Below are 72,089 nucleotides of genomic sequence, written 5' to 3' on the forward strand. Positions count from 1 at the left end.
CATTATCCTTTGATCAATGAAATGAAGACTGTTCCAATTCATATCTGTTAAGGACTGAGGAAGCTTTGATCCAGCAACTAGTTGCTGGAATGCTGTGTACAAATTGAAGAATCGTGATCTTCTGTAAAAAAAAATTGATCATGGTGAAATGGCCTGAGTTACTTTTTATTGCCGAAAACTCTTGCTTGTTCTGAAATATTCTGCTACAGTCCATCAGAAAGCAATTTGATATCCATCTGAAGAAAAGAAGATTAAGCTGCTTCATTACATCTGATGCATGAGAAACTAAAATCCAGCAAATGAATACTGGATTTCTGAAATAAATGACTGAATTCTTTAGGAATCCGATCAAATGTATTGTGAATTTTCATTCTGAAAGATATTGAATAACTACTTGAATTTCTTTGAATTTCTGTTTTTTTTTCTGTTCTCAATTAGATCATTTATGTTTTCTTCTTTTTCATTCAGTTCAGTTTTTCTTTTAAATTCCTTTTCTTTTCATTTTGATGAAATCCTGTTTTTTTTAGTAAATTCATATTTTCTGTTTTGCAACATCCTGTTTTTGTTTTACATTTTATTTTCTATATTTTTAGTTGACATAGGTCGATTTGCTGTTTTTTTCAATCAAGGATTTTTCCTGTTTTGCTTCATTCAATAGCTGTTACAAATTTGTTTCTTTTGTTATTTCTGTGTAAGTTTCCAGTTTGTTTTTCATTAGGCATTCCTTGATGTTTACATTTCTTGATTTTAATGCTTTAAATTTTGATATTTGTATTTTTTTTTTCTTTCAATAGTGTAAGTGTATAGTTTGTTAATAAAGTGTTAGTGACTAATTGTTTTCACTGTTTGTTAATTGAAATGAATAGATTCCATAAAGTTTAGTTTGAGTAAATTGAAATTTAGTTAATTGTGTTAATTAATGTAGTTTTAATTGTCATTGAAGTCTTTTGTTAATATCCTTCAGTGTTTTTAAGGATTAGCTAATTCAATATAGATTTCTATTTCTATCTCTGGTACTGCTCGTGTTCATTGAATTTGTGCAGGATAACGAAGGAGTGGAGTTGAAGCGATTAAGTGACACGAAGTACTAAGATAGAAGATTTTTTTACTTTTCAGTTTAGAATTAGAATTTTAATTGGGTTTGTAAATATTGCACTTTACGCCCTCTGCGAAGGGTATTCATTTGTTGTAATAGCTAGTTGTTTTTACTTTTCTAAACATTTTACATTTCAATAATTCGGCAATAAAGATTAGTTTAGACTTGTGTGTTTGAATACAACATATTCTCGTTCCCTGAGTTCGACCCGGTCTCATCCACTAGTGAGAACCGGTTTTTATTATTTGATGTCTGGTTTTCACATGTTTTTCATATAAAAATCTTTTCAAAATTACAACGATTTAAAAGAAGACATCAAATTTTTGGCGCCGTTGCCGGGGAATGGCGTAATATTAGTATTCGCTTTATTGCCTAGTGTTTGTGTTGCATTTAGGTTTAGAACCACGTATGTGCATATCTTAGAGACGACCTTACTTTTCTGCACAGCCCACCTATTAGGATCCCCTTAGAGGTGATTGTTTACGATTGGTACCGTACACATAGATTTCATATTTCGTATGCATAATCTCTGTTATGTGTAACTGTGTGGTGTTTGTTTAGTTTTTGTTGTTTTTAGTTTACTCGCTTTGTGGTTTGCGTGGTTTGGCCGCTTAGTGCGTTAGTTAGGTAGAAAACCCAAAGTTAGGACGTGTGCTACACCGGTCTACTCCAAGGTGTACGCAATGGCTGACGATCATCATTTGATCCGTCCTTTGAGGGAGTACTTCATGCCAAATACGTATACTCCCGCCTCCTGCATCACGAGACCTGATGTAGGAGCGAGCCATTTTGAGATTAAGGCCAGTGTGTTTCAAATGTTACCATCGTTTTATGGCCTTAGCAATGAAGACCCATATCGTCATCTCGACGAATTCCTTGAGATTTGCTCGACTGTGCGAATCAATAACTTTGGAGATGATGCTATGAGGTTAACTTTATTTCCGTTCTCTCTCAAAGATAAAGCCAAGCACTGGCTAAAATCTCTTGAGACGGTTTGTATTACTACTTGGGAAGGAATGCAAAAAGAATTTTTAAAAAAATATTTCCCAATTGGTAAGACGAACCAGTTTCGTAAAGCTATAACCAGTTTTTCTCAAATTGAGGGAGAACAATTTCACGAGTCTTGGGAGAGATTGAAAGATCTTCTCCACAAGTGTCCCCATCACCAGGTGCCTCGTTGGCAGTTGGTGCAGTATTTTTATGACGGGCTTACTGAGAAGCATCGTCAAATGGTTGATTCGTCTTGTGGGGGCACTTTTATGCTCAAGAGTGAGGACGAGGCGTGGTCTCTATTCGAGACCTTGAGTGAAAACACGATGCATCATGCTTTGTCTTCACGACTCGATAGGACTACATCTCTGTCTAGTGGTCCTAGGAAAATAGGGATTTCTGAAGTTGGGTCTGAATTAGAATTGCGTACCAAGGTTGACCAGTTGACTAGGAAGTTAGATCAATTCCTAGCCAATTCTTCGAGAAGTCCAGTAGAAAGAGTGTGCGAGCTATGTGCTAGCCCTGCACACTGTGTTTCAGATTGTCCGGCAGCGCCATTATATCCTGAATTCGTTCAGGAGCAGGTGAATGTTGCCCAAGGTTTCGCTAAACCCATACTTGATTCATTTACATCTTCATATAACCCAGGTTGGCGAAACCAGTCTATTTTTCCAACCCATCAGCCCTCCCAGACACAGTATAGACCCAGTAACCCTTCACAAGGTTACTCGCACCCCATTTTTCCACAGGTTCATCCCCCAGCCCAACATGCTTATACTCAACCCCATCCTCATGAGCCTTCATTTAGTCAATCCTTCCAAGATAGGATATTACAAGTTTTGAGCTCCCATACGCAGTCAATAGCCAAGCTAGAGACTCAAATGGGACAGTTGGTTGAGACCTTCAGTAGGCAAAGCGAGGGGAACTCATCTAGTCAGTCTGTTGTCACATCCAAGGGAGAGGATTCCATGTCATTTGACTTGCAACCTACTTCACATCATGAGCCAGTCAAATCTGTTACATCCCTTCAGTATGGGAAGGCGTGTCACTCCACTCAGGAATCGACTCATGAACCTCATATCATTTCTACTGACGAGTCGATCTCCATGATACCTCAGCAGAAGGGGCCAAACCTACAGCATGCATTCTCATCATATAGAGCCCCATTTTCTCAGCCTTTAGGATCACCAATCGTTTTGAGTAAGCAAGAGGTGCAGATGCAGAAGGTGCTTGACCAAGTCAAGCCTGATCATATTCACCACTTGTCTGAAGTAGCATTCATTGATACTCGGTCGGTCCTAGACTCTCAATTCTTGACCAGTCTCTCAGATGAGACTAATCTCTGTTCTTCACATCGAGAGAGTTTTGATACTACAGTTAGAGGTAGAAGGGATGGAAACACAGTGCGTAGTGTCACAGATGACACTCTTTTCTACATAGAGCCCGGTTGAGTCTGACTTCATGTCCATTGATCTCATGGACGATGAAGGGTTTTCCAGGGATCCGTCTGGCTGGGGACGTGAAACTTAGCGCTTTATGGGAGGCAACCCATATTTTGTACTGTTTTATATTTGTTGTTAGGATTTGTAGATTTCATTTGGTTTTATTTTTCGTTTTCTATCTTTTTGTATGAGTTTCATGTTTTGTCATGTATACATTGCATTTATTACATTCAAAGAACGTGTAATTTTAATTCATGTCAGGTAATTTTACTCTTTTCCCTCATTTATTTACTCTCATGTGCATTCACGTAGTTTCATTCAAGCATGGGGGAGTGCCACTGGGACAGTGTCATTCAAGCATGGGGGAGGGTGTAGAGTGCACACCTTGATATTTCTGTTTAAGTTCTTGCACATGTTTACACATCTCTCATGAAAAGTAGATTTTTAAAGAAAGAGTTTGAACTTATATGAATGTTATTTCAAATCTGATGTTTTTAGAGGATTTTTAAGCCCCACAAAAAAAATTTCTGACATAGATCTAAAAATCATGGTTGTTTATGCGGATTTCAAAGAAATGATGATAGATACATGTTAGAATTTATTTTGAATCATAAATATGAATATGCACAGTGCTATTTTTGAAAAACTAAGCAAATGAACAAAAACGTAAAAATGAGCTCCAAAAGTGAGAAAAAGCATGCGTTAGGTTGTTTGGATAATTTCACAATCCTTAGTAGATGGAACTTAGATGTAAGTTGAAACTTTTAATTCCATTTTCGAAAAGGAGAGTGGAAAACTTCGTGATCCTAAGTAACTGAGAACAGATACAAGTTGAAATGTTTGACTCTCACGTTATAAAGGTGAATGAAGGAAGTCACTTTTATGTCTTAGTTGATATCTTTTGGTATACATTGAAAAAGTATAGAAAATATTAACATCGCACAAGGCATAAAAGCAGACCACACGCAAGCTATAAGAGAAAAATAAGTACGCAAAAAGAAAAAAAAATGTGAAAAGGAAAAAAAGAGAGAAAAGAGCTTAAAAAGAAAGAAAAGTTCAGTGCTTAGAAGTGCGATTGAGAAAACCTGTGCAGAAAACATATGAGTGAGGATAAGTAAATAATAATATGTTTTTATTGGATTTTCTAAGAATAAAACATAAATAATTGTGATAGTTAGAAAAGTGAAAGAAATTTTTTTTCTGTGGTGGTATATAGAAGACTCTAAATTATGTTTTGATTTTGAAATAACAGGAAATATTTGTGAAAATAAAGTCTTTGATTACCTACTGATTGTGAGGATGTATAATATTATGCATACATGACAGATATGTTTGTGGGTATCATCACTGCAAACTCTCACGAGACCTTACTCGTCCACTGGGGTAACCCAGTGGTTGAAAGGGCTTGTTGCATGAGCTAAATGCAACCGTGATTCCTACGAAAGTGAGTTAGGTGATAGTTTGATTTCGTGCATTTTTCTAGTTTGCTCGAGGACTAGCAAAACATAAGCATGGGGGTATTTGATCATGCATATATTTTAGGGATTTTTCATATAAAATATGCATGATTTCATGAGAAAATGATTTAAAAACCCAATTTTATGTTAGTTTCGAGTAAATGTGCTAAAATGATTTAAAAATAGAAAATGCATGAAAAATAGTTTTATTTTACATTTTAATGCCTATTTTAGTGTTTGACATAATTGTAGTAGTTTAGTTTTTGAAAATCATAAAAAAAAATTAAAGTTAAAATAGACTTAGTTTGTATTTTCTAAAAAATAGTCATTTTGAGTTGTTTTGTAAATAACTTTTTGAAGAGAGGTTTTGAAATAGAATTCTTTGAAATAAGATGGACTTATGGAAAAACTTTCAAAATTATAAATACCATACGTAGGGGGAAGAGAGGCTTGTCTTCTCTTTTATGCTTTTGCCCTCTTTTCTAACCCTTCCCCTTCACCTTGTTTCTTGCCTTCTTCTTCTCCTTCTCCCTTGATCTCTCTTCTTCCTCAATCCGGTGGAGGCATCCAGCTACGGTAATGGCATATAGGAGGATTCCACTTCTCTTCTAACCCTTCCAATTTGAAGAGGCTTGATTGAAATCCAGTCGGTCAGAATCATCTGGATACATTCGAACTTGTCTTCAGCCTTCAGCCGCCGGAACTTCTCTTCAGTTGCTGTGAAATTCTAGATCTGCTTCAGCCGCCGGAACTTCTCTTCAGTTGCCGTGAGATTCTAGATCTGCTTCAGCCGCCGGAACTTCTCTTCAGTTGCCGTGAGATTCTAGATCTGCTTCAGCCGCCGGAACTTCTCTTCAGCTGCCGGAAACAAGCATTTTTCATTCCTGAACCACCGTGGAATTCAGTTCACGGTTTAATGTTTCCGATCAATGATCGAACTCGTGAATGACTTTGAATCTATTACTGTTTGCATTGACTGAGTGTTGAAATTTTATTAAGGGATAAATTGATTTTATCAAAGATCGATCAAATGTTTAAATTTTTCTATATGAATGTTTGGATTCCTGAGTTCTGATTATTCCAGCAGCTGTTTGAAAGTTCCAGTAGATATCTGTTGTTCTTTGAAATTCCAGTATTAATTTTTGAAAAAAAAATATTCAATCGAATGGCTGAATCCGATGTAGATATTGAGAGGCACTGATTTTTTTTTAATCAGAAAAATAATGTTTTCTGATAAAAGCAATTAGATCTCAGCAGCTTATTTTCATTGATTTCAAGTGAGGGGAGTGGTTCCTGATAGCCGGTTGAAGACTGTCTTTGATTTTTGCTGCAATTTTCTGTTAATCTTTTAATACAAAGAATTGTATTAATTGTTTGATGGAGCATATTGGATGACTAAATTTGTTGATTGATTGAGTGTGGATTTGCCTAATACAAGAGATTAATTGGATAAAGCTATATAGGATTTCAAGGTTGTTGAATGTTCTGTCTAAAATTGATGCATTACCCACTGAACTTGCTTAACAATGAACTTGATGTAATGCTGTTAGTTTAGTAAGCTGTTAGGTATTAGCTTAGCAGTTAGTTAGTGGTGATTTGCATTATAATTAGATGATTTAGTTACTTAGTAGTTAGATTTAATTAGCATCTTTGTAAGTTAGATGACTTTAGTATTTTGATATTAGATTTAATTACTGTTCCATTATTAGGTAATTAGTTCATTTGAAATAATTAGCATTGTTATTTAGATTTCTTGCGTAATTGCTTTTGTAATTAGCATTTAGCTAGTTTAGTATAGTTTTAGTTTCTATATTTCTCTCTTGTACTGCTCGTGTCCTTTTGACTTGTGCAGGATCGTACAGAAGAGGAGCAGAAGTGACTACATGACACACGAGATGCAAGATTAGAAGATTTTTACTTTTAAATTTAGAATTAGAATTTTAATTGGGTTTGTAAATATTGCACTTTACGCCCTCTGCGAAGGGTATTCATTTGTTGTAATAGTTAGTTGTTTTTACTCTTCTTGAACATTTTACATTTCAAATAATTTGGCAATAAAGAATAGGTTAGATTTGTGTACTTGAATACGATATATTCCCGTTCCCTGAGTTCGACCCGGTCTCATCCACTAGTGAGAACCGGTTTTTATTATTTGATGTCTGCTTTTCACATGTTTTACATTTAAAAATCTTTTCAAAATTACAACGATTTAAAAGAAGACATCAAATTTTCACATGTTGCAAAGAGAATTTTTAAAAAAATATTTCCCAATCGGTAAGACGAATCAGTATCGAAAGGCCATCACCAGTTTTTCGCAAATAGAGGGGGAACTGTTCCATGAGACTTGGGAGAGGATGAAGGATCTTCTCCGCAAGTGTCCCCACCACCAGGTGCCTCGATGGCAACTGGTGCAATATTTCTATGACGATCTTACTGAGAAGAATCGTCAAATGGTTGATGCCGCATGTGGGGGCACTTTCATGCTCAAAAGTGAGGATGAAGCGTGGTTGCTCTTTGAGACATTAAGCGAGAATTCGATGCACCACGCGACAGCTTCACGGTCTGATAGAGTTGCACCTGTACAGGATAGCGCTAAGAAGGCAGGTATTTTCGAAATAGGGATGAACCTTGAGTTGAGCAACAAGGTAGACCAACTGTCCCAGAAATTAGATCAATTGTTGTTGGGTCCTTCTCCTGCCATGCAGGTGTGTGCGTTGTGTGCGAGTCCTGCACATCATGTTCTCCAGTGTCCAGCTGCGTCACAGTATCCTGAGTTTGTCCAAGAGCAAGCTCAGATGGCTCAAAACTTCGCTAGGCCCGCACCCAATCTATTTGTCAATACTTACAACCCGGGCTGGCGAAACCATCCAAATTTCTCATGGCGTAACTCACAGTCCCAAGTCCCTAACCCTTCCCAGAATCAATCCAGGCAAGGTGGTTATACACCTGGATTTCACAGATCCAATGATCCTCCAGCCCAACCTGCTTATACTCAACCCCATTTTCAGGAGCCTTCACCTAGTCAATCTTTTGAGGATAAGATTTTGCAAGCTTTGAGCTCACATACCTAGTCGATTGCAAAATTAGAAACTCAAATGGGGCAGCTCGCTGAAGCACTTAGCAGGAGAAGTGAGGGAGCATTGCCTAGTCAGTCTATAGTTAACCCTAGGGGTAAAGAACCTCTGCAGAGTTTGCATATGACAGATACACATCAAGAGCAAGCTCAGGCAGTAGTAACCCTTAGAAGTGGGAAGCAGTACCATTCGAGGGAGGCTGCAGAAGAAAGAGAGAAGATAAGTAAGAAGCAGCATGTCCCTAATGTTTTACCTCAGGAAAGCGAGAGGGTTCTTCCATTTGAGCCTTCCACAACCCATATTCCTAAAGCCCCTTTTCCTGAGGCGTTAGAGAAACCGAGAGCATTAGGTAAGTCGGGAGTAAACATGCAAGAGATGCTTGAGATATTCAAGCACGTCCATATAAACCTTCCCTTACTAGATGCCATCCAGCAAGTCCCTGCATATGCAAAGTTCCTCAAAGAGCTTTGTACGCAGAAAAGGAAGTTGAGGTCCCATGCGCAGAAGAAAATATATTTGACTGAGCAGATAAGTGCAGTATTGCAACACCAGACTCCACCCAAACTTAAGGACCCAGGGACCCCTATCATCTCATGTGTCATAGGAAATATCACTGTTGAGCATGCTTTGCTTGACCTTGGGGCAAGTGTTAACATTTTGCCGGGTTTCTTCTATGACAAATTTAGATTGAAAGAGATGAAATCTACACCTATGACGCTTCAATTAGCGGATAGATCGATTAAGGTCCCGAGAGGGATACTTGAAGATGTTTTAGTCAAGGTGGAGGATTGTTATTTCCCTGTCGACTTCGTGATATTAGATATGGAGGGAGTTGATAGCATCAGACAGACTCCTATTATTCTTGGTCGCCCTTTCCTAGCTACTGCAAATGCATGTATTAATTGCCGCACTGGTGAGATGGATGTTTCATTTGGAAATAGGAAAATGAGGATGAACATTTTTTGTGCATCGATGGAGTCTGATACTGAAGAAGCTTCTTTTGAGGTTGATATCATTCAGGATATTATAGAAGCTGAACATGATTGATTGTTGAGTGATCCATCTCAAGAGGAGGTTGATGAATCATTCAAAGAGGATCGCCTTGATATGATAGATAGTGAGGCAGATAATGTCAGTGGGATTTGGCATTCTGAACCACTTCTAGAGTTAGCTAAGAAGCCCGCAAAGTCATCGATAGAGAGTCCCCCAGAGTTGGAGTTGAAGCCTTTACCAGCTTCACTCAAGTATGTCTTTTTAGGAAAAGAGCAGACTCTCCCAGTTATTATTTCTGCAAACCTGACAGATTCACGGGAGCATCAGTTGTTACAGGTTTTGCATGAGCACAAGGAAGCTATTGGATGGTCTGTTGCGGATTTAAAGGGGATTGACCCCTCCTTTTGTATGCATCGGATCATTATGGATGAGGGAGCTAAACCCTCAAGAGAATCACAAAGGAGATTAAATCCTCACATGAAAGAAGTGGTGAAGAAGGAAGTAGTTAAATTGTTAGATGCTGGGATTATTTATCCCATCTCCGATAGTCAGTGGGTGAGTCCTACCCAGGTTGTTCCTAAAAAGTCTGGGCTCACTGTGGAGAAGAATGAGAAAGGAGAGAGCATTCTCATGAGGATTACTACGGGATGGCGAGTATGTATTGACTATAGGAAGTTGAACAGTGCAACTAGGAAGGATCATTTCCCGTTACCGTTCATCGACCAGATTTTAGAAAGACTTGCAGGCCAGCAATATTATTGTTTTTTAGATGGATATTCCGGATATAACCAGGTGGCCGTTCATCCCGAGGATCAGGATAAGACGACATTTACCTGTCCCTATGGTACATTTGCGTATAGGAGGATGCCGTTTGGGCTTTGTAATGCCCCGGCTACATTTCAGAGATGTATGATGGCGATTTTCTCTGACATGATGGATGATGTCCTTGAGATTTTCATGGACGATTTCTCGGTTTATGGCTCTTCTTTTGACGATTGTCTCCAAAAGTTATCTCGTGTACTTCAGCGCTGTAGGGAGACAAATCTAGTGTTGAGTTGGGAAAAGAGTCATTTCATGGTACAGCAGGGGATTGTTCTTGGACATATTGTGTCTGAGAAAGGTATTGAGGTCGATAAGGCCAAAGTGGAGACCATTGTCAAATTAGCTCCACCGACTTCTGTGAGGCAAGTGCGCTCATTTTTAGGGCATGCAGGTTTCTATAGACGGTTCATTAAGGATTTTAGTCAGATTTCTAGACCATTGTGTAACCTGTTGTCGAAAGATCAGTCGTTTATGTTTGATGATGCCTGTCTGAAGGCATTCTTAGCCCTAAAGGAAGCACTGACCACTGCTCCTATTCTCAGATCTCCTGAGTGGTCAGTGCCCTTTGAGATTATGTGTGACGCTTCAGATTATGCGGTTGGAGCAATTTTAGGACAGAAGATTGAGAAACGATCTCATGTTATTCACTATGCTAGTAGGACTCTTTCTGACACACAAATGCATTATACCACCACAGAAAAGGAGTTACTAGCCGTTGTATTTGCACTTGAGAAGTTTCGATCTTATTTGTTAGGCTCCAAAGTTATCATTTACTCAGATCATGCTGCATTGAGATATTTGATGAGTAAAAAGGATGCTAAACCGCGTCTCATTCGTTGGATTCTTCTGTTACAAGAATTTGATATTGAGATTCGAGATAAGAGTGGATGTAAGAATCTTGTAGCAGATCATCTGTCTAGACTGACTATAGATTCATCTATTGATCAAGGACAGATTGTTGATTCTTTTTCGGATGAGCAGTTATTTCATGTCAAGCGTTTACCCTGGTTCGCGGATATCGTAAATTTTCTGGTTACTAGAGAGTATCCTGCGCACTGGAACCAGAATGAGAAAGATAGATTTTTTGCGCAAGTGAAGCATTATTTTTGGGAGGAACCAGAATTATTTAGATCATGCCCGGACCAGATGATTCGGAGATGTGTGCCCGAAGAAGAGTATCATTCCATTTTATCCTTTTGTCATTCTTCAGCTTGTGGAGGTCATTTTTCTAGTCGAAAGACCGCTGCAAAGGTCCTTCAGTCTGGATTTTGGTGGCCCACACTTCATAGAGATGCTCACGAATTTTGTAGGAAGTGTTTGCGATGTCAGCAAACAGGTCGCATTACCAAGCGCGACATGATGCCTCTTTTACCTATTCTGATTGTGGAGATTTTTGATGTTTGGGCATTGATTTCATGGGTCCTTTTCCGCCATCATTTGGATTTACATATATTTTAGTGGCGGTTGATTATGTTTCAAAATGGGTCGAGGCTGTGGCCACCCGGACCAATGATCATAAAGAGGTGCTTCGATTTATCAAGCACAACATTTTTAGTCGGTTCGGAGTTCCTAGAGCGATCATCAGTGATGGTGGTACGCACTTTCGTAATGTGCAGGTAGCTTCCTTACTTAGGAAATATTCTGTGCATCACCGGATTGCTACACCTTACCACCCACAAACCAGTGGCCAAGTTGAAGTCTCTAACAGGGAGATAAAGAGGATTCTTGAAAAGACAGTCAGACCAGACCGCAAGGATTGGTCTCAGCGCCTTGATGATGCTTTGTGGGCTTATAGGACTGCTTTTAAGACCCCGATTGGTATGTCACCATTTCGATTAGTTTTCGGGAAACCTTGCCATCTTCCTATTGAGTTAGAACATAGAGCATATTGGGCTATAAAAAAAATCAATTTCAATATGACCCAAGCTGGAGTTGAGAGAAAATTACAGTTGAGTGAGTTAGAGGAATTGCGTAATGAGGCCTATGAGAGTGCAAAGATTTACAAAGCTCGAACTAAGCATTTTCATGATCGATATATTGTTAGGAAATAGTTCGAGCTTGGGCAAAAGGTATGGCTTTATCATTCGCGTCTTCATCTTTTTCCAGGCAAGTTGAAGTCAAGATGGAATGGTCCATTTGTTGTGCATAGGGTGTTTCCATATGGAGCGATAGATCTTTTTGACCCTCGTACGGGTGCTATTTTTAAAGTAAATGGGCAATGGCTGAAGCCTTATATCTCAGATACTGTGACAGGACAAGACATTGAGGATGTTGATCTTTTAGAAGTTTAGGACTCACACATGTTTGTATATATTTTAAAATTTTGTAAATATTCATAGAAAAACAATTTTTTAAGAGTACTTTCATATAGTTCATGTGCATAATTCATAGACCATGATCAGGGTAGGCATATTTTCACATTTTAGATTTCATTGAGTTTACTTTCTTTTCCTCATTGATTTTATCTCATGTGCATTCACTTAGTTTCACATAAGCATGGGGGAATGCCACTGGGACAGTGTAATTCAAGCATGGGGGAGGGTGTAGTAGCTCACCAGAATATTTTTGTCTACGTTCTTGCACATGTTTACACATTTCTCATGAAAAGTAGATTTTTAAAGAAAGAAGTTTGAACTTATATGAATGTTATTGCAAATCTGATGTTTTTAGAGGATTTTTAAGCCCCACGAAAAAAAATTTTCTGACATAGATCTAAAAATTATGGTTGTTTGTGCGGATTTCGAGGAAATGATGATAGATACATGTTAGAATTTATTTTGAATCATAAATATGAATATGCACAGTTCTATTTTTGAAAAACTAAGTAAATGAGCAAAAAGCATAAAAATGAGCTCAAAAGAAAAATATAGCATGTGTTAGGTTGTTTGGATAATTCCACAATCCTTAGTAGATGGAACTTAGATATAAGTTGAAACTTTTAATTCCATTTTCGAAAAGGAGAGTGGAAAACTTCGTGATCCTAAGTAACTGAGAACAGATACAAGTTGAAATGTTTGACTCTCACGTTATAAGGGTGAATGAAGGAAGCACTTTTATGTCTTAGTTGATATCTTTTGGTATGCATTGAAAAAGTATATAAGATATTGACATTGCACAAGGCATAAAAGCAGACCACACGCAAGCTATATGAGAAAAATAAGTGCGCAAAAAGAAAAAGCGTGAAAAGAAAAAAAAAGAGAGAGAAAAGAGCTTAAAAAGAAAGAAAAGTTCAATGCTTAGAAGTGTGATTGAGAAAACCTGTGCAGAAAACATATGAGTGAGGATAAGTAAATAATAATATGTTTTTATTGGATTTTCTAAGAATAAAACATAAATAATTGTGATATTTAGAAAAGTGAAAGAAATTCTTTTTCTGTGGTAGTGCATAAAAGACTCTAATTATATTTCGATTTTGAAATAATAGGAAATATTTGTGAAAACAAAGTCTTTAATTACCTACTGCTTATGAGGATGTGTAATATTATGCATACATGACAGAGATGTTTGTGGGTAGCATCACTGCAAACCCTCACGAGACCTTACTCGTCCACTGGCGTAACCCAGGGGTTGAAAGGGCTTGTTGCATGAGCTAAATGCAACCGTGATTCCTACGAAAGTGAGTTAGGTGATAGTTTGATTTCTTGCATTTTTCTAGTTTGCTCGAGGACTAGCAAAACATAAGCATGGGGGTATTTGATCATGCATATAATTCAGGGTTTATTAACATTTAAATATGCATGATTTTATAAAATAATGTTTCAAAAACCCAATTTTATGTTAGTTTTTGAGTAAATGTGCTTAAATGATTTAAAATTAGAAAATGCATGAAAAATAGTTTTATTTTACATTCTTATGCCTATTGTAGTTTTTGTAGTTGGTTTTAGTTTTTATTAAAAGAAAAAAATAAAAAAATTGGAGAAAAATAGTTTTATATTCATTTTAAGTGTTGTGTTTTTTTAGAAAAGAAAAAAAAATATAGTAGATTAGTTTTTGAAGTTTCTTTTATAAATAGTTTTGTTTTTGAAAATTTTCATAATTAACCGATTCATACGGTTTTCTTTACTTTTGAAAAAAATAATAATAATAAAAACAAACCATTTTGTGGTTTGTAATTTTTGAAATTAATGGAAAACTGAAAAAAAAAAGAAAAAATATATATAAATAATAATACAAACCGGTTGGAACCGGTTTGTATTTCTAAAAAGAAGAAAATTGAAAACCAAACCGGCTGGAACCGGTTTGGAAGTTTTGAAAATGAATAATTGTTGTTACAAACCGGTTCCAACCGGTTTGCCCCCTTTTAAAAACCCAAAAACAGAATCGATCGGTGCTTCATTTTTGTGCACCAAAATTTTTTCCTTCCCTCTCTGATTTTTCGCCCTTTGTTCTCTTTTCCCAGTTACCGGATTCTTACATCTTCTTCTTCTTCTTCTTCTTCTTCTTCTTCTTCTTCTTCTTCTTCTTCTTCTTCTTCTTCTAGCAGCTGAGCTTCTTCATCCGGTGGCAAGGAGCTTCTTCAATCGGTGGCGGCGCATGAGGTGGAAGCCACCTCTTGCTTCAATTTCCGGTAAGTCGTCTACTTCTTCTTCTTCTTCTTCTTCTTCTTCTTCTTCTTCTTCTTCTTCTTCTTCTTCTTCTTCTTCTTCTTCTTCTTCTTCTTCTTCTTCTTCTTCTTCTTCTTTGTTTTAATTCTTTCTGAATCATAATGTTTGAATTTCAATTTGGAAAATAAATAAAAAAGAAAAAAAAAAGAAAACATAAAAAGAAAAAAAAGAAGAAAACATAAAAAGAAAAAAATCTGTGCAGGAATTCGGCAATCAACATGTATTCTGCCGGAATACTTGTTCTGATGAATAAGTTGCTGATCTGATCAAAAATTTTGATCTAGATTCAGTGGATTAAATTCTGTATTTTTTCTTCTTTTCAATTAATGTGATAAAAAGTGAGCTATTGAATGGTGTTTCGACTATTCCTGAACAACCGGCAGCATCCCAAGGCATATCGAACTTAGAATTAAGGAGAAATTGCATAGCACACTGAGAATAACATGTAAAAGATAGGAGAACAAATGCTACACCGTGAATCACATAGGAAACAAATGCAGATTAGAGCTAAACAAAATTAATCGTCAAAAGCAAAGCAAAAAATAAAATAAAATAAAATAAAATAAAATAAAATAAAATAAAATATTGGAATCGGGGATTCCCTTTTGCTATCGCACGTATGTGGGTCGGTCTTGCTATAAGCAGATCGACACCACTAACAGTGCTTTTATTGGGGAAACGAACGAGAAGAAACCAAATCGAAAAGATCGAAGACAAAATAGGAAAAGAAGGGGATTACTTACTGTGTCTTTGTTGCTGAGGTTTAAACCAAAGAGGGCTGGAGTCGATCGAGCTCCTGTAGTCGCTTTTAGAAACTTAATTTCCTTAATCCTGATTGTTGGGCTTCGGTCGAAGAAGGAGCAATGACTCCTAGGCACCGTTGTAGTGTGAGGACAACCTTCCTCTTTAATCAATTGAGAGATGATCGAGATAAGAGAAGACAGAAGGGGAAGAAGAGCAGGAAAGGGGAAGTAGAAGGTAATGGGGACCAGACCTAGAAAAGGAGAGTCGCGAAGAGCAAGTGGAGGGGTGAAGACGGGTGGTTGAGAAGAGGCTTGGATGCCTCTTCTTAAAGAGGGGATGGAAGGCTCGAGAGGGGGAGTTCATTGAAGATGGACAGGAGGACGGCGATCTGCCGAAAGAGCCGATGGAGAGCGAGAGTGAGGAAGAAGCTTCCAGAGGGTTTGTGAAGGAAGGCCGAGAGAGAGCGACCCCATTTTTAAAAAAAAAAAAACGAATTAGGTTTTTTTTTTCTAGTACGTCCTACAACTTTATAAAAATTTCTAAAATGAGGCTCTTTTATAAGATTTTTTCAAAAAAGATAGATTTAAAAAGATGATTTTTCAAAAGGTGGTTCTAAGAGCTTTTTTTTTGTATTTTCTTTGTGTTTTCTGATTTTTGTATTTTTGACAAAAAGACTTTAAAACTAGGGAAAATGAGAGATTAAAAACTATTTTGGGATTTTTTTGAGAAATAATTACAAAAGAGGGGTTTTCTGAGAATTCGGCCTTTTAATTTTGAAACTTTTTTTGGAAAAGGGGTTTGGATCTGATTCAGATCAAAACTGGGTCAGAGATAAGACTTTGAGTCTGAATTCTAGCGAATCCAAGGAATAAATGAATTTTTTTGTTAATAATTGACTCGATTACTCAGAAGATGGGATCAAGGGCAAAAGGGGAAAATTTTGGATTTTTTGGAAAATTTGGGGTGTTCACAGATGCCCCTCTTTGTTGCTAAGCCGGTTGTAAGCCGAGCTTAGCGGCAAAGAAGACACGCCAAATTTTCTTTTAAAAATGCCCCAGTCAGAGGGTCTGAATTGGGTGTGGAAGAATTATTTTTGTAAAGCATTATTCTCAGGTTTGATACCTTATCCTGAAAGGTTTTTGGGAAGAAACGAAATCCTCGAGAAGAAAGTAATTTGGATAGAAGAAAAATGAGGGAATCATGTTGGGACTTTTGGATGAATATCCTGAAATGGTAAAAAGGAGAGATTTTGAAGAAGTCTCGTGGCCGAGACAAAAATAAGAATTTTTTGAAAAGACACAGGTTTAGCCCTTAACCTGGATGGGACAAAGATATTTTGAAAAAAACCCACGATGGGACATTTTTGAAAAATACCTTGTGAGACGAGGTCCAAGTATAATCTTTTTTTTTTGAATGGATATACAAAGCATGGATTCCTTGATGGGGAAAACCATGATGGAACTGGGATAAACACCTCTTCAGAATGAAGCAATTCTCTTTGAAAAATATAAACAACGCTAGGTTGTACCAAAATAGATATTGAGCATTTATTTTATTTTGGATAACCAAAAAATTTTGCTAATAAAATGAAATTGTAGTTGATACAAATGCTTGAAAGATGTGCACGTATGTGCAAAAGATATTTCCTCTTTTACCTAGAGTATTTCCTCTAATGAGGTTAACTCCCCGGATTCCACAGTCAGATTCAAATTTTAAAGTTGTTAAGTCTCTTCAAGGAAGCTATTCATTTCCTTGACATGAATAGAGAAGAAATACTCTTCATTTCATAAAAGCAAGTAGCGAAAAGATATTGATGAAAGGATTTTGCATGAGAAAAGATTATTACTGGCAATCTTGGGAGTTTGATATCCTGGAACTTTTCTCATAATGATCTTTCTGGCATTCTTTTTGAGATATTGAGCTTTCTTGGGTTTTTCTTGGGGGGGAAGTTTGTTACATCATCCTTCATTTTGGAGATGTCTTAGTTTTTCTCTTTTTCTTCGGGGAAGGGTACGTCACAAACTTCTTCATCTTGGAGATGCTCTAATCCTTTTTTTCTCAGGAATTATACTTGGGATATTGGCTCATTGGTTAAAAATCTCTTGATGATAGCAGCAATTAAATATCTTTTAGGGTTTGTCGGGAAGCTCAGCGCAGTCGCCTTCATCTTGACGGTGATCTGAACGTTCCCTAGAATGATCCGTCACAAACTCCTTCATCTCGAAGATGATACAAATCTTCTTTGGCCCCCGGGTAGAACTCGCATATTCGTCTTCATCTTGACGACAATTGAGAGATCCCCTTTGCGGATATTTGATTGTAGCTTATATGAATGAGGAGATATGGATTAAGTGGATTCTTTTATTGCTCAGGATATTTCCACTGCCTGATTGCCAGAAAATCGTCTTTAAACATACGTCATAGCTATGATCAATATTAATTCGCTTCTGGCTTTTCAACATCATTGAGTATCTCTTTCGCTAATCATATCAAGGATATTTCTTACATCCTTTTGGTTGTCCAAAAGAGAGAAAATTTGAATTTTACCCCTTTTCGCAAAAAGTTTCACCCTTTTGAAAAGAATACTAGAGGTAATCTCAGGTGATTCTTTTATGCAATACAATATTGGAATCAACACATATTTAGCAGATTGACAAAGTTTTTGAGAATCCTTTGTGAAATAATCACTCCATATAGATTTTGATAAGTCCTTTAGCTGAAATTTGGGAGAAATAATGTAAGGCTTTAGACTTTGAAAAACTCGACCAGTAAAAACTGGATTTGGCAGGACCAACTAAAATGGATTTGGGTAAAAAGGGTTTGGAAAAGGATTTTTGATAAAAGATTTTGGTAAAGGACCAGTGTTAAACTGGAATTTGAAGGACGAATTTGAGAAAAAATAGAAATTTGAAGGATCAATTTTGAGAAAATTGGAATTTCGAAGGACCAATATACATATTGAAATTTTGAAGGACTGAAGTTTGAAGGATCAATTTGTAAAAATTGGGATCTTGAAGGAGCAATGTAAAACTAAAATTTTGAAGGACTAATTTGAGAAATTGGAATTTGGAAGGACCAATGAAAATATTGGAATTTTGATGAAGGACCAATTGAAATTTGAAGGACCAGTGTAAAACTGGATTTTGAAAGACCAATTTAAGAAAATTGGAATTTGGAAGGACCAATGTACACGTTGGAATTTTGAAAGACTAGTATAAAACTGGAATTTGAAGGGCCAATTTGAGAAAATTGGGATCTTGGAAGGAGCAATGTATAACTAAAATTTTGAAGGACCAATTTGAGAAATTGGAATTTAGAAGGACCAATGAAAACATTGGAATTTTGATGAAGGACCAATTGGAATTTGAAGGATCAGTGTAAAACTGGAATTTTGAAGGACCAATTTGAGAAAATTGGAATTTTGGAAGGACCAATGTGAGAATTGGATTTGATGAAGGATCAATGTGAGAATTGGATTTGATGAAGGACCAGTGTTAGACTGGATTTGAAAGGATCATTATAGAAGGTTGCGCTGCTTTTACCAATGGTTTCAGGATTATCCCTTATCCTGAACGGGAAACTCAGGTTTAACGCTTAACCTGAAGGGGAAGGAAGGAATTTTAAAGAGAATAAACCTGAAGCTTGAAATTTGGAATGGATTAGCCGGAAGGCTGGATTTTGGAAGAAGGTCCCATCAGGCAGTTGGGTTTTTTGAAAAAGAAGAAAGTTCAAGTCGGAACTCGGATATTTAAAAAGATGAATAGACCAACCTGAGGGTTGGGTTTTTTAAAAAGAAAAGAGCTTGAGTCAGAACTTGAATATTTAAAAAGGAAGATGGAATATATAAAGGGGAAAACCCGAGTCAGAACCTGAATCTTCAAGATAAAAGAGAAAATTGAGTTTGAAAACTCAAATTTTTGACGCAACGATTGGTTCCAACACGAGCATTGGATCCAAAAGGAAGTCTGAGTTGGAACTCGGAACTTCAAACGAAAGAAAAAGGGGAAAACCTGAGTCAGAACTCGAATCTTCAAGATAAAAGATAAAAGATAAAAGAGAAAATTGAGTTCAAAAACTCGAATTTTTGACACAACGATTGGTTCCAACACGAGCATTGGATCCAAAAGGAAGTCTGAGTCGGAACTCGGAACTTCAAACGAAAGAAAAAGGGGAAAACCCAAGTCGGAACTTGGATCTTCAAAATAAAAGAGAAAAGAGAAAACCTGAGTTTGAAAACTTGAATTTTTTGAAGAAACGATTGGCTCCCAACACGAGCATTGGATCCAAATAGGAAGCCTGAGTCGTAACTCGGGTTTTTGACAAAAAGTTTTAATCACAAGATTAAATTTTGAAAAAATTGCGAGTGCGAGGACCGGATCAAGGATCGAGAATGACCAGTTCGAGGACTGAATTAGTTGACTTGCAATGAAGAAGACCATCATAGTTAATTGTATGTGGTCTGATTTTTAGGATTAACCCCTTATCCTAAATGGGGAAGAATAAAATTTGAGAATGACTGATGAAAAGAGATAGAAATTGATGGAAGATTTGAAAAAAATGAATAGAAAAATCAAAGAAATTTGATTAAAGTTGTCTTGTAAAAGAATTTTCACAGGTAGCATTGTTGCTCCTATGAGGGGTCTCAGGATTATCCCTTATCCTGAATGGGAAAAAGAAAAAACATTTGACAAAATCAACAAAATTGATAAAAGTTGATAAAGAATCAAAAGAATTGATAAACATTGATAAAGAATCAATAAAAAATGATAAAATTGATAAAGAATTGACAAAGGTCTGATGACAATTGGTAAATTTTGGTAGAAAAAATTGAGAATACTTGGAAGAAAGGCTTCAGGATTATCCTTTATCTTGAAGGAAGAAGGACCTCGCAGGACAAGGTTCAGGTTTATCCCTTAACCTGAGAGGGAAATTCAGGTTTATCCCTTAATCTGAGTAGGAAATAGAAGGAAAAAGGAATACCTCATGGGAAAGAGGCATCAGGTTTATCCCTTAACCTGAAAGGGTAATTGACATAAGATTTTGACAAGAAAAATTGATAAATTTGATGACAAATCGATAAGCTTGATAAAATTGATAAGACTGATAAAGACTGACGAATGAAAAATTGATGAAATTGAGGAAAAGGTTTGTTTGATCCTGCCTGTACGTGGGATCTTTAAAGTGAGAGGAGAATATTCATGAGAAAACCATTTTTTGGAAAGAGGATCAACTGTGAGGTTGATTTTGAAGAATGATCAATATGAAAGCTGATTTTTGAAGAAGAATCAACACGAGGATTGACTTTTGAAGAGAGATCATCATGAGGGTTGATTCTTTGAAAATAGTGGTTAAAAATTGATTTTAAAAAGGAGGATCAATGCGCTGGTTGATTTTGAAAAAGATTGGATCAAAATTTTGAACTTTTGGTGATCATGACGAAGACTTTGCAGAAATTTTTTCAAATTTTTATGATTTTGAAAAACCCTCATAGGTAATATCATTTCTCTCATGGATGATGTCGGGATCGTCCCTCATCCTGAAAAGAATAGGAATTTGATGGCAAAAAGAAAAAATTTCGAAGTGTGAAAAAGGTGCCCCAATATGGTGAAGGAAGTAAGAATTTGAACAAAAAGATATAGAAGGAAATGGACATTCTCATTGACAAGCAAAAAACTGAAAAACAAAACTTGAGTATTTACAAGCAAAAGATCATAAAAGACTGGGGCTGACTTGTCCCTACAAAATGACTGGTAAAAGAAAAGAGGAAAGCCAGGAAAAATTTGGCATTATCAGTTCTTTGAGTGGTTCGGCAAAGGCTTGGTCAGGACAGTGGGCTGCTCTTCATCTTCGTCCTCTATCAGAAGATTTTTATCAATGCAATCCTCGATGATGTTCTTTAGGATGAAGCAGTGCTTGGTATCGTGCCCCACTGCTCGGTGAAACTTGCAGAATTTGTCCTTCCATTTTCCCAGGGGGACCGGGAGATCAGCAACTCTCGGAAGTTTAATCATATCTTTGCTCAACATATACTCCAGAACCTGCTCGAGGGACTGTTCCAGAGCAGTGAATTGGCGGTCATAACCCCAACCTTCACGTTTTATCTTCTCCTTCTGCTTGGCAGGAACTGGCTTGTCATTCTGCTTGAAGGGTTCCTCTCGCTGACCTGTCTGCTTGTTCTTGCTATCCTTGTTGCTACTGCCGCCAGAGGTGGTCGAGAAGGTATAATTTGCCTTCTTTTTAGGGTCTTGACTACTCTTGATGAGAGTGATGCCCTCATACATCCCATTGTACATCCCCATCTCGAGCCACTCAGCTCGTTCAATAAGTTCTATGAATGATTTTGATGGGTAGGTAGAAATAAGGCTCCTGAGATGTTGAGAGAAATTGTTCAAGATGACTTGGAGTGCGTGCTCTTCTGAGATCGGGGTTCTCATTTTGTTGCATGTGTCTCTTCATCTGCGAATGAAATCTATGGCTTTTTCTTTGTCCTCTTGTTTCAGATTGTATAAATGATTAAGGGTTGGCAGTGCCTCGGTGTTGAACATAAATCGCTCCACAAATAGGTTAACAACTTTATCAAAATCGCGTAGTTTAATAGGGTTAATGTGTTCTGCATATCACTTTGCTGCCACGCCTTCTAAACTGCGAGGGAAGCACAAGAAAAGAGCACGGTTGTCTTCACTGAATCTAGCACATTCTGCGAAGAACATTGCAAGATGAGCCTTTGGGTTGTCGGATCCATCAAATTTAATGAATTTTCTAGGGAGGTCTTCCAAGCTGTTGTCCCCATCTAGACCAAGGTAGAAGTCTTGCTTGGTATACACTTTCTTTCCCTTATCTCGAATCTGCAGATTTTTGACCATCTTAGTCAATACTTAAATTGAATCTTCTGTCGGGACCCCATCTTTAGGCTCGTTGACTGATTCAGGCTCTTCTGTCACCTTTTAGGGCTGTCGCAAATGTCTTGGGACGAACACAAACTGTTCTTCTTCGGAATCTTCCTCTGCCGATTATGTACCTTTAGAGGTGTTGTCCTGTTGAACTTTCTTCTTGCGGATTCTGACATGTTTCTTCATTGGCTTTCTCTTAATCTTGTTCTTAGAGGATGCTTTCTTTGAACCTGCCCCCGCTTGTTCGGACATCATTTTTGCCATAATCTTTTGAAATATTTTATACATTGCTGGATCGACATCATCCTCATCTGAATCATGTTTCCGGGATAATCTGGGAGAGTTCACTTCTTCCATCTCACTGTCATCGTGTTGCTGAGTTGCCCTCCTTCCTGCTCTCGTTTGAACCATGATGAAATGTCGATGTTTTCTGAAGAATAAAGGAAGGATTAAAAGTCGAGAAGTTTTTGGGAAAAAGAGAGACTAAGAAAGAGATACTAAAAGATTTGAAGAGAGATCTCTCGATAAAAGGAGATCTTGGATGAGAAAATAGAAATTTTTGAAGACATATTTGACGATGGATGACAAGACCTAAATATTTTGAAAAATTGCAGGCAGGATCAAAAGAAATTAAATAAATTAGAAGAAAAGAAAGAAATACGCCTGGACTTTTTGAAAGATAGGAAAAACTTAAAAGACATGTCCAGGGTTTAAGAAATGAAAGAATAAAGAAATGAGAAATATACAATCCTGGATTTGAGAAAATAAAAGAATTTTTATGAAATAAACATCCAGGGTTTTGAAAAATAAGAATTTTCAAGATAATATCTACAAAAGAATCAAATTATACAAGAAATGATGCGTAGAATAGCACTCCCTAGAAGCTGACTCTAAATGCAATATTTGAAAAGTCTCGTAGGACCTTAATCCTAACTCTAAGGTTCAGATCATCTGATTCCAATCAAGATACGCCGATATACCCAAGCCGAGGCTCGAAGTACGTGGCGTAAGAATATTTCTCTGGTTCTAAGGTAATGGCTTCCCAACATCCTTGAGCACCTACTGATATACCTCAGACTATGGCCCTTAGGTATGTGGTAAGGGGGCGCTAACCCAAATAAGTGGTCCAGTTGTGAGGCTCTCTCTCGAACTATGGTTCAGTGAGACAGCCCAGCAATGTGAAGACCAGGACAATATAGGTAGGGATGTATTCAAAAACATGTTCAACATGCAATAAAACCAGATGGCTCTAATGCAAGTCCTAAAGAGATAGAATTTAAATGAAATAGAAGCATACACTTGCACACATTGTTTGCATTCAATCTCTAGAATTGAGGAGAGTTGTATTTCAGACTTAAGTCTAATGTGAACATGGAATAATCTCCTCAATATGGTCCTACCAAACCATACTTAAATCCTATATGCATTATGTCAGCTAGCACAAAGTCTAGGTCCTAAGGTTTGCATGGAAATGAAACTGACATTTATAAATAAAGACTTAGATAATATCAAAAGCAAAGCAAAAAGGCACAAATTCGACCGGACGAAGACGGGTCCCATCACGGTCGCCAAAACTGTGATCATCGCAAAATTTTTCCTCTCTTGGTATTCTCTCTTCCTTTCTATTTTCCTTTCTGGCCTCTATTTCTTCCCCTTCTTAAATGGGGGAAAAATAAAAGGCAGAAAAAGAAGAGAGAAGAGAAAAGAAAGAAAAGAGAGAAACTCTTTTGCGAATGTCTCACTTGACCTTAATTTTGAAAAAGATTTTAAAAGATTACTCACCTCCGTTTTTTAAATATTTGCGAGAAAATTGGGAGACGGGGCTTGTTCGTCGGTACGAGGTTCGACCGTTTCTAGCGCCTTTACCAGGGGTAATCGAACCAAGGATCGAATTTATGCCTTTTTACTTTGCCTTAATATTGTTTAAGAATTTATTCTAAGTCTAAGAATGCACAAAGAATCATGCTTGTGTAAAAGGAAAAGATGTATGCACTTTTGAGAAGAATTTAGAAATTTTATCCAAGTAATTTATGAAGAATATGATGAAGAAATGGTTTTTGAAAGTTTGAAGACTGACTTGGAGAAGTTAGATCTTCTAACTTAAGATTTAGAATAGATCTTGAGTTTTGAAATAATCAAAGATTGAGATGAACCTGAATTTGAAGAAGAAATATAGACTTCAAAAATGGATTGAAAAGTCAAGATAGAATTTTGGAAAATGAAGTGGAATTCTAGATTTAAAGTTTGAAATCAGAATGGAAGGTGGATAATATTTAAGAAATCTAAATGGGATCAGTTTCTTTGAAATACGGATTTGAACTTGAATTGGGATTTTAAATCTGGATTGGAAATCCTTATGGGATTTAGAAATGGAATTATCTAAAAGGATTTTGAGAATGAAATTGAATTTGAAATCGGACCTTCAAGATGGCATTGGATTTTGAGTTGGGTTCGAGAAATTGAAAATGGGAGTGGATTTGAGGAATCTAGATAGGATTTGAAAAGTAGAATTGGATCCAAGATCAAGAGATCTAAATGGAATTTGGATCCGAAGTCTGAGATCCAAGATGGAATTGGGATTTTGGAAATTCGGATCCTGAGTTGAATTGGGTTCTAAATCTAGTATTGGATTTTGAAAGTCCAAATGGAACTTTGAAGATGGATCTGGATTTTGGAAATTCAATTTGGAATTAAAAAGTGGGATTTAATTTTTATGAAAAATCGGATTTTTGAGATTTAGAATCAATCTCAAAAACTTCGATTTTGAATTGAGAATCAAGACTCAATTTCGGGATAAAACTTTGGAGATCTCGAAAAATAAAGAATAAACTTGATTTTGAATTTGAGTTTTGAAATCAGGAGATGAATCTGGGAATTTCAAAGTTAAATTGAACTTTGAATTTTGATTTGAAATGGGAAATTGAATTTTTTTTTAATGTAAAAATGAATTTTGAAATTTCAAAGTCAAATTGGACTTTGAAATTGAATCTTGAATTTTAAATTAAGATAGAATTGAGAAAAGTAATTTGAATTTATAAATGAGAATTGATTTAAGAAATGAAGAAGGTATTTGAAGAATTATCTCAAAATTACTTGGATTTTGAAAAAGAATTTGAAAATGTGATATAGTTCTATCCTAAATGATGAAATGAATGAAAAGAGTTTGAAATTTTTGGTTTTTGAAAAGTATATTTGATTCTTTAAGTGAATTAAAATAAGATTGAGAATATAATACATTCCTGACTATGGTCATTGAATGCATTATATAAAAATCTATATTTAAATTCAGGTAAAGAATAAAATATATTTTGGTGTTTTTATAGAGTTTAAAATGAAATTAACTCTCAATATACCTTGACTATGGCCATTGATATATATTTTGAGTGAATTTTAAGTTAAACTCTGATAAAAAAAGAAAATATTAAAAAATATGATGATTTTTTTAAAAGAGATCCAGTGCGGATTCAGTGTTCTTTCATAAAAGATGAAAATCCTAAGTCTTGTTCACACCCTGACTATGGCCATTGATGCAAATCGTAAACTTAGGATTTAATCACCTTTTATAAAATGGTGCACGTGTCATTCGTGTCCCCATTTGTGAAATTTTGTAAAATAAAGATAAAATGATATGAAACAGGCACTTCTAAATGATATACATGCTCATACATTCTAATCTAATGCAGGAAATGTAAATTCTCATTATAATCTAGCCATTACATCATTTAATGGAAATTAAAATCCTACTCTAAGAAAAACAAATAACACTTCTCTATGTATTTTCTGCAAAATAGGGTTAGCATGAGGTAAAATATGAAATATGAGAAGAAATTAAGAAGCTAGAATGTGCATGATGATGCCTAAATGCTAATGAGAAAAGTATACCTGAAGATGCATAGGCCATTTATGGTGATGAGAAAATATATGTTGGAGTGACATAATAAGCTACAGAGAAAAATGAATGCAAACATGTATATACAATGTCCTAAGCCAATAGTGATAATAGATATTGAGTGCACATACAAATCCTAAACTAACTATAGATTCTAGGATACATATATATTAATGAAGAATGCCTATTGTAATACATGTGGTAGAATATATATTGTGGAATATGCATAATGGGTGAATGTAATAGGCATGAGTTATGGCAGTAGCTAAGGCTGTGCTACACGAAAGAAGGTATAATGCTATAGGTATTGGTGACTTTTGTGTAACAGGTAGGGTATAGCAGTTATAGGGGCTGCTACGGGTGTTGACAGTGATGAGGTGTTGCTTTTTGTGATGGCTAGTGAAGTGGGAGTTGGTTGTGTGGATGATGATCAAGTGTAAATGGTGACTATGCTGAATACACAGATGTGCTATAGTAGCATGATGAGGATGATGCTAGACGTTGAGGGGTATTGAAGGTGGGTATCATGCTGTTGGGGCTGTTACAGCAGGAGGTGCAGCAAGATGATGCTGCAGGGGATTTAGGTGAAAGTATGGGATATGCGTGGGTTTTGCGAATATGGGGGGGGGGGGGGGTTATATGTAAGGTGCTACAACATGCTGAAGGTGATTAGCGCCTCTACTAATGCCCCTAAGGAAATTACAGCAGTGCCTAAGCACTGATGCATGCTTGCATAAAGTTATAGTAGATGTTATGCAAGTTGGTGTGAGCAAATGACTGTGATAAGTGGAAGACGGTATGAGAGATGTTGTAAGTTGTTGGTGACAGCCGGTGAGTGATGTATAATATGAAATAAGATGACGTTATAGGTGAAAATGACAATGCTGGAAAACTTCCAACAGGCTGCCCGACCCAGATCCTAAATCTACCAAAGCAGCAGCCTGTGACTTTCTGATGTACTTTTAACAAAGACTTCTCGCACACTTCATAAAACGAGGTCAAGCCCTATGTTATAAACTTGCTTGGTCTGATTCTAGATCCATGTAAGAATTTCCCTTGAATCCCATGGATACTTGGCAAGGGGCAATGCCAGAGTCATCTGTGAATTTGGCATTTGGGGAATGATCAGAGGTTGGAAACACATCGGATGAATCCCTATTGAGAGGATGCTCGACAGGATTTTAGGCAGTATCAAAAGCCCAAGCGCCACTTGCTTTAGAATCATATTGGCTTATAAGATCCTCAGGGCATGGTTTTATAGCAAAACCCTATTGACTAATATCAGTATATTTTGCAGCAGGGTTGTAAACAGAATTTTTACCGATTCAGATGACCAACTTCAATGTTAGTAACACACAATAATCGCTAGAATTTACAGTAACAATTAGTAATTTCACCAGATTTCGATAATCCGTAAACATCTAGCAGAAGTAAACAAAGACAATTTAGATATCATTAAGCAATTCCACTCACTAGACTTTCAATTTAAAATTCTCAAAACATTCATAAGCCAAGAAAACGAGTTTACAGATATTCTGATATTTAGAGGTGGTCAATGAAGCCTTTACTCGTTGATTTTTCAGCAATTCAGCAAGTGGACTCTCAGATATTCAGCGAGAGTCATACATACCTTATAAACCTGGATTTGACCCGAAGATTTTGATTCCCATTTCTGGTTAAATTCAGATGATCACCTGATCTGATTTTTATTTTTATTTTTATTTTTATTTTTTATAAAACGTAGAATTGGATTCAGCATAGTCCTAGTCCTGTATCACCAAAGAGTTGGGTCATAGCTCCAAGAGCCAACATTCACTAGCAAAACAACAAGATTTATTCAGCTAAAAGGATATAGATGCAGCAGAAAAAAATGATGAAATGAGAATCAGCATACAACTTAAGAGGAAACAAGAGAGAACGTTGCATAGATAACACTGTAGAGCCTTGAGGATGTCGCTGGCACTATTGATGGTGAAGGCACCACCTTCTTCAATGTTGGCAAGTTTCACTTGCAGGTTGTCAACAAATGCAAACCTGCGGGAGTGGACATCAAGCCCCTTTCTCAGAGAGACCATGCTCAAGACCAAGGACATGGGTATAAACTGCAGATTCATCAGCAAAAAAAAAAATTATTTCACGTGCTTGTTGTGGGAATATATCTGAGCCCCAGCCTCCATCACGAATGGGTCATTAACACTGATGAGGTAAATTTCTTTGGTGCCTTTCGATTTCAAATCCTCAGCGTCATTAATGACGATGGGGACATGATGCATGCTGCAGGTCGGGGGTGAAGGGGCATCATACAGGAAGTGACGCAATGTATGAGGTGTATATAGTGACGATGATAGAGGTGGTGCCATAGGTAAATGGCATTATACAAGGAAATGAGGTTAAGATGTACAATGAAATGAGGCCAAGAATCTATATATGAATGGTGAAACAACTCATAAAATTTTCAGAAAAAAGAGGAAAACATTAACTCCATGACATCTGATGAAATGCAATATAGAAAAATGTACTGGACATCAAACCTGCAACAGCAAAATCAATTGGACATTCATGCAAAGTTCTTGACATTGATATTCTAATTGAAAAGAATGTTTCACCCATACCTATTCCTTGATGTCGAATCAATCAGAAATTTTCAACGATGATGGTAATGAGAGCCAAAACACTTTAGATCCATCAACCGACATGGGCTTTACTTTAGCCATATTATATTGTTTAGTAACCCCTTGATTCATCTTCTCATGTATCCCATCTTGAGAATGCAGGTACGGAGACCTCAGTGGGATGATCTACCATCATAACTCTGACTCTTGAACCCCTTTGGAAACATCATCTGGCCTGTTATACTATGCCCAAAACGTAGTGTGATCGATAATCCTTAGCATTTTGCCATTCGAGGCCCCTTTTGGTGGTTTCCATCAGATGCAATCTGTAGATTGCGAAGAGAAGGGAGGGGGATTTACGATATGTGTTTTAGAAAATGGATGAAAACATCATGAAATCAAACAACACCATGCTGAATTGGTGGATTAATGTGATAAAAAGCGAGCTATTGAATGGTGTTTCGACTATTCCTGAACAACCGGCAGCATCCCAAGGCATATCGAACTTAGAATTAAGGAGAAAATGCATAGCACACTGAGAATAACATGTAAAAGATAGGAGAACAAATGCTACACCGTGAATCACATACGAAACAAATGAAGATTAAAGCTAAACAAAATTAATCGTCAAAAGCAAAGCAAAAAAAAAATAAAAAAAATAAAATAAAATATTGGAATCGGGGATTCCCTTTTGCTATCGCACGTATGTGGGTCGGTCTTGCTATAAGCAAATCGACACCACTAACAGTGCTTATTTTGGGGAAACAAACGAGAAGAAACCAAATCAAAAAGATCGAAGACAAAAGAGGAAAAGAAGGGGATTACTTATTGTGCCTTTGTTGCTGAGGTTTAAACCAAAGTGGGTTGGAGTCAATCGAGCTCCTGTAGTCGCTTTTAGAAACTTAATTTCCTTAATCCTGATTGTTGGGCTTCGACCGAAGAAGGAGAAATGACTCCTAGGCACCGTTGTAGTGTGAGGACAACCTTCCTCTTTAATCGATTGAGAGATGATCGAGATAAGAGAAGACAGAAGGGGAAGAAGAGGAGGAAAGGGGAAGTAGAAGGTAATGGGGATGTTATCATCGCAAAATTTTTCCCCTCCCTTGCGAGAGAGAAACGAATTTTGCGAGTCAAACTCGACCAAAGTTTTGAAATTGGTTTTGAAAATTACTCACCTCCGTTTTGAAAATCTGCAGGAAAATTCCATAGAATGAGATCTGCCTGTCGGTACGAGATTCAACCGTTCCTGGCACCTTTATCAGGGGTAATTGAACCAAGGATCAATTATGTGCTTTAACTTGACTCAAATATCTAAATTATGCTCTATTTTTTCTAGAATGCACAAAGAATCAGGCTTGTGCTATGAAATTTTGAAAATAATGCAAGTTTGAGAAACATGATGTTTGCTTTGGGAAATTGAAATGTGCTGGAAAATGATTGGAAAAGTGTTGGAAATGGAATCCCTGGGAAAATCATTGAATTTCATTGGAAATCAGAAATTTGATTGGAAAATGAATTCTTAGTAAAACTTGAATCTTGGGGAAAATCAATTTTTGAAATTTGGAATTTCTTTTCTAAGAAAATGGATTTGAGAATTCTGAGGAAATCTAAGAAATTCATTGGAAATGACTTTTGAAATGAAAAATGGATTCTCAGGAAACTGGGTTCTCAGGAAAGTGGGAAATCTGAGAAAATTGATTTTTTTTTTAAACTTGAGACTTTGAAAGTTGAGAATTTTAAAACATTGGAAAATTTTGGTTGAACTTAGAAAATGCCTTGAAATCTCTTTTGAAAACTTAGGATTTTGATAAAAACTTGGAAATTCTTGAGAAAACTGAATTTTTTTGAAATTGAAATTGGAAAATGAGTTTTAAAATAATGCAATTTGAATGATATGAATGAATGAATATGAATTTGAAAAAGGGAATTTCATTAAGGAATTGGGAAATCCTTTTGAAACTTTGAGAAATGCAGTGCATTTTTGAAGTTAGCCTAAGAGTGTAGGCTGAATGTGGCTAATACGAAGATCATAAATCTTGGTTTTCTTCGTATTCTGACTATGGCCATAAATATGAATCCCACCGAGTTTATAAACTCCATAAGAGCTTGTGCACGTGCCATTCGTGTAAACCATAGTGAATTTGAAATAATGTGCATGAATCATACATCACATATTGAAATATGCATAAATTAAACTATATGCAATGCAACCCTATTCTAAGCAGAAATGTAACTCTTATTCCAAATATTACATTGATTTTTACATTGAATTGAAATAAAAGAAATAAAATGGCTAAGTCTTCTTCTTGAATATTCCTGCAAAACTGGAAAATAAAGTTAGCACAAAAATGTTGGTTTTTCTGAATTTATCCAAAAATATGGAAAATTATCGGATATTATTCAGATATAAACCCAGAATCATACCCCCTTTGATATAAACATAATAAATAATGAATAAATTTTGAAAATAAACTTGAAAATTCGAAATTGTGGTCAAAATGACCAAAATACCCCTGATGACCTTGAAATCAGGGTTTTCTAAAAGAATCTTTGTAAATTTTGGAATTTTGAAAATCAAATGAAATAAATCAAACATAATATGATGAAATATGATGATATGCATGAAATTTTGGAGAATTAGAAGTTAAAATTTCGAAATTTAGGTCAAAATGACCAAAATACCCCCGATAACAAGACTATGGCCTTGAGACCAGGGTTTTCTGAAATAAATTTTGCAAAATTGAAAAATATGAAATGCAAAGGAGATTGAAATTAACCCTAATATGATTCTGCATGCTTATGTACATGATAAAAACCCTAAAATGGCGAAAATATCATAAAATATCGAATTTAACCTGATTTTTGCTTCTGAATTTAAAGATAAACTAACACATGGAGCAAATGAACTTGGAATTAAACCAAATTTGGCATGGACACCTAAAATAACCCTAAAAACAGAATGGAGCTCGAAAATCTATTTTTTTGTATTTTTAAATATGAAAATTCAAATAAAACCCTAAATTTTATGATTTTTGCCTAAAATATTGATTCTAAAGGGAATTTAGGATATCAAATTTCCATAAAAATTTCCCACATTTTATGGGCGGACAGAGGACAGTAGGTCAAGGATTTTTTCCTTTTATACTTTCTGGTTTTGACCTATGGTCGGAGCTGTATCACTCCGGCAAGTCGGATCAGAATCCGGCGACTCTAGTAAATGAAGGAAACAGACAGGTTTCGGTAGAAAATATGGGAAAATTAACCGAAAGATGGAAAAATGGCTGAAATTGTGGGAAAATGTTTCTGACAAACAGAGTAAGATTTGATATTTTTACACCATTGAGATTCGGGTTACGGTTTGGAAAAGGCCACACTGTTATCAGAGACCTAAATCTCTGAAATTTCTGGACATTGGAATCTGTTAGACAGAAAGAGAAAATCCGGGAAAAATAATGAAACAGATCCAAAAATCCCCAACTTTTGGAAAATGATAGGAAAATATGTTGGGAACAACTTTTATGTTGAAAGTGTTCGCAGAAAGGTTACAGATTGGATGGATTCGGTGCATTAGGGTCTGTCTATACCCTGACAAAAGAAAATCGAGATTTTCCCAGAGGTCTGATAAATACGATTTTTGACAGAGGTCAAAACTACTTGGAAAAACCTCAAAATTTCCAGATCATTAGTAGATTTAACCATAAATCCACTGTGATTTTTGGAGAGCAATCCGAATCTCCCACAAGGGTGGTGTTGGAGGTTCTTTTCTGCTAAAGCAGAAATTGAAAGTTCTGGAAATGGGAAATCCCAGTTTGGGATTTGATTTATTTGCTGGGGTTCAGAAACCCAAATGAACTCAAATTTTGGGAAGAACATTAATAACATATAATAAAATTTATCATGAATTTATCAGGATTTATTAAAAAGCAAATTTACATAAAATAATAAATAGACTTCCTATGCAAATCAAAACTGGTAGACTTTCAAGCAAAAACTAAAGAAGCTAGTAAATCAGTCTACAAACTAAAAAAAAAAACTAATTAAACATAAGAAGAATGCTTGAAGTAAATAAATAAAAAGAAAATACAGGGGAGTATGAATCATCTTGATATTGGCTCTCACAATGATAGATCCAATCCATTGAATGGATGGATCTATCGTTCTCTTAGCCCACGCATGTAATAAACATGCATCTTCTTATTTCATTCTATTTAACTTTTTTTTTTCCAAACAACAAAAAGAAGACCAAGTGAAACGAGAAGCCTTGCCTTGGATCAGTTGCTTTGGTATGACTGAAGCAAAGAGGCGAAGGAGTTGGCAGCAATGGATAAGGAGGTGTTGTGGCTTGGAGGAGGATGCCGCTAGAATGGTGCTGCGGCTGAAGGTGGATATGAGATGTTGGAGCCGGAGCCGTGGTGTGGCTGTAGCCACAAAAGGGAAGCAAGGAGGGGCGGCAGCAGCTTGCTTTTTTGTTGGAGTAATGGCGCCGGCTGGATGGATGCTGAAGCAACGATACCACCTTGGTACAGCTTGGAGTTATGCTTGAAGGAGCTTTGGAGGAGATGGCAGCAACTGTGGCTGCTGTGCTTTTGCTGGAGGAGAGAGATGAAGGCTGGCTGTGTAATGAAGTGAACCGGCTGGTAGGTTGCAGCCAAGGGGAAAGCTGCTGTGGTAGGGCTGGAGCAGCAATGGGGAGAGCTAAAGAGAGAGAGAGAGAGACGTTCCATGGGGAGAGATAGCAGCCGTAACTCTCTTTTTCTTTTTTTTTGGTTTTCTTAACTTAGGGAAGATTATATCTTTCCCTAAGCTCTTAGCTTTAATTAGGGAAGGAAAGGGAAACAGCCTTTACGTGAATGGCTGGGCAAGAGGGAGGAAGGAAGGGAGAAAGGGAAGAAGGAAAGAAAGGGAAGAAAAAGAAAAGGAAGAAAAAGAAAAAGAAAAGAAAAGGAAGAAAAGGAGGGAAAAAGGAAAAGGGAAAGAAAAACATGGGAAAAAAATGGAAAGTGGGGCTGGAGATTTGGGTGACCACCTTGTGGGTCCCACCTCTCTAAAATAAAATAAATAAATATCAATAAAAACGAAAAAAAATAAATAAAAAGAAACATTTTTTTTTCTTTTTAATAAAATAGAAATGTAAATGAATGGGCCATCTCAGAGAGGGTCCAAATCCCACTTTTGAAATTCATTTTGACGATTTGAGGGGTAAAATAGTCTTTTCAAAAAAAAATTCAAACGAAACGAGCTATTTTTGGCAGTTTTTGAAACGAGCTCGGATTTTGAAGTTCAATACCCCGTTGCAAAGCAAATCCAATGTAGAATTTAAAAATATGATTTTGAAAGAAATCCAGATTGTTTTTCTCGAGAAAATGCTTCCAAATCTATTTTTAGACAAAACGAGCTATTTTTGGTAGTTTTTGAAATAAGCTCGAATTTTGAAGATCAATACCCCATTGCGAAGCAAATCCAGTGTAGAATTCAAAAATTTGTGTTTGAAATAAATCCAGATTGTTTTTCTCAAAAAAATATTTTTAAAACGAAACAAGCTATTTTTGGCAGTTTTTGAAACGAGCTCAGATTTTGAAGTTCAATAGCTCATTGCAAAGCAAATCCAGTGTAAAATTTGAAAATTTAATTTTGAAAGAAATCCAGATTATTTTTCTTGAGAAAATATTTCCAAATTTAGACTCTCGGGGTGAAAATGTCAATTTTGGAAACCCGAGATTTGAAATTGATTTCTGAAAACTTTTAAAACTCAATCTGGATTGAATTTTATAAAATTGGAGTTCTGGACTTCGAAAATGAAATGAAATGTGATGAAATGTTATGAAATGCAGAGAAATTATATGAAATGATGAGAAATGACATGAAATGCTATGCGAAATGCTAACCCTGAATGAAGAATTTTGGATTTTAAACCCTGATTGGCAGCTGTACCAGTTTCAAAAAGCATAAAAACTAATAAAATTTGCGAAATGGTGGAAGAAATGGTTTTCGGGACTCTACTGGGTTAGAGTGACACTGAAAATTGGGGTTCGAGCTGGATTGAACTGAGATAAACTAGATTGAGCTGGGTTCTAGAGTTTCAGAACTCAAATGAACTGACTAGACACTGACTCAACTGACCTTTCCGACTGAATTTTCAAAAAAAGCTGCCATTTTTAAAGAAATGATACGGAATGGTCACTGGAGCGAAGTGAATTACGAACCTGAACTGGCTTTGAGCTAAAACAAAGGTCAGTAATACTGAGATGAACTAAAATCAAGTCTCAAACACTAGCTCAACTAACTGAACTCGGCTCAATTTCAGCTGAAAGAGCGGAAATGGACTAAAATGGGCTCCTGAACACTTAGAAATGGGTTTGAACTGAAACAGAAGCACTCGAACTCGTGTTGATCTCAAGTTAGACTCTGGGGAATACGACTAACTATGAATGACTGACTCAGAGACAATTGGCTTGGATTTGAGCGAGAAATGAGCTCATTTCTGAAGAAATGATCCCATTTTGGCAGGAATTGTCAGAAATGAAAATGGTCTTCTCACTGTAAGCTCAGATGTGCTTGGAATGACTGATATTCTAAATGTTCTGAATTGACCAGTGAGCTTTGTTGACTCCGACTGACTGAGGTCCGGGATGACCTAGGGGTAAAATGGTAATTTTCCTAATGAAAGTTGGTAAAATGGTGATTTTCTGAAACTAACTCGGGGTTTGACTCCTACACTGACCTAACAGGGTTGGCACTGCACGAGGAGGGTTGTTTGAGAATGGATGAGAAAAATTTGGGGTGTTTACAGATGCCCCTCTTTGCTACTAAGCCGACTTGAAGACGAGCTTAGTGGCAAAGAAAAACACACCAAATTTTGGCTATAAAAATGCCCCAATTAGAAGGATCTGACTCGGCATGAAGAAATTAGACCTGATGAAAATGGTAGATATGAAATGGAGAATGAAGAAGAAAAATTTACTTCAAAAGAAGTGAGATTCAGGTTTTGCCCTTAACCTGGATGGGACGGGAAATACTTCGCATAGAAACGAAGCTCAAGTTTGACCCTTAACCTGACCGGAGAATGAAATACCTCATCAGAATGAGGCTCAGGTTTGTACCCTTAACCTGACCGGGAAATGAAATACCTCATCAGAATGAGGCTCAGGTTTGTACCCTTAACCTGACCGGGAAATGAAATACTTCATCAAAGGAGGCTCAGGTTTGTACCCTTATCCTGATTGGGCGGAAAATGAAATACCTCATCAAAGGAGGCTCAGGTTTGTACCCTTATCCTGATTGGGCGGAAAATGAAATACCTCATCAAAGGAGGCTCAGGTTTGTACCCTTATCCTGATTGGACGGAAAATGAAATACCTCATCAAAGGAGGCTCAGGTTTGTACCCTTATCCTGATTGGGCGGAAAATGAAATACCTCATCAAAGGAGGCTCAGGTTTGTACCCTTATCCTGATTGGGCGGAAAATGAAATACCTCATCAAAGGAGGCTCAGGTTTGTACCCTTATCTTGATTGGGCGGAAAATGAAATACCTTATCAAAGGAGGCTCAGGTTTGTACCCTTATCCTGATTGGGCAGAAAATGAAATACCTCATCAAAGGAGGCTCAGGTTTGTACCCTTATCCTGATTGGGCGGAAAATGAAATACCTCATCAAAGGAGGCTCAGGTTTGTACCCTTATCCTGATTGGGCGGAAAATGAAATACCTCATCAAAGGAGGCTCAGGTTTGTACCCTTATCCTGATTGGGCAAAAAATGAAATACCTCATCAAAGGAGGCTCAGGTTTGTACCCTTATCCTGATTGGGCGGAAAATGAAATACCTCATGAAAGGAGGCTCAGGTTTATACCCTTATCCTGATTGGGCGGAAAATGAAATACCTCATGAAAGAAGGCTCAGGTTTGTACCCTTATCCTGATTGGGAAACGAAATACTTCATCAAAATGAGGCTCAGGTTTAACCCTTAACCGGACCGGGAAATGAAATACCTCATCAAAATGAGGCTCAGGTTTGACCCTTAACCTGACCGGGAAATGAAAATGGTAAGTTGGATGGTGAATAAGACAATTTTCTTGAAGAGGAATAAGGTGACTCTTTCAACAACACGAAAGATGAATTCTTTCGACAACGCGAAAGATAACAAGGCGATCCAAAGGAACAAGGCGATTCTTTCAACAATGCAAAAGATGACAAGGCGATCCAGAGGAGCAAGGAGATTCTTTTGACAATGCAAAAGATGAATTCTTTCGACAACGCGAAAGATGGGAAAGGCGATCCAAAGGAACAAGGCGATTCTTTCAACAACGCGAAAGATGACAAGGCGATCCAAAGGAGCAAGGCGATTCTTTTGACAACGCAAAAGATGAATTCTTTCGACAACGCGAAAGACGGAAAAAGGTGATCCAAAGGAACAAGGCGATTCTTTCAACAACGCGAAAGATGATAAGGCGATCCAAAGGAGCAAGGCGATTTTTTTGACAACGCAAAAGATGAATTCTTTCAACACGCGAAAGATAACAAAGGCGATCCTTTCACAGAAAAGGCTAATCTTTCAACAACGCGAAAGATGATGAAGGTTACTCTCTCAAGGAGGTAAAAGGTGATATCAGGATGTGTCAAGATGGACATCGAGCTCTTCACTTCATGTCAAGATAGTAAAAAAATATTGCCAAAATGTTAAAAATTGTTTGTTGATTCAAAATGCTTGAAATTGATGTATATTGGTATGAAAATCTTTCCTCTTTTCTACCTGAAGTATTACCTCTGACTGGTCTTAACTCTATAGAATCAAGATTCGAATTCAAATTGCTTGCAATTGGCTTTTTTTTCAAGGAAGCTATCAATTTCCTTGATATGAGCAGAAAAGAGAGTATTCTTGATATTGTGAGAGCAATTGGTGAAAGAATAGTGATAATAGAATTTCACAAAATTAAAGAAGATTCTTTGATAAATTTGGCAGTCTGATATCCTGGGATTCTTTCCTCATGATGATCTTTCTGCCTACTTTTTTTTCTTTTTTGGCAGAATTAGAGCTCTCTTAGGTTTTTGGGGATTTTATTACATCATCCTTCATTTTGGAGATGTCCTGACTTTTCTCTCTTTTTTTTTTTTGGAAGGGTACATCACAAACTCCTTCATCTTGGAGATGTTCCGATCCTTCTTTTTCTCTCAGGGATTATATCGACGGTTATTGGCTCATTGGTTGGAAATCTCTTGATGATAGCGGAAATTAAATATCCTTTAGGGTTTTTCGGGAGGCTCATCACATTCGCCTTCATCTTGACGGTGCTCTGAACTTTCCCTGGAAGGATCCGTCACAAACTCCGTCATCTTGGAGATGATTCAAATCTTCTTTGGCCCCGGGGGTCTACTCGCCTAATTTGCCTTCATCTTGACGACAATTGAGAAATCCCTTTTGCAGATATTTAATTGCAGCTTAGGTGATTGAAGAGATATAGGGATTTAATAGATTTTTCTGTATCACCCAGGATATTTCGACTGCTTTATTTTCCAAGAATGATCTTTAAAAATGTGCCATTGACTGCGATCAATACCGATCACTTATGGCTTTGCAACAACATTGAATTTCCTTTTGCTGGCCATATCGAGGATTTATTCTTCATCCTTTTGGTTGGCCAATAGAAAGAATTTGAATTTTGAATCCTTTTTCACAAAAGCTTTGACCTTTCGAAAATAATATTGAAGGTATTCTGAGGTAATGTTTTTGTGCAATAAAAATTTTGAAATCAACAAATATTTAATGGCAAATTGGCAAAATGTTCTTGAAATCCTTGATGAAAGAAGACTCAGTGAAAGATCAACTTGAAAGTTGGGTTTTGTTTTGACTAACCAGCTCGAAAGCAGGATTTATTGACCGACCGGCTCGAAAGCAGGATTTGTTGAACTACCAGCTCGAAAGCAGGATTTGTTGACCTACCAGCTCGAAAGCAGGATTTGTTGACCGACCAGCTCGAAAGCAGGATTTGTTAAACTACCAGCTCGAAAGCAGGATTTGTTGACCGACCAGCTCGAAAGCAGGATTTGTTGACCGACCAGCTCGAAAGCAGGATTTGTTGACCGACCAGCTCGAAAGCAGGATTTGTTGACCGACCAGCTCGAAAGCAGAATTTGTTGACCGACCAGCTCGAAAGCAGGATTTGTTGACCGACCAGCTCGAAAGCAGGATTTGTTGACTGACCAGCTCGAAAGCAGGATTTGTTGACCGACCAGCTCGAAAGCAGGATTTGTTGACCGACCAGCTAGAAAGCAGGATTTGTTGACCGACCAGCTCGAAAGCAGGATTTGTTGACCGACCAGCTCGAAAGCAGGATTTGTTGACCGACCAGCTAGAAAGCAGGATTTTGTTGATTTAAAAATGATTGACATTAATGAAATTGTAACCCGAAGGCTTGGAAAGTGATAGATATTGACAAAGTTGTAAACCGAAGGCAGGAGAATGATTGATGTTGGTAAGATCGTAACCCGAAGGCTTGAATTGAGAATCTGATAGAGTGGACGGCCCAGAGGCCTGATTGATCAAATTGGATGACCCGAAGGTCAAGATTTGAGAATTACATGACCCGAAGGTCGAAATTGGGAGTCGAATGACACAAGGGGTCGAAATGGGAAATCAAAGGTTGAGATTGAAGGATTGAATAACCCAAAGGTCGAAATTGAGGATTTGAATGACCCGAAGGTCAAAATTAGAAATTGAGTGACCCGAAGGTTGAAATAGAGAATTGGGTGACCCGGATGTCAAAATTGGAAATTAGAAATTTTGGAATTGGAAATTGGAAATTGGAAATTTTGAAATTGATTGACCCGAAAGTCGAAATTGAAGTTGATTGACCCGAAAGTCGAAATTGGAAATTTGGAATTTGAAACTTGGAAATTGAGAAATTGATTGACCCGAAGGTCAAAATTGGAAATTTGGAAATTGGGTGGCCCGAGGGCCGAAATTAGAATTTGGAACTTTGAAATTTGAAATTTGATATTTGAAATTGGATTTGGAAGAGGATTCGAGTCAGAACTCTAATCTTCTAGACCAATTCTAGGACATTTGAATTGGATTTGAAAGAAGATTCGAGTCGGAACTCTAATCTTCTAGACCAATTCAGAAGGGAAAGAAATTCGAGTTGAAACTCGAATCCCAGAGGAAAGAAAATTCGAGTCAGAACTCGAATCCCGCAAGAAGACTAGATCAACATGGATTAGGTTTGAAAACATTAACCAGTAAAACTAGATTTAGAAAGTTTGACCAATAAAAATTGGATTTTGAAAGTCCGACCAATAACAATTAGATTTTGAAAGATGTACCAGTGTGAATACCGGATTTTGGAAATGAACCAGTATAAGTACTGGATTTTGAAAATGGATCAGTACGAATACTGCTTTTGGAAGAATTACCAGCACAAACACTGGATTTTGAAGATTTACCAGCACGAACACTGGATTTAGAAAATCTTACTAGCACGAACACTGGATTTTAAAAATCTTACCAGCACAAACACTGGATTTAGAAAATTTTACCAGCACGAACACTGAATTTTGAAAATCTTACCAGCACGAACACTGGATTTAGAAAATTTTACCCAACTGATTCTGATGAGAGATTTTCAGTCTTCATTCTCACAATGACTTAAACAACTGTCGGGGTCTCAGGATTTATCCCTTATCCTGAATGGGTGGTTCAGGTTTATCCCTTAACCTGAAGGGGAAATTCGATGCAAATGCAAATTGATGCAGATGAATGCGAATGTATGCAAATGAATGCGAAATGATGCACATGCATGCAAAATGAGAGATTTGTTTGATCTTGCCTGCATACAGAATGTTTTGAAGACAAATTTTAAAATAATGCCCCAGTGTAACTGGGAAAGAAGGATTTGACCATTATTGAGGAAAATATATTGAGGAATTACAAAGGATGGAATAGAGGATTTAAGTATAGAAAATTTTCAAATGTTGATCATTGATGGGGTCTAATAATTCCACACCATCGGCATTGATGAGCAGATATGAATTACAGAGTAATGCTTCCTCAACAACATAGGGACCTTCCCAATTCGGCGACCATTTGCCACCCAGACGGTGCTTGAGATAGGTCGTTGATCTGAGCACTAGATCATTGACTCAAGATTTCCTTTGAATGACAAATTTTGCATATTGTCTGGCTATCCTCTGACGATATGATTGAGCGTGCTCTGCTGCTCTGAGTCTTCTTTCATTGAGCAAATCAAGTTGTACCAGTCGCTGCTGCTAATACTGATCAAGCGATAACTCCAGCAGTGATGCGAACTTCAAGGCAGGTTTCTGAACATGTAGAGGCAGCACTACTTCAGTTCCGTAGACAAGTTCTGACGGAGTATCATTAATTGGAGTTCGAATGGTGGTTTTGTATGCTCACAATGCATCATGGTTCTCATGCCAATTGTAGCTTGTTTCCAAAGTTCGCTCCAAGATTCTAATCAGAATTTTATTGGTGGCCTCTGCCTGACCATTCCTTTGAGGATAATAGGGGGCGGAGAAACAATGCTGAATTTTGAACTTTAAGTCAAATGTCCTCATTCTCTCATTCTTGAAATGACTCTCATTGTCTGACACGATATCGTGCGGTATGCCGAAACGACAAAGGATATTCTTGTGGATGAACGAGACCACGTGTCGACCTTCTACTGTACGCAAAATGATAGCTTTGACCCATTTAGTAAAATATTCTGTTGCGGCAAGAAAATATTTGTAGTCGTTTAAAGCAGGAGTGATCGGGCCCACAACATCAAAGATCCACATAGAAAATGGCCATGGAGAGATAACAGATTGCAAATATATTGCTGACGCATGAACGAAAGGTGCATGTATCTGGAATAGAGCACACTTCTTCACAAAATGGTAGCAATCTTGTAGCATAGTCTTCCAATAATATTCCGCCCAGATGATTTGCTTGATAGGAGTTTGGTAGTAGACGTGACCACCGCAAATGCCTTCGTGTACCTCCTACATAACTTCTTTGGCTTCATCTTTGTCTAGGCATTTGGAATATTCAGAACTGAATCCACGATGATAGAGGACATCGGCGAGAATAAAATATCGAGCAGACATGCACTGAATCGCTCGTTGCTCTTACCAATGATACTCTGAGAGAAGGAGACTGATGTCTTCTTGATGGGAGCCTTTCTGAGACTGTCTTCAGCTTGCTCAGACATCATCCTAATCATCATTTTCTTGAACATCTGATATGTAGCAGGATCAATGTCATCCCTATTATTCAGACTCTGTCTTCTGGTAGATCTTGGAGAATCCATTTCTTCTTGCCTGCTTCTAAAATCACTGATGCCCTGATACAGTGGTGTCTTTTTGCTTGATCTGATCTGAACCACTTGGGAATACTGATGCTCTCTACATAATAAGATGGATAATCAAATTTTGATGATGAAGATTCATGATAGAAATGAATATAAGAAGAATATTTGATGAGAATTTGGTAGATAATTAAAAGAACATCCCATTACTAGGGATTGGGTCGCCGCTGGAGTCACGACAATTGTGTTGTCATTCTTTGCAAAGAGAACGAACAACTGCAAATATGCCTTGTCACCTAGGCGAGGTCGTCAAACCATGATAGAATGAAAGTTGAAGGAATTTTTTTTTTTATTGAAGAAAAAAATATGATTGCATCAATAGTGGACTTGAGAAAGAGAGAGCATATAGACAGTCTACCACTACTCTCAATGATCAGTAGAGACACGTGGATCGAGGAAAAGAGTGAGAATGATGAAAGAATCTCAGTCATATCTGGCAGAATGGTATGTTCTGGACCACTGCGCTGATGCAAGGTTGAACTCTGGCACGACTCCTTATAGCAGCCGCATCTCTATGTGCTTCTGTCTCTGAGAAAACTGTCGAACACACCGCTCTGGATGATAGTAGACACAAAAGAATGGACCAAGCAGCTTGAATCTCTTGCCATATGCATAGGTGTATCTGGGAGGTGATAATTCTCGATCAAAATAGTCCCACACCTCTTCTTCTTCCTACAGATAATTGATCATGAATCGGTAGCGCGCAACTGAAAGAAGTTCCTTGCCGTTGTATCTGAACGAACTAGCTCTGGTCGGCACATGCTGAAAGAACAAAGACTGAAGAGCATAGGTACATCCCTCGCCTAAGATGGACTCTCCAAGCGTGAAGCGGGTCAGTCCTCTGTATAGAAAAGCAAGCGCGGCCATGGCTATCGAAAGACGGTTGGTCTGTCGACTTCCCCATCTTCTTAGAAGTTGTGCTATTCTGGCATCCACATAATTTTGTTTGTCTAGAAAGAAAGCAAGTCCCACAGTGCACAAAACCATCGCATGCTGAATTCTCTCTCGAGCTATTCTGGACAGCGAGCTGACTTCTGCGAATTCTCCATACTGTCGGTAGATCTCGATCAGGCTCACATACTCATTCCCGTTTTCTTCAATCAATGGCCAAGACTTACGCCCTGTCATGCGAGCCACGACATCTTTGGGATCCAGACCCTTGACATTGATTAGAAATTGCTGCTCTAATGGATCTCCAGGATGACCGGCTGGCTCGAGCAGTCCCATAATCTCTGAAAATTTATCCATCAGTAATGTCATCTCGCCCCACGGGAACCAGAACGTGCAAGTGCGCGGATTCCACCGCTCTGCCAGTGCATGAATCAGATTGCCGTTGACTGTCAACTTTCCCACTGCAGATGCCAATTCCAAACCGCAATCGCTCAAGTGGTCTGGAAACATACGAGAGAAGTTTTTGAACCAGACATAGTACCACCGGAGGAAGAAGGGTCTGGTGCTAAGAGATCGATGCTCAGGAAGACTTTGTCGCACCTCGTAGGAGATGTGACCCTCAGGAAAAACAGAATCGAGCTGACTAGATGCCATTGGACTGAAAGACAAGAAGACTGGAATTAGACTTTGAAAAAATACAAGAATTTTGAAAATTGCAGGCAGGATAAAATGAAAGCTGGAAATTCGAAGTCCAGAGGAACGAAAGAATGGAAAATCTCCTGGAGTTTTGAAGGGAAAGGTGGATAATTTAGAAAAATCATCCAGGGTTTTTGAGAAAAAAAAAAGACATTTCATAAAAGATAAAAAAAAAATGAGGTATTTTGAAAAATTATTCGGTAGTTTGGAAAAATTGGGAAAAATATGAGAAAATAAGGCGAAAATGAATATCATACATTCAATTACAAACAATTATGCACACACAGCAATCCTTAAGAAGCTGACTCTAAATGCATTGATTTTGAAAGAGCTTTAGGACCCTAATCCTGACTCTAGGCTTAGATCAACTGTGTTCAATCATGCTATGTCGATATACTCGAGCCGAGGCTCGATGTACGTGGCATAAAACTCATCTCCGGATCTAGGCTTGTGTTTTCCCAACATCCTTGAGCGCCTGCCGATATACGTTGGACTATGGCCCTTGGTACGTGGCAGGGGGGCGTTAGCCCAAATAAGTGGCCCAGTTGTGAGGCTCTGTCCCGAACTATGGTTCTGGAAGAGAGCCCAGCAACGTGAAGACCGGGTAGACATAGGTGGGGTGGTTTTTGAAATATGATCACATGCAGGCAAACAGAGGGCTCTAAGTCCTAAAGAGATAGAATTTTGAAAACTTTTGAAGAAGCAAACATTGTTTTCATACCAGTCCTAGATTGAGGAGTGTTGTATTTCAGACCTAAGTCTATGTGAGCATGCATAATTCTCCTCAATATGGTCCTACCAAACCATGCCTAGTCTACATGCAATCCATGTCAGCTGGGTTCAAGTCTAGGCTCCTAGGTTCACATGATATCAGAAATTAAAAGTTGACATTCCATAGAGCCTAATTTTGATAATTGAGCTAAGTTAAGGCACATACTTGATCAGGCGAAGACAGGTCCCACCACGGTCGCCAAACCTGTTATCATCGCAAAATTTTTCCCCTCCCTTGCGAGAGAGAAACGAATTTTGCGAGTCAAACTCGACCAAAGTTTTGAAATTGGTTTTGAAAATTACTTGCCTCCGTTTTGAAAATCTGCGGGAAAATTCCATAGAATGGGATCCGCCTGTCGGTACGAGATTCAACCGTTCCTGGCACCTTTACCAGGGGTAATTGAACCAAGGATCAATTATGTGCTTTAACTTGACTCAAATATCTAAATTATGCTCTATTTTTCCTAGAATGCACAAAGAATCAGGCTTGTGCTATGAAATTTTGAAAATAATGCAAGTTTGATAAACATGATGTTTGCTTTGGGAAATTGAAATATGCTGGAAAATGATTGGAAAAGTGTTGGAAATGGAATCCCTGGGAAAATCATTGAATTTCATTGGAAATCAGAAATTTGATTGGAAAATGAATTCTTAGTAAAACTTGAATCTTGGGGAAAATCAATTTTTGAAATTTGGAATTTCTTTTCTAAGAAAATGGATTTGAGAATTCTGAGGAAATCTAAGAAATTCTTTGGAAATGACTTTTGAAATGAAAAATGGATTCTCAGGAAACTGGGTTCTCAGGAAAGTGGGAAATCTGAGAAAATTGATTTTTTTTTTTAAAACTTGAGACTTTGAAAGTTGAGAATTTTAAAACATTGGAAAATTTTGGTTGAACTTAGAAAATGCCTTGAAATCTCTTTTGAAAACTTAGGATTTTGAGAAAAACTTGGAAATTCTTGAGAAAACTGAATTTTTTTGAATTTGAAATTGGAAAATGAGTTTTAAAATAATGCAATTTGAATGATATGAATGAATGAATATGAATTTGAAAAAGGGAATTTTATTAAGGAATTGGGAAATCCTTTTGAAACTTTGAGAAATGCAGTGCATTTTTGAAGTTAGCCTAAGAGTGTAGGCTGAATGTGGGAAATACGAAGATCATAAATCTTGGTTTTCTTCGTATTCTGACTATGGTCATAAATATGAATCCCACCGAGTTTATAAACTCCATAAGAGCTTGTGCACGTGCCATTCGTGTAAACCATAGTGAATTTGAAATAATGTGCATGAATCATACATCACATATTGAAATATGCATAAATTAAACTATATGCAATGCAGCCCTATTTTAAACAGAAATGTAACTCTTATTCCAAATATTACATTGATTTTTACATTGAATTGAAATAAAAGAAATAAAATGGCTAAGTCTTCTTCTTGAATATTCCTGCAAAACTGGAAAATAAAGTTAGCACAAAAATGTCAGTTTTTCTGAATTTATCCGAAAATATGGAAAATTATCGGATATTATTCAGATATAAACCCAGAATCATACCCCCTTTGATATAAACATAATAAATAATGAATAAATTTTGAAAATAAACTTGAAAATTCGAAATTGTGGTCAAAATGACCAAAATACCCCTGATGACCTTGAAATCAGGGTTTTCTAAAAGAATCTTTGTAAATTTTAGAATTTTGAAAATCAAATAAAATAAATCAAACATAATATGATGATATGCATGAAATTTTGGAGAATTAGAAGTAATTTAGGTCAAAATGACCAAAATACCCCCGATAACAAGACTATGGCCTTGAGACCAGGGTTTTCTGAAATAAATTTTGCAAAATTGAAAAATATGAAATGCAAAGGAGATTGAAATTAACCCTAATATGATTCTGCATGCTTATGTACATGATAAAAACCCTAAAATGGCGAAAATATCATAAAATATCGAATTTAACCTGATTTTCGCTTCTGAATTTAAAGATAAACTAACACATGGAGCAAATGAACTTGGAATTAAACCAAATTTGGCATGGACACCTAAAATAACCCTAAAAACAGAATGGAACTCGAAAATCTATTTTTTTGTATTTTTAAATATGAAAATTCAAATAAAAACCCTAAATTTTATGATTTTTGCCTAAAATATTGATTCTAAAGGGAATTTAGGATATCAAATTTCCATAAAAATTTCCCACATTTTATGGGCGGACAGAGGACAGTAGGTCAAGGATTTTTTCCTTTTACATTTTCTGGTTTTGACCTATGGTCGGAGTTGTATCACTCCGGCAAGTCGGATCGGAATCCGGCGACTCTAGTAAATGAAGGAAACAGACAGGTTTCGGTAGAAAATATGGGAAAATTAACCGACAGATGGAAAAATGGCTGAAATTATGGGAAAATGTCTCTGACAAACAGAGTAAGATTTGATATTTTTACACTATTGAGATTCGGGTTACGGTTTGGAAAAGGCCACACTGTTATCAGAGACCTAAATCTCTGAAATTTCTGGACATTGGAATCTGTTAGACAGAAAGAGAAAATCCAAGAAAAATAATGAAACAGATCCAAAAATCCCCAACTTTTGGAAAATGATAGGAAAATATGTTGGGAACAACTTTTATGTTGAAAGTGTTCGCAGAAAGGTTACAGATTGGATGGATTCGGTGCATTAGGGTCTGTCTATACCCTGACGAAAGAAAATCGATATTTTCCCAAAGGTCTGATAAATACGATTTTTGACAGAGGTCAAAACTACTTGGAAAAAACTCAAAATTTCCAGATCATTAGTAGATTTAACCATAAATCCACTGTGATTTTTGGAGAGCAATCCGAATCTCCCACAAGGGTGGTGTCGGAGGTTCTTTTCTGCTAAAGCAGAAATTGAAAGTTCTGGAAATGGGAAATCCCAGTTTGGGATTTGATTTATTTGCTGGGGTTCAGAAACCCAAATGAACTCAAATTTTGGGAAGAACATTAATAACATATAATAAAATTTATCATGAATTTATCAGGATTTATTAAAAAGCAAATTTACATAAAATAATAAATAGACTTCCTATGCAAATCAAAACTGGTAGACTTTCAAGCAAAAACTAAAGAAGCTAGTAAATCAGTCTACAAACTAAAAAAAAAAACTAATTAAACATAAGAAGAATGCTTGAAGTAAATAAATAAAAAGAAAATACAGGGGAGTATGAATCATCTTGATATTGGCTCTCACAATGATAGATCCAATCCATTGAATGGATGGATCTATCGTTCTCTTAGCCCACGCATGTAATAAACATGCATCTTCTTATTTCATTCTATTTAACTTTTTTTTTTCCAAACAACAAAAAGAAGACCAAGTGAAACGAGAAGCCTTGCCTTGGATCAGTTGCTTTGGTATGACTGAAGCAAAGAGGCGAAGGAGTTGGCAGCAATGGATAAGGAGGTGTTGTGGCTTGGAGGAGGATGCCGCTAGAATGGTGCTGCGGCTGAAGGTGGATATGAGATGTTGGAGCCGGAGCCGTGGTGTGGCTGTAGCCACAAAAGGGAAGCAAGGAGGGGCGGCAGCAGCTTGCTTTTTTGTTGGAGTAATGGCGCCGGCTGGATGGATGCTGAAGCAACGATACCACCTTGGTACAGCTTGGAGTTATGCTTGAAGGAGCTTTGGAGGAGATGGCAGCAACTGTGGCTGCTGTGCTTTTGCTGGAGGAGAGAGATGAAGGCTGGCTGTGTAATGAAGTGAACCGGCTGGTAGGTTGCAGCCAAGGGGAAAGCTGCTGTGGTAGGGCTGGAGCAGCAATGGGGAGAGCTAAAGAGAGAGAGAGAGAGACGTTCCATGGGGAGAGATAGCAGCCGTAACTCTCTTTTTCTTTTTTTTTGGTTTTCTTAACTTAGGGAAGATTATATCTTTCCCTAAGCTCTTAGCTTTAATTAGGGAAGGAAAGGGAAACAGCCTTTACGTGAATGGCTGGGCAAGAGGGAGGAAGGAAGGGAGAAAGGGAAGAAGGAAAGAAAGGGAAGAAAAAGAAAAGGAAGAAAAAGAAAAAGAAAAGAAAAGGAAGAAAAGGAGGGAAAAAGGAAAAGGGAAAGAAAAACATGGGAAAAAAATGGAAAGTGGGGCTGGAGATTTGGGTGACCACCTTGTGGGTCCCACCTCTCTAAAATAAAATAAATAAATATCAATAAAAATGAAAAAAAATAAATAAAAAGAAACATTTTTTTTTCTTTTTAATAAAATAGAAATGTAAATGAATGGGCCATCTCAGAGAGGGTCCAAATCCCACTTTTGAAATTCATTTTGACGATTTGAGGGGTAAAATAGTCTTTTCAAAAAAAAATTCAAACGAAACGAGCTATTTTTGGCAGTTTTTGAAACGAGCTCGGATTTTGAAGTTCAATACCCCGTTGCAAAGCAAATCCAATGTAGAATTTAAAAATATGATTTTGAAAGAAATCCAGATTTTTTTTCTCGAGAAAATGCTTCCAAATCTATTTTTAGACAAAACGAGCTATTTTTGGTAGTTTTTGAAATAAGCTCGAATTTTGAAGTTCAATACCCCATTGCGAAGCAAATCCAGTGTAGAATTCAAAAATTTGTGTTTGAAATAAATCCAGATTGTTTTTCTAAAAAAAATATTTTTAAAACGAAACAAGCTATTTTTGGCAGTTTTTGAAACGAGCTCAGATTTTGAAGTTCAATAGCTCATTGCAAAGCAAATCCAGTGTAAAATTTGAAAATTTGATTTTAAAAGAAATCCAGATTATTTTTCTTGAGAAAATATTTCCAAATTTAGACTCTTGGGGTGAAAATGTCAATTTTGGAAACCCGAGATTTGAAATTGATTTCTGAAAACTTTTAAAACTCAATCTGGATTGAATTTTATAAAATTGGAGTTCTGGACTTCGAAAATGAAATGAAATGTGATGAAATGTTATGAAATGCTGAGAAATTATATGAAATGATGAGAAATGACATGAAATGCTATGCGAAATGCTAACCTTGAATAAAGAATTTTGGATTTTAAACCCTGATTGGCAGCTGTACCAGTTTCAAAAAGCATAAAAACTAATAAAATTTGCGAAATGGTGGAAGAAATGGTTTTCGGGACTCTACTGGGTTAGAGTGACACTGAAAATTGGGGTTCGAGCTGGATTGAACTGAGATAAACTAGATTGAGCTGGGTTCTAGAGTTTCAGAACTCAAATGAACTGACTAGACACTGACTCAACTGACCTTTCCGACTGAATTTTCAAAAAAAACTGCCATTTTTAAAGAAATGATACGGAATGGTCACTGGAGCGAAGTGAATTACGAACCTAAACTGGCTTTGAGCTAAAACAAAGGTCAGTAATACTGAGATAAACTAAAATCAAGTCTCAAACACTAGCTCAACTAACTGAACTCGGCTCAATTTCAGCTGAAAGAGCGAAAATGGACTAAAATGGGCTCCTGAACACTTAGAAATGGGTTTGAACTGAAACAGAAGCACTTGAACTCGTGTTGAGCTCAAGTTAGACTCTGGGGAATACGACTAACTATGAATGACTGACTCGGAGACAATTGGCTTGGATTTGAGCGAGAAATGAGCTCATTTCTGAAGAAATGATCCCATTTTGGCAGGAATTGTCAGAAATAAAAATGGTCTTCTCACTGTAAGCTCAGATGTGCTTGGAATGACTGATATTCTAAATGTTCTGAATTGACCAGTGAGCTTTGTTGACTCCGACTGACTGAGGTCCGGGATGACCTAGGGGTAAAATGGTAATTTTCCTAATGAAAGTTGATAAAATGGTGATTTTCTGAAACTAACTCGGGGTTTGACTCCTACACTGACCTAACAGGGTTGGCACTGCACGAGGAGGGTTGTTTGAGAATGGATGAGGAAAATTTGGGGTGTTACAGGGGACCGGACCTGGAGAAGGAGAGTCGCGAAGAGAAAGTGGAGGGGTGAAGACGGGTGGTTGAGAAGAGGCTTGGATGCCTCTTCTTAAAGAGGGGATGGAATGCTTGAGAGGGGGAGTTCATTGAATATGAACGGGAGGACGGTGATCTGCCGAAGGAGCCAATGGAGAGCGAGAGTGAGGAAGAAGCTTCCAGAGGGTTTGTGAAGGAAGGCCGAGAGAGAGCGACCCCATCTTTTTAAAAAAAAAACGAATTAGGTTTTTTTTCTAGTACGTCCTACAACTTTATAAAAATTTCCAAAACGAAGCTCTTTTATAAGATTTTTTCAAAAAAGATAGATTTAAAAAGACGATTTTTCAAAAGGTAGTTCTAAGAGCTTCTTTTTTTTGTATTTTCTTTGTGTTTTCTGATTTTTGTATTTTTGACAAAAAGACTTTAAAACTAGGGAAAATGAGAGATTCAAAACTATTTTTGGATTTTTTTGAGAAATACTTACAAAAAGGGGTTTTCTCAGAATTCAGGCTTTTATTTTTGAAACTTTTCTCGGAAAAGGGGTTTGGATCTGATTCGGATCAAAACTGGGTTAGAGATAAGATTTTGAGTCCGAATTCTAGCGAATCCAAGGAATGAATGAAATTTTTGGTTAAAAATTGACCCGATTACTCAGAAGATGGGCTCAAGGGAAAAAGGGGGGAATTTTGGATTTTTTGGAAAATTTGGGGTGTTCATACCATGCCACCAAAACCCATCAAATAATCGAACCAAATTTGTTTGAATATCCTATTGTGATTTGCCTTTACGAGCTTTGTCTAAGCGAACGATACGTTCCATCATGATTTACATAAATTAACATGATGTTTAGACTTAATAAAGAACAAATCAAGTTAACTTCAAAGATACAGACGTCATTGTGTAAATCGTGATAGAACAATATATGGTATAACGATTCAAATACAATTATATGTACAACGATTTGTCTTATCGCGATTTATATTAACTGATAAAAGGTGAATAAATACAAATCTACTTAGAACCACAATTCTTTAAGTATCATAATATAATAATATTTTTTCTCTAGCAATTTGCTTTTATGAGTTATGTCTATGTGAACAATATGTCCATCGCGATTTACACAATGACTGATTCATAAAAGGCAGAAAAGAAAAATAATAAACAAATCGACACGATGTTTAGACTTAGTAAACTACAAATTCTGAAATAGTAGCAAATTGATTTCACTATAATGATACTTGCTATAGCGGTTTGCTTGATACTGATTATCCTCTCGCGAATTAATTTTATGAGCTTTGTATATGTGAACAACATGTCCTACCACGATTTACACAATGACCGATTCATAAAAGGTAGAAAGAAAAAATAATGAACAAATTGACACGATGTTTAGACTTAGTAAACTATAAATCGAGTTAACTTTAACGATACATTACAACCACATTCATTTACAAAATATATGAGTATTTAGTTACAATACATGACCTTCGCTAGTCACTGTGAATGATAGAAGGCAAATCTATCTACTAATGGAGGTCTTTATCTCTTTGCAAGTTTTTTTGCAGCACATTTGTACCTCTTGTGTTCCTCCTAACGTATAAGAGTTGCTTGACTTTTCTCATGCATAGACTTTTACCAAAATATGCATCTGCCCTTTGACATCCACTTCTACCAAATATCTTCACATCAAAATCCAAATTACCATTATACTTGAACACCAAAAATTCTCTAAATTGCAAGGAATGACATGCGAAAAATGTTGGCCAACCATTCTTGAGAAACATGGCACCATCTTTAGCTGTTTAAGGTGACATTAGCACATTTATCTAACTTGATACGCCTTGCAATGGCTGGAGGAGTGTACTCAAAAGCAAATGGTCTTTCAGGTCCTGCATTTACCACTAGCCAGGGGGAGATTCAACACTCAATCAAATGATTCCAAAAGTTCTCAAATTCTCATACCAGATAGAACCCCACATAGAACAATCGAAACAAATGAGTATTTAGTTACAATACATCATGAAAAGCTATTTATGGGAGGACATTTTTGTTAAACGCATATCTATCTTTTAGAGACTCCCATTTTTACAGAAGAGATCACCAAAACATCCATATCGTTCATCATCGAGTTCATTTCCTGCTGCAAAATAATTCTATATGCAATTGCGGATACATCCTCTCCAAGAAAATGAGCTCAAAATGATTCTATGTGCAACTAAGGATATCCTCTCTAAGAAAATGAGCTCAAAATGATTCTATGTGCAGCTGAGGATACTCTCACTGCACTATTTTGTCATGAAGTATATCAAAGATTAGGCAGATATTTTTTTAACTGCGAAGTATGGTTTGCGAACAATGGAGGTACCGCCAGTAAGAATAGATCAAATAGATGGACATCAGTATCACCCCCTGTCTATCATGCAGAATATTTATGCTTGCTTCAGTATGGCAGCAACGATTGATGATGATTATGGTCGTTATATTCTGCATAAGCTTCAATATACTTCACGACAAATATGTCACAGTCATATGTGTCATTAATATATTGATGTATACACAAAAGATAACAACCATAATCATCATCGAAGATTATACAGATCTTTCCTCATGGCGTGAAACAACTGCATCATTAGCATCAAACCCCATCTATCAAGCATAGGTATAAGGAACACAGAAGAACAAAGAAGAAAGAAAAATACAAGGAAGGAGAAGAAGAAGAAGACGGAGGCGGAGGAGAAAAGAAGAAGAAGAAGTTGCGCTGCCATAGAAAAGGGGAAGAGAGGTTAAATAGATTAGGGTTTTAAACGTGGACAATGAGTCGGGTTGGGTAGGGTTTTACATAGAATAGGGTTTTACCCACGTGTACACAAATCGACACGACGTTTAGACTTAGTAAAGTACAAATCAATTTATTGATATAAATATTTAAGTAAAAGTTGCAAATCGCTATCACTTTTTTATAGAAGGTGTTCTATCACGATCTATACAGCAACAGACATAAAGCGGAAATGATTTGTCCTATTGTGATTTGAGTTTACGAGCTTTGTCTATGTGAATGATGTTCTATTGTGATTTACACAATGCTATAATAGTAAGAACCCGTTATTATAAATTGTCATCTCACATTTAGCACTCATAAATAAAAATCATGATTTACACAATAATTCTATATTAGTAAGAATCGGGATTAAGGTTTGTTATCTTATCATGATTTGCTTTTATGAGCATTTTCTACATGAACGATATGTCGTATCGTGATTTACATAATGGCTGATTCATAAACAAATCGACACGATGTTTAGACTTAGTAAACTATAAATCGAGGTAACTTCATAAATATAAATTGATGTAACTTCATAAATACAAATCGACATCGCTCACAAAGACATATTGTTGTTGCAATAACTTTATAACTACAAATCAACGTGATTTACAACCACATTCATTTACAAAATATATGAGTATTTAGTTACAATACATCATGACCAATGGTTTGGCCTAGATACAATACATAACCATCATCATCAAAGAAAACAGATATCATCATATGCCCAATCGTGATTAGGGTTTAGGATTTATAGTTTAGGATTTTAAGGGTTTAGGATTTATGGTTTAGGATTCAGGGTTTGCGGTTTAGGGTTTAGGGTTTAGGGTTTAGGGTTTAGGGTTTAGGGTTTTATGTTTTAAGGATTGGGGTTTAGGGAATCGGGTTTAAGGTTTAGGGTTTAGCGTTTAGGTTGTAGGGTTTTAGGGGTTTAGGGTTTAGGGTTTAGGGTTTAGGGTTTAGGGTTTAGGGTTTAGGGTTTAGGTTTTGGGTTTTCGGGGTTTAGGGTTTAGGGTTTAGGGTTTAGGGTTTAGGGGTTTAGGGTTTAGGGTTTAGGGTTTTGAGTTTTATGTTTTAGGGATTGGGGTTTAGGGTTTAGGGTGTATGGTTTAGGGTTTAGGGTTTAGGAAGTTACCGTGACAATGATATGTCTTTGTTAGTCTTTGTGAATGAAATTGATTTGTATTTATAAAGTTACCTCAATTTGTATCATTGAATTATCTTGATTTGTACTTTACTAAGTCTATACATCGTGTAGTTTTGTTTATTGTTTTTCTTTTTAGCCATTTATTAATCAGTCATGTATTATAACTAAATATTAATAGTTTTGATAAATGAATGTGGTTGTAAATAACATCGATTTGTATTTAAGAAGCTACTGTGACAACGATATATCTTTGTTTGTCTTTATGAACGATATTGATATATAATATCGTGATTGCTGAGCTTTGTGTTTTAGGTTTTAGGGTTTTGGGGTTTAGGGATTGGGGTTTAGTGTTTAGGGTTTAGGGTTTAGGGTCAACGAGTTTTGTCTATGTGAACGATATATCCTATCATGATTGACACAATGACTGATTAATAAAAGGCAGAAAACTAAAACAATAAAAAATCGAGATGATGTTTAGAATAGATTAAGTAAAAAACGAGGTTACTTCTTAAATACAAATCGATTTACAACTTGATACCGATTTAAGTCACAGTTGCAAATCGATTTCACTATAACGATTTATCCTATCACGATTTGCTTTAATGAGCTTTGTCTATGTTAATGATTTTCCTATCGCGATTTACACAATGATTGCTAAAAGACGAAAAAGAGGATGAAAAAACAAATCGACATGATGTTTATTAGTAATGTGAACAATTTATCCTATCGCAATTTGTTGTTACGAGCTTTGTCAATATGAACGATATGTCAATAAAAATAGTAAATAAATTGACACGATGTTTAGACTTAGTAAACTACAAATCAAGACTTAGTTGCAAATCGATTTCACTGTAACGATACGTGCTATTGCGATTTGCTTGATACATCCTATCGCGTTGACTAGTTTTGTAAAAGGTCAATGAAATGACATTTTTTAATTTAATTAATGCGCAATGCAATTTATTTGCTCAGTATTTTTTGAAAACTGGCAATATTTTTTAAAAATTGGTTGTATGGGAAATGACATTTTTTTTATATATGACGGTTCAAGACGGTATCGCTTCGCTTTGCTTCGTGAACAAGGAACAGATAAACCGACGTTTCCTTTATAAACGACGTGTTCGTGAATCAAATATATAACCTGCTTCATCGCAAAGGGGGTATCGATGTCGAGAGAGGAGATGAGGAAGGAGAAGGCGACAGCTACATGACCAACAATGGCGAATCAGGCGTATATTGTCTAAACCTCATGATGAGTTTTTTCAAATTTTGTCTCTTTTATGGTGTATATTTGATTTGTGTTGTGTACTGTAAAAAGGAATTTCAATATCATTTCTTGAATATTTTGCTAATGTCAGTAGAACATCCACAAAAAATGGTGCCCAAAAACTCAACAAAGAGCTCTAAGATAACACCAAACGGCTGCAAAATGAATTTGCAGAAGGAAACACTATCAGTAATTGTGTACATATGAAATCACTATCAGTTATATATTATGTATGCCATGGGTATGTATGTTAACATATGCATATTTAGTGCAAACTGAGTATATCTGATTTTGTCATGTATATTCAAAGCTACGCAACAACCAATACTAGACGCATCGTCACTTCTTATTTCATGGTATATCAGTTCTCTTATATGTTTATTTTCTTTTTTGATTTACTCTTGTTGCTTCGTGTTTTAACCTTACTATTATCACAGTTTCGTTTAATAGAGTTTTGTCTGCCGATTGCCATACTCCATTGGATTTCAAGATGGACTACCATACTGGGGTAATGATGATCACTGCAAAGACTTTTGGTCAAGTGAGAAGGTAAGTAAAGAAACCTCTTGTCCAAGGTTTAGGTATAACAGTCCTAACACGATTTATACTATCGATTTATAAGATATTTTATCGATTTGCAGATATTGATTCCTACTCTGGCAAAATGCTCAGCATTGGGTCTTATACGTGATGGATTTACAGAAAAAATGAATATGGTGCTACAACTCATTGGACTTTCACACTAGTGTACATCGTGACATTTTGCATTTGGTGAGTTTCCATCTATAAGGGTATCATATCATGTACGGTGGCCAGAAATTTACTTGCTTCTGCATTAACCACAGGTGGAATTCGTCAAAGATGTTTTGGGTGTCGACATTGGCGAGTGAAGGTTTCTCTCAGCACACGATGCTCCTTTACAAAATAATGGTGTCGATTGTGGCGTATTTGTAATAAAGTATATTGAAGCAATATACAATAGATGAGAACCTGATTTCGATGTTGTATGCTCTTTATTATCCTCTATTATTGGGGACTCAATTTATATATTGGTATCACATTGCATTTTTGTTGCAAGATGATATACCTAGATTTTGCACAGAACTATGCAAAAAATTGATGGAGTTTTTAATTACGGAAGAGAAAAAAATTCAACCGACAAGAATACCTAGAAGGCAATGAATGACGCAACCCCTCCAGGAGTAATATGATATGCACAGACTTCTAACAGATTTTATAGATTGTACAACCAAATTTTATATACAAATTTTGTAAGATCGTGTATACAAATTATGTAAATCTCTCTGGGTTGAAATAAATAAAATTTCAAATTTACTAAACATGCCAATAAGTTGGACTGTTATTTGTACTAAAGGCAAATCGTTGTTATGTCCGCCCTTCGTAAATGAAAATTATAAAAGTGATTAGCGTTTTGTACAGTGAAAATGAGTTATTTTCTGTAACGTGACATTCTCTGAGTGTATAAATCTATTTTAATTAGTGTAGCACACAAATGTCACTGAACAAATCATTGTAATGATTGGCCTTTGTAAATTAAAATTAAACAAGCATTTATATAAGGCTGAAATGATTTGTATAAACATTGATAAACGGCTGAAACAATTTGCAGAAACATTAATCATGCACTTTTACAGCGATTTGTACTCGTGCATAGTACGATTTTCATCCAGTTATGGCCGACATAGACATCATTGTGTAAATCGTTATACCATCATGATTTACACAATGATGTATGTCTTTTAGACAATGAGCTTTGTCTAAGTGAATGACATATACCATCGCGATTTACACAATGATGTATGAAGGCTATGTGCTATCGCAATTTGCTTTTATGGGCTATGTCTATGTCAACGATATTTTCTAATCGCTTTTACGGGTGATTGGGGTTGAGGGTTTAGGGTTTAGGGTTTAGGGTTTAGGTTTTGGGGTTTGGGGTTTGGGGTTTAGATTTCAGGTTTAAGGATTTTGGGTTTTACTTCAACGATACAAATTGAGTTAACTTCTTAAATACAAATCAATTTTGTTCACAAAGACAAACAAAGATATATTATTCTCGTTGTAACTTTGTAACTACAAATCCACATGATTTACAACCACATTCATATACAAAAAATATTAGTATTTAGTTACAATACATCATGACCAATGGTTTGGCTTAGATACAATACATGACCATCATCATCGAAGAAAACAGATATCATCACCAGTATAAAACCCACGTCCAAAATAGTGATGTGCTTCTAATGCAATCCAGATGCGGGAATGTGGAAAGCTATTTATGGGAGGACATTTTCATCAAACACATATCTATCTTTTAGAGACTCATTTTTACAGAAGAGATCACCAAAACATCCATATCGTTCATCATTGAGTTCATTTTCTGTTGTAAAGCGATTCTATGTGTAGCTGAGGATACATCCTCTCCAAGAAAATGAGCTCCTTAGTAATGGCAGCCTACTACACAATTTTTCTTAAACTGAGGCTGATTCTTAGAGACTCTAGCAATGGTACACTTTTGTGAATATGCTTCACAAACCTCAGCTCAGGCACTGTCCCCTTGAAGAAGCCGATGGGCTACATGATAAATCTCTTTTACATATTTGTCATGAAGTATATCAAAGATTAGGAAAATATTTTTGCAACTGTGAAGTATGGTTTGCGAACAGTGTTGGATTCGATAGTAGGAATAAATCAAATAGATGGATATCAGCATCACCCCTGTCTATCATGCAAAATATTTGTGCTTGCTTCGATATGGCCGCAACGATTGAAGATGATTATGGTGTCATAAATATATCAATGTATACACATAAGATAACCACCATAATTATTATCGAAGATTATACAAATCTTTTTTCACAGCGTGAAACAACTACGTTATCAGCATCAAACCCCATTTATCAAGCACAGGTAGAAGGAACACAGAAGAACAAAGAAGAAAGAAAAATACAAGAAAGAGAAAAAGAAGATGAAGGCGGAGGAGAAAAAAGAAGAAGAAGAAGAAGTTGCGCTATCGCAGAAAAGAGGAAGAGAGGTTAAATAAATTAGGGTTTTAGACTTGGACAACGGGTCGGGTAGGGTAGGGTAGGGTTTTATATATAGATCTATATTAGGGTTTTACGCACATGTACACAAATAGACATGATGTTTAGACTTAGTAAAGTATAAATCGATTTAACAGTTGCAAATCGTTGTGAGTAAATCGTGCTATTACATATCGATATCGTTCACATAGACAAACAAAGACATATCGTTGTCGCAGTTACTTCATAAATACAATTAGACATCCTGATAATTACCTACTGGTGATTATATCTATTTTTTTATGATGATGGTCATGTAAAAAAAGATTAGGTTTTTTCGTAAATGATTGCGGTTGTAAATCACATCGATTTGTAGTTTTAAAGTTACTCATCGATTTGCAATTGTTACTAAAATATTGATTCTGTATAAAATGTAAATCGGTATCATGTTGTAAATGAATTAACCTCAATTTTTGTCATTGAAATTCATGTTGATTTGTAATTATGGGTTTAGGTGGGGGAGTGATTGGATTGGGATGTATAATGATGTGTATATTTGAAGGCTAGATGAGACAACGATTTGTTCATGCACTTTTATCGTGATTTGTACTCATGCACATTACAATTTTCATCCAGTTGTGGTCAACATAGACGTCATTGTGTAGATCGTGATAGGACACTACATGGTATAATATCTTACAAATCAACACTATAAAATACATAATATCTTACAAATCGATATATATATATATATATATCGTAAATTATATTATAAATCGATACGGAAATTCAGCATAATAGCTTACAAATTGACACTACAAAACACATAATATCTTACAAATCGATATACATATAGCAAAATATATTACAAATTGATACAGAAATTTAGCACAATAGCTTACAAATCGATATTAACAAACAAAACAATATCTTACAAATTTGTAATATGTTACTACAACTGCGATTTATGATACATTGCATATACTGAGTGAATGGATGATACCGGATGGAGTAGAAACCCTTCCTCGCATCTGTAAACAAGCATTCTTGTCAACAGGTCGCATGACTGTAGCATATTTGTCATAAAGTATATCGAAGATTTGGCAGATATTTTTTCAACTACTAAGTATGGTTTTTGCACAACGATTCGACTACAGTATATGTATAACGATTTGTATATGTGAAGGCTAGATGAGACAACGATTTTCACTAATTGTATAAGCACTAAGCAATGGCGATTTACCTACAGTATCAAAATTGTAGCTCTTTAGGCTAGATGAGACAATGATTTATACATGTGAATAATACATATTACAACGATTTATACATGTGAAAGATACATTTTTAAACAAGATTCACATGATATTCCTGTGTTTCATAGCTTTTTGGATGAAGTCATTTTCATGAACGGTGATCCACAGAAATATTAACAATTCTATTTTTGTGGCTCACGATTCATGAAAATGGCTTCATCCAAAAACTCTTTCTTAATAAGACCATCCAGTGTATAAACATATTCAACTTCTGTTTTGTTAAACTCTTAACAAATCTAACAATGTGAAATTTTGGTCATGCAAAGAGGCATAACAACTAACTTTATGGTAAGACTTAAACAGAATTCACATGCGATTCTTGTGTTCCATAGCTCGCTTTCAAATTGATCTGAGCCTATCATGAAACAGAACAATATAAGACACTATATTAAGTTTTACAAGAAACGCAAACATCCTCCCAACATTGATTACATACCAAAAGACTAGTAAAACTGAAGCTATCGTTCTGAAAAAATTGGTCAGGTGGATTGAAGGTTACAACGTTGTAGTACACGTCTGTAGGGTATTGCTGCATGTTAAAAATTATATAAGTTAGATATTGATAAGTTGCACGTAATACAATTTACATGGAAAGCAATATAATGTATTACATACCTGTTCATGCGAAGGGCTTGGTTGCTTTTGCTTAGAGGTTTGTTGTTTTTTAAACTTTTTTTTGCCAACCAATTCTAGTGCACCCTTTGTCCTCCGATGACTGCGATCAAAGGCAGGTTTTCTTTTAATACCCTTCGCTAGGTAAATTTTTTCATCATAATCTACAATGTTCACACCTGACTTGTTGAAGATGATGTTTACACTTCGGCACAATTTTTTATGAGTGTCAAGGGAAGCATGATTTTCACCTCCATTATTCGCTCCCATTTTCTTTGACTAGTCTTTCTGAGCTGAAATAGACTGATGATGAATTAACTGCATGTTTTTAAGTAACTTCCTTGACACTTTTCTCATGCATACATAGGCTTCTTCACTTTTCAATGTCAAATCTGCAACATGCATAAGTGACCTGTATAGTTTTTGGTAATGGGAGGATATGTGGTACTTCACATCAACACCAGATTGACTGACATTATCTTTATCCAGCAGTTTAATCTTTGCTTGTCTCGTCCATCTTTGCATTAAATATGACTCTGGTATTTCTTGTATTTTCTCTTGATTAAGTGTCTTTAATGCGTGACGACATAAAATATGTTCGAATTCATACATTTTGCACGTATATTCAATTGTTCTGTTGTCAACATTGTACGTGACATGTATTTTTTGTCTTTTCAGATGCTCTTCACCCTCTTATATAATATGGTATTTGTGCATATTTTCGGTTTGCACATATCCTTCTATGTTACAATTCATGACTTGTATAACCTCCTTCTTAATCCATTCAAATACAGTTAGTATATACAGATCTGCAGGTTGCATCAATATTTTTATGCCCAAAGTTACAGGGTGTGTATTAAAGCATTTCACATCTTGTTTAAGTTCATTCTATCTAAGACCGTCTATAAATAATTTATATTGTTTTATGAAGCGAAACATTGTTAAACATGAATACAGGGTTTTCTTCAGTGTGGCATGCATAGATTCATCTCTTTGTGTGCTTATCATACATGCACAAAAGTATTGTCTTTCATATGCCAATGCCCAGTTCTCTTTTTCTGCATATAAATTTTGTAACCACAGACAGTCTTCAAGGTCGTATATCGGAATCATTGCCACCCAATCAGACATAAAGGTGACCTCGTCTATGCTCTCAAGTACACACCTTGTAAACTTTTTGTCAAACTTTGTCTTTTGATTAAATATGTGTCCTATGTTTTTTGTTGTATTTTGAAAGATATGTCACAAACATAGGCGATGATATGCATCTAGCCATACATGAGACATTGTCGCCGTAATTGTGTGATCATCATCTATAAGTATAGCTTCAAGTTGCTTCTCATTCATTGCCTGTGTAAATACTCTGAACAAACACTCAAAGCTTTCCTTGGTCTGGTCATACAAAAAAGTGCCACCTAATATACAACTCTGTGAGTGATAGTTTACTCTGACAAACTGCACAAATGGCCACTATTCAGTATTAATCTTCACTGTCGTATCAAAAATAAGCACATCATTGAAGCATTCATAACCTACTCTTGACTTTGAATCTGCTCAAAATATATTGGTAGCATATTCATCTTCATCCAGTTGCATTGCACTAAAGAAACTAGGGCCAATGCTTGATTTCTTTTGTAAGTAATCAACCAAAGAACATATTTCTTCATTCTTTATATTATCTGTCATCTTCATTCTCAAGTGGTTTCTTAGATCCATAGGTGTGAATGGCACATTCTCACGACCACTATCTATGTGCGCACACAAATTGTATGTTTTCCTTGGTGCAATGCCGACGCTATCAGCTATTTCAGCAATTGCAGCATGTGCTTCAGTTACTTTACGATGTGACCTTAACATAGGAGTCATAAATGAAGCTGCTAAATCATGGTTATGATCATTGATTAAATTATGAACTACATATTTCTCATTTGGAAGTCTTCTTAACACCATTCTTGCTGGACATCCACATCTTGAATCTGGCTTGCTCCTTGTTGAATTTCCACTTGACTTCTTTCAACCTTCCTTAGAACAAACATATGTCTTTCTCACCACGACACCCTGTGTATTTTTTAACCAAAAATACCTTCTAACACTGAAGCCAAGTTTTAAGGCATAATCAATTATAAAATTTGTATGCAGCTTTCTCATTATTAAACTGCATTCCTTCTACGGGAATAGAGTCAAGTGCACTATCATGTACATTCTCAGTGCCTGCACCTTTATCAAGTGTATTGTCATGATCGTCTACCTCATTATCGAATTGCATTTCTTCTGCTAGAACATTCAAGTCAATAGTGAATCCAATGCATGCACCCTTGTTATCATGTGCATCATTAGTGCACATGTTCACTTCTTCAGGTGCGTCATTAGTACAGATGTTCACTTCTCCATAACTTTCCAATGATTAAGATAGATCATCTTCATTGCAACTAGATGATATGTTCACCACTATCATAAGCAAGATATCATTTTGCGTTAGCTAGCGCATATGTTTACTAGAATTTATTCAAGATGCATATAACAATGGATGCTGATAAGGTTAAGCAAGTCAAAGAAACGATTCGATGAATCATAGTATAAAAGCAACAACGATTTGTTATTTGCTTATTAATGATTCATGAAATGCACATCATATTAATATAATATTCATGCATTTTCATGTGTTTTAAAGGTTTAGAACCCATGTATTGATGTAATTAGATATAAAGAGGTCACAGTTTGAATTTCACTCGAATCGAAGTTAAAACGAGAAAAATATCGCATTTTTTAGGGTTTTGGATCAGATTTTGGGGTAGACTGAATCCAGTTCTGACCCAAGAGCTTCAATTTGGATCTTGGACTAGATCCAAATCATATATTTTCCCAAACCCACATGATCTAAAGTGGTTTTAATAAATATTTTCTGAAAACCCCCTCTTTCTAACTCATTTTGGTAGCGTAGTGCAAATAACAAGTAGTTTAGGATTTTTATTAAAATATACTTTTTAAGTAGGTAGTTTTTTAGAATTTAGCTTAACTTAGGGAGTATAAAAGGTTTAGAAAAGGAAGAGAGGATGTTTTTGGCTCTTGGAGAAAAACGCCTCCCCCCTTGAATCTCTTCTCTCTCCCCCTTCTACTCTCTCACCCCTTCATCATTTTAGTTTTTCTTTTCTTCTTTTTCTCTTCTTCCTCCTTTCTTTCCTCCACTCTATTTTGTGTCTTTTCTTGTGTGTGTTATGTTTTATTTTTCATGTACTGTAAATCTATTCTGAGAGCTTCATAATCGGATTCGGTGTGCCGTCTACCATCACAGAGTATCTGACTGTGTTCTCTCTTCAACCGGGCCTCCTTCTTTGCTTCCAACACCATCCTTCCTCTTCGCAACTCGGTTCTTGGTAGATTGTAAAAGCTGGAACTAAAGTGCAGACAATCCAAGGACGTGTTGGGCATGCTCTTCAATGCCAAAGATCACTCGTGTTCTCCCTCTTTCATCGGACGAGCCGAAAGGTGCGTCTTCTCTCCCTTGTTCTTCTAGCTAGCATCGAGTCAGGTCGTGTCGGTTCTTAGGGTCAGTCGTGAGTCAGTCCTTATTCTATTTGCGTCAGTCCAATTCCACATGTTTTACAGTATGAAACACTATTTTGATTTGATTCTTGCATGTACAAGAATCGATTTTGTGGTTACATCTTAGATTCAGCTGATTGAAGCTCCCGCTTTTGCTCTTTTAATTGCAATCGGTCGAATCGTGTATATAAGTTGTTTATAATTTTTATTTTTATTTTCCATTAATTAATTTATGTTTGTACAGTCGTGTTTGACAGTCTGATCGGATCTAGCTTCAGCTGGTTCGATCAATGTTGTATTTTCGCAGTCACCGGTTAGAGTTAATTGGGTTAGATTAGGTTAGCTTTAATTTTTTCATTCGATATTAACTTTAGTTTTACTTTCATAATTCTGTTTTAGCAGTTGTATAACAGTAGACTAATTAAATTTCATTTGTGTGTAATCATTTGAACTAATTATGACTAATGACTTAATGTGCTAATTTATATTCATTAGCTTAGATATAGCCAAGTAGCATAGTCTCTTTATAATTTTTTGTCATTCATATTTTATTTAATATTATTAGGTTAATGTATGTTAGTGTAACTAGTTATTAGGTCGACATTTATGTTAAGCCATTGCATTATTAGGTTAGCCTTTCAGATTTCGTTGCCTTCAAATTTTTCTAGCAAGTTGTGACTTCGTAGAAATGACTTTCAAAAGCGTGAATTGCATTTTAGGTAGTCGTTGATTTCTTGGTTCAGCCTTTAGGTACATTAGTTTTTTTTTAGCCTTGTGTCAATTTTGGTAGTTAGAATAGGTAATGTTGTCCATCTTCATTGCATTGTATTATTTTAGCAAGAATTGACCTTTGCTTAGGATTTTAAAGAAATCGTGAATCACATTTTAGGTAGGTCCTTGTTTGTTTTGGTTGGTTTAGGTAATATTTCATAATTTGAATATGTTCCAGACTTTACTTGATAGATTCAATTAGGTTAGCATTTCATTCTTTGTCATTCATTTTATTTAGTAGGTGTTGACTTTTCATGGGTATTTTGAAAAACCGTGTAGATGTTTTAGGTAGACTTTTGAATTGCTTTATTTATTTTAGGTAAATTTCCTATGTGAATTATTATGTTAACTAGTAGCTTTTGAATATGTGTGTTAATTGTGGTAAATAATAACTTTTGGTAGTTAGAATAGGTAATTTTTGCATGTCATTTATTTTTTTTAGTAAATGTAGATTTTTGTTTAGGGTCATTTTAAAATTCATGTGGAGTGCTATGTAAGTTAGTTTAGGATTTGAATTGTAAGGATCTTTTCCATACTTGATTTGATTAGCCTAATTAGGTGGGTCTATAAAGCAGTGTATTTTATTTTTTTAGTAAAATTTGACTTTTAGCTAAGGTTTTAGGAAGTTCGTGTGATGCAATTTAGGAAACTTTAATTAGTTGCTTCCTTTGGTCTTAAATAACATTTATATTTTGAAGTGATAGGTTAGTCAGTAAATGATGATTCCTTGTTTCAATTTTTAGGAAGTTTAACTTTCTTTGGTAGATACGTCTTAGTAATTGGGGTAGTTATACATTTCATTTTTAGTAAGCATTAATTTTGCATTAGATTTTTAAAATTCATGAGGTGCTATGTTAGGCAAGTGAAGTGTTTTCTTTCCCTTAGATTAATTCAGTTTCCATTCTTTAGTCTTAAAATAGATCCATTTTGAATTGCTTAGCATTAATTTCCTAATTTTAATTGATTTTCTCAAAGTCAGTCTAGTTATTAGGCCTTAGTGTAATTTCTGTTTTTAATTCTTAGGCTAGATTTGGTAGTTGAATTTCATATTTTTTTTATATTTTATTTGATTAGTATTAATTAAAGTTAGTGAATAGGATTTCTCAAATTTGTGTAGGAGTGTTAAGTTAGGAAAGTGTTAATTAAGTTGGACGTTTAGGTCTTTCTTTCAATTCTAAGTTTAAATGCCTTTCTTTATTATCAGGTGATTTAATTTTAGTATTTGTTGAATTGATTCTTTAACTTTAGTTTAAATTGATAGCTTTTGTTTTAAGTAAGTTGAATTAGCCTTAGTGGGGCCCACTTAGGGGCGTGAGCACCTAAACTGAATCCCATTCATAAACCACCCTCTCTATGCCGTAATTAGATTTAGTTAATTTTAAGTAGCTTTAATTTGTCTAAGTAAGATTATTTAGTTTTAATTTCTTTCTTAGCTTTAAGTTAAATTAGTTATAAATTTAAGTTAAGTTAGTTACTTATCTTAAGTTAGTTACATTAGCATTAGATTATCATTGTAGTTCATTTAGTATTTTACTTGTTGTTTTAGACTTAATTCGTAGTTCTAGAAAGTAATTTAGGTTTTAATTATAGATTTAATTTCTTTAGTTTATTTAATTTTTATTTACTGTTATCTAGCTTGGTAGTAGGTATGTTAGGTATGTTTTGTAAAAGCCTAAGTTCAATAGTGTGTGAATCACATGCCTTTGAATTGACATGAATTGAAGTTTGAAATGCTAATCTGCTGTTTTTGGCAGTAATTATTTCATATGAACTTTTTTAAAGTTTTTCTGAAAAACCAGATCTATTCTCTTCATTGATGTGTTGACTGCCTGCAGACCAAAAATCATCTCAATCAGAGTTGATTTGGTCGAGGTTTAAAGCATTTTTTAAAAATAGGTTTTTCGGGATTTTAAATTTCGGGACAGATTTGTTTCAGAATTTTATTGGTTTTGAAATGCTTGTATCCAGAGCTCCTGGATGTGTTTTTGAGATCCGTAAAATCTAACAGATTCCTACACGTGTCAAGAATCCAACAAAATAAAAATCATCTGATTTGGACTCTGTTTGGGCTTTCAAACACTCTATTTTCAAAACCCTATTAGAAAGTGATCCGTGCACTAACGTGAGGGCAAAACAGATATTTCACAAATTCGTTAGTTTTCTGTAATTTTTCTTAATTTTCTGTATAATAGTCCATTTAATTACAGTAGTGTAGTTAGTTAGTCTAGCATACCTTAGTTAGTTTAATTAGAATCTCCATTTTTGTTTATTTTTATTTTAATTGCAATTTAGTTATTCATCAAGTTTAGAATTAGAATTAGTTGTAATTTTTAAATTATTTATAGTTATTTCCATTACGGAATTTTTATTTTCTGATATTTTAGGTTGATAAACTTATGACAGGTCAAAGGTGTATTCATGTTTGGAGTGTGAATTCACATGTGTTGAAAAGATGAAAATGCCCCTGCGATCTGGAGGAAGCTGAAGCAAGCACATTTAGAATGTACTTTAGTCCATTTTATTTGTTTATTAGTGTGTGACTTAGTTTGTAGTTATTTTGTTTTATTGTAAACATTTATTATATTAATAAATTGAAATTTTTAGATTTAATTAGAATATTATCCTGTTCCCTGAGGATTAGACCTGTACTCGCCATGAAAGTGGAAAGTCAGTTTTTATTTATTTGGTTGTTGATTTTCCAAAGCTTTTTATTGAAAAATATGTTTTAAAAATATCATTACAAAAAGACCAACCACTTATACTATGCATCGAGTTGTTACTTACCATGCCAATAAAAGAAATGATTTGTCGTATATGTGTGTTGACGATAGTGATTCACGTGACAGCGATTTAATTATATCTACGACGTTGTGAAGCGATTTCAATAGAAATCGCTAAATGTGTAGCGATTTGAATATGAAAATCCCCTTCGCAAGCCTGCGGGAGTGGACATCAAGCCCCTTTCTCAGAGAGACCATGCTCAAGACCAAGGACATGGGTATAAATTGCAGATTCATCAGCAAAAAAAAAAATTTATTTCATGTGCTTGTTGTGGGAATATATCTGAGCCCCAGCCTCCATCACGAATGGGTCATTAACACTGATGAGGTAAATTTCTTTGGTGCCTTTCGATTTCAAATCCTCAGCGTGAATAATGACGATGGGGACATGATGCATGCTGCAGGTCGGGGGTGAAGGGGCATCATACAGGAAGTGACGCAATGTATGAGGTGTATATAGTGACGATGATAGAGGTGGTGCCATAGGTAAATGGCATTATACAAGGAAATGAGGGAAGATGTACAATGAAATGAGGCCAAGAATCTATATATGAATGATGAAACAACTCATAAAATTTTCAGAAAAAAGAGGAAAACATTAACTCCATGACATCTGATGAAATGCAATATAGAAAAATGTACTGGACATCAAACCTGCAACAGCAAAATCAATTGGACATTCATGCAAAGTTCTTGACATTGATATTCTAATTGAAAAGAATGTTTCACCCATACCTATTCCTTGATGTCGAATCAATCAGAAATTTTCAACGATGATGGTAATGAGAGCCAAAACACTTTAGATCCATCAACCGACATGGGCTTTACTTTAGCCATATTATATTGTTTAGTAACCCCTTGATTCATCTTCTCATGTATCCCATCTTGAGAATGCAGGTACGGAGACCTCAGTGGGATGATCTACCATCATAACTCTGACTCTTGAACCCCTTAGGAAACATGATCTGGCCTGTTATACTATGCCCAAAACGTAGTGTGATCGATAATCCTTAGCACTTTGCCATTCGAGGCCCCTTTTGGTGGTTTCCATCCAGATGCAATCTGCAGATTGCGAAGAGAAGGGAGGGGGATTTACGATATGTGTTTTAGAAAATGGATGAAAACATCATAAAATCAAACAACACCATGCTGAATTGGTGGATTAATGTGATAAAAAGTGAGCTATTGAATGGTGTTTCGACTATTCCTGAACAACCGGCAGCATCCCAAGGCATATCGAACTTAGAATTAAGGAGAAAATGCATAGCACACTGAGAATAACATGTAAAAGATAGGAGAACAAATGCTACACCGTGAATCACATAGGAAACAAATGCAGATTAGAGCTAAACAAAATTAATCGTCAAAAGCAAAGCAAAAAATAAAATAAAATAAAATAAAATATTGGAATCGGGGATTCCCTTTTGCTATCGCACGTATGTGGGTCGGTCTTGCTATAAGCAGATCGACACCACTAACAGTGCTTTTATTGGGGAAACAAACGAGAAGAAACCAAATCAAAAAGATCTAAGACAAAAGAGGAAAAGAAGGGGATTACTTACTGTGCCTTTGTTGCTGAGGTTTAAACCAAAGTGGGTTGGAGTCGATCGAGCTCCTGTAGTCGCTTTTAGAAACTTAATTTCCTTAATCCTGATTGTTGGGCTTCGACCGAAGAAGGAGAAATGACTCCTAGGCACCGTTGTAGTGTGAGGACAACCTTCCTCTTTAATCGATTGAGAGATGATCGAGATAAGAGAAGACAGAAGGGGAAGAAGAGGAGGAAAGGGGAAGTAGAAGGTAATGGGGACCGGACCTGGAGAAGGAGAGTCGCGAAGAGCAAGTGGAGGGGTGAAGACGGGTGGTTGAGAATAGGCTTGGATGTCTCTTCTTAAAGAGGGGATGGAAGGCTCGAGAGGGGGAGTTCATTGAAGATGAACGGGAGGACGGTGATCTGCCGAAGGAGCCGATGGAGAGCGAGAGTGAGGAAGAAGCTTCTAGAGGGTTTGTGAAGGAAGGCCGAGAGAGAGCGACCCCATCTTTTTAAAAAAAAAATGAATTAGGTTTTTTTTTTCTAGTACGTCCTACAACTTTATAAAAATTTCCAAAACGAAGCTCTTTTATAAGATTTTTTCAAAAAAGATAGATTTAAAAAGATGATTTTTCAAAAGGTGGTTCTAAGAGCTTCTTTTTTTTTGTATTTTCTATGTGTTTTCTGATTTTTGTATTTTTGACAAAAAGACTTTAAAACTAGGGAAAATGAGAGATTCAAAACTATTTTTGGATTTTTTTGAGAAATACTTACAAAAAGGGGTTTTCTCAGAATTCGGGCTTTTATTTTTGAAACTTTTCTCGGAAAAGGGGTTTGGATCTGATTCGGATCAAAACTGGGTTAGAGATAAGACTTTGAGTCCGAATTCTAGCGAATCCAAGGAATGAATGAAATTTTTGGTTAAAAATTGACCCGATTACTCAGAAGATGGGCTCAAGGGAAAAAGGGGGGAATTTTGGATTTTTTGAAAAATTTGGGGTGTTCATACCATGCCACCAAAACCCATCAAATAATCGAACCAAATTTGTTTGAATATCCTATTGTGATTTGCCTTTACGAGCTTTGTCTAAGCGAACGATACGTTCCATCATGATTTACATAAATTAACATGATGTTTAGACTTAATAAAGAACAAATCAAGTTAACTTCAAAGATACAGACGTCATTGTGTAAATCGTGATAGAACAATATATGGTATAACGATTCAAATACAATTATATGTACAACGATTTGTCTTATCGCGATTTATATTAACTGATAAAAGGTGAATAAATACAAATCTACTTAGAACCACAATTCTTTAAGTATCATAATATAATAATATTTTTTCTCTAGCAATTTGCTTTTATGAGTTATGTCTATGTGAACAATATGTCCATCGCGATTTACACAATGACTGATTCATAAAAGGCAGAAAAGAAAAATAATAAACAAATCGACACGATGTTTAGACTTAGTAAACTACAAATTCTGAAATAGTAGCAAATTGATTTCACTATAATGATACTTGCTATAGCGGTTTGCTTGATACTGATTATCCTCTCGCGAATTAATTTTATGAGCTTTGTATATGTGAACAACATGTCCTACCGCGATTTACACAATGACCGATTCATAAAAGGTAGAAAGAAAAAATAATGAACAAATTGACACGATGTTTAGACTTAGTAAACTATAAATCGAGTTAACTTTAACGATACATTACAACCACATTCATTTACAAAATATATGAGTATTTAGTTACAATACATGACCTTCACTAGTCACTGCGAATGATAGAAGGCAAATCTATCTACTAATGGAGGTCTTTATCTCTTTGTAAGTTTTTTTTGCAGCACATTTGTACCTCTTGTGTTCCTCCTAACGTATAAGAGTTGCTTGACTTTTCTCATGCATAGACTTTTACCAAAATATGCATCTGCCCTTTGACATCCACTTCTACCAAATATCTTCACATCAAAATCCAAATTACCATTATACTTGAACACCAAAAATTCTCTAAATTGCAAGGAATGACATGCGAAAAATGTTGGCCAACCATTCTTGAGAAACATGGCACCATCTTTAGCTGTTTAAGGTGACATTAGCACATTTATCTAACTTGATACGCCTTGCAATGGCTGGAGGAGTGTACTCAAAAGCAAATGGTCTTTCAGGTCCTGCATTTACCACTAGCCAGGGGGAGATTCAACACTCAATCAAATGATTCCAAAAGTTCTCAAATTCTCATACCAGATAGAACCCCACATAGAACAATCGAAACAAATGAGTATTTAGTTACAATACATCATGAAAAGCTATTTATGGGAGGACATTTTTGTTAAACGCATATCTATCTTTTAGAGACTCCCATTTTTACAGAAGAGATCACCAAAACATCCATATCGTTCATCATCGAGTTCATTTCCTGCTGCAAAATAATTCTATATGCAATTGCGGATACATCCTCTCCAAGAAAATGAGCTCAAAATGATTCTATGTGCAACTGAGGATATCCTCTCTAAGAAAATGAGCTCAAAATGATTCTATGTGCAGCTGAGGATACTCTCACTGCACCATTTTGTCATGAAGTATATCAAAGATTAGGCAGATATTTTTTTAACTGCGAAGTATGGTTTGCGAACAATGGAGGTACCGCCAGTAAGAATAGATCAAATAGATGGACATCAGTATCACCCCCTGTCTATCATGCAGAATATTTATGCTTGCTCCAGTATGGCAGCAACGATTGATGATGATTATGGTCGTTATATTCTGCATAAGCTTCAATATACTTCACGACAAATATGTCACAGTCATATGTGTCATGAATATATTGATGTATACACAAAAGATAACAACCATAATCATCATCGAAGATTATACAGATCTTTCCTCATGGCGTGAAACAACTGCATCATTAGCATCAAACCCCATCTATCAAGCATAGGTATAAGGAACACAGAAGAACAAAGAAGAAAGAAAAATACAAGGAAGGAGAAGAAGAAGAAGACGGAG

This window comes from Nuphar pumila, chromosome 12, assembly GCF_984573655.1.
Source record: "Nuphar pumila chromosome 12, dmNupPumi1.hap1.1, whole genome shotgun sequence".
In the NCBI taxonomy this organism is placed as follows: domain Eukaryota; kingdom Viridiplantae; phylum Streptophyta; class Magnoliopsida; order Nymphaeales; family Nymphaeaceae; genus Nuphar; species Nuphar pumila.